This window comes from Grus americana, chromosome 2 (assembly GCF_028858705.1).
Source record: "Grus americana isolate bGruAme1 chromosome 2, bGruAme1.mat, whole genome shotgun sequence".
NCBI classification, from domain to species: domain Eukaryota; kingdom Metazoa; phylum Chordata; class Aves; order Gruiformes; family Gruidae; genus Grus; species Grus americana.
In genome coordinates this window covers 90,646,368-90,717,582 of record NC_072853.1, presented here as the reverse complement: position 1 = coordinate 90,717,582, position 71,215 = coordinate 90,646,368, and the positions used below count along the sequence as shown (strand labels likewise).

The 71,215-nt window shown below is 45.9% G+C and overlaps 1 protein-coding gene across 12 annotated transcripts; it reads left to right on the top strand.

Annotated features, from left to right (window-relative positions):
* Positions 1-13,853: 13,853 nt before the first annotated feature.
* On the top strand, positions 13,854-64,955 carry RNF152 (ring finger protein 152). Of its 12 annotated transcripts, none has more exons than XM_054817649.1 (3): positions 13,861-13,943; positions 30,129-30,209; positions 60,160-64,955. In XM_054817649.1, the coding sequence occupies exon 3, from the start codon at positions 60,322-60,324 to the stop codon at positions 60,931-60,933; it is 612 nt and encodes a 203-aa protein (XP_054673624.1). In that variant the 5' UTR covers positions 13,861-13,943; positions 30,129-30,209; positions 60,160-60,321; the 3' UTR covers positions 60,934-64,955. The 12 variants fall into 12 exon arrangements, with proteins under 12 accessions (XP_054673626.1, XP_054673624.1, XP_054673630.1 ...); XM_054817652.1 differs by lacking the exon at positions 13,861-13,943 and adding an exon at positions 14,039-14,318; XM_054817658.1 differs by lacking the exons at positions 13,861-13,943; positions 30,129-30,209 and adding exons at positions 14,039-14,318; positions 14,750-14,781.
* Positions 64,956-71,215: the final 6,260 nt, after the last annotated feature.

The following is a 71,215-nucleotide window of genomic DNA, read 5'->3' as shown; positions in this document are numbered from 1 at the left end:
TTTTACCACATCTATATTTGGCCAAGCGTAGGGGGACGGTGATAAGGACAGACATTCTTTCATGAAGCAGAGAGGAAGACAAAACTGCTAGAAATGTGTTAATTTGGATTTGGGGCTTGGAGGCCACTTCACCTTCTCATGGTCCCAGAACCAGCCATGGGAGATGAGGGAAACCTCACAGTGCTTCACACCCCAGCGGTACCTTCTACACAAGGGTTGAAGAAAGCTTAGAAGACTCTAAACAAGTTTTCGAATGCACCAGGAGGCAGCTTTTATTCTCTCTGGTTTGCATATCGTGAAACTGAAAAACTGAAAAGTTGATTTTCACAGTTTCCTACTGCCCGACACCTGCATGAAAGGTCAGGGTTTCAGAAGTGCTTCAGGCACTCAGGAGGAACCAAGGGCAACTGCTCTTCCTTGTAACTTTGAGCAGCAGCCACTTCTTTGCTAAGTCTGCTAGCATGCAAATGCTGGTGAAAGTCAGCACTGAAGTTGACTACAGCAGAGTTTTGAATCTGTTGTCTCGGTGCTAGATAATGCCTCTCATTATCACCGTGGTTTTACCCTCCTTAATGACTACTGCACTAGGAATAATAAATCACTGACATGCAAACTGGCATGTTTTTTGGCAAGCACAATCGCCCATGAAATTTGTATCGTTTTTCTCCTTCTGCCCAGCCTGCCCACTTAGCAGCGTTCCTCTTTCCCTAGGAAACTGATCCTTTATTGGGAGAGTCATTTACAGTACTGGCAAATGACTCAAAAGAAGCATTATGGGCAGAGATATCTCAAAAGGCCAGTTTCATCCCCTGGTCTATGGATAGGAGACCTGGTTGCTCAGATCGGTGTTTTGTCTCATGATGGCTCTGGGCAGGGAAGAAGCAGTGTTTCTTGGACCCATGATCATGCGTTAATCATCCCAGGTATAAGTGAAGAGCTGGAGCCGCTGTCACTGCAAAGGAGCCAGTGACAGGGAATTTCACCTGATGTTTCTGGTAACATTTTAGAACCGGTGGCCCAGACTCAAGCACACAAACTGCTATGTACTTATTGCATAAATGTATATAGAGCTCTCTAAATTTTGAACAGCTGCAATACGGTGTGTACTGCTGCTGTAGTTTTGACAGTGTTAGCTTGGTGAAATTACTAATTGCACTTGAAGTGCTGAAAATAATACAGCCATATGTGTAACTGCTGTGTGTACTTCATAAATGAGATGGTGCCACCATAAACTGTGAAAATAATGCAGCTGCATAAAATTAGAGTGATGAATGCACGTTGGCCTGCAGTTCTACTAGTGCAAGCCAATGCTGGTAACAAACTGTTCCCTACAACCCGTGAGTATTTAAACCTGCCTTGTAAGGAGGCAATTGCTTAGCATGCCCTTTGTTTATGGCAGAATACGACACTGTTTGGTTGGTTGTTTGTTTTTCTTCCATCCAAATTCTTGGATTTTGGTAGAAATGGGAGTGTTAACTACTGACGTTTCTGTTACGATGGTCGCCCTCCAAGGTAGGTGTGGGCTTGACTTTAGTTTTGGAGAAAATCACAACCAGCTGCTGTGGTCGGGAAGCTCCTCAGTGGAGGGAAGGTGAGAAATGTGGTAAAGCAGAGTATGGAAATGGGGAGTGTTTGTCTTTGCTGTATTGCTCCCCACTTGTGTCTAAGGCCCGAGAAAATCCTCAGCTTAGGGGGTTGTCACCATCACAGCGGGTCTACATGCAGCTCCTCAGGGACACCGACTGGGCAGACAAAGGGCAAGTCAGAACAAGGGGCCAAAGAAAGACCTAAGCCATTAAGAGTTGGGAGGAGAAAGACAAGGCACAGGATTACAGTCAAATGACACCCGAGTAAGGAGACAAAAGACCGGGAGTGAATCCTAATGACTCACAGTGGTGGGAGAGGATAGGGAGACAAAGACCATGATTGCTATCAGCTCCCAGAGGGAACATCCCAGGCTATCACACGGGTACCCTGAGGGAGGAGGCTAGGAGAGATGCTGAGGACTGCTTAGTGAGTGAAATTTGTCCTCCTCGGAGTCACAGAGAAACCTGGCCGGACTGCTGGGACATTTACCTAGAGAAGACAATGGTGATGAGACCAAATGAAATCGAGTTTGTTTTAAAATAAAATCATCTGTGTGTGTTACATTAAAGATGAAGGTTTAGAAGCAATTAAATTGCTGGCCAGTGCGACTACGCTGCTGGATGTTTCCCAAAAGAGGCACACTCGGGATAAGGGTAGTTAAGCCATCAGCAGATAAACAGAGATTTGTCAGCTTCCACATCCTGGGCAATCTCTGCAGGCCTGGGTGCATCACTGGGGAGTGACTGCCACTGTTTATCGATCTTGATAAGCATACAGAAACCTCTGTGGGTAAATAACAGCCAGGGCTGTCATTGCCAGGGCCCTAAACTGAGACTCTCCCTCTGATGTCACTCAACAGCCACCTCCTCTACTTCCCAGAAGTGGTTAGCAGTGTGTGAGACACCTGTAGAAAATACAGGTGGGTCCGTACGGAGAGCCGTATGCCAAAGCACGCTTTTCTTACCTAATAAGCTACAGGTGGCTGAATGAGATGGTGCACACTATGTGTCCTCAGCAGAAAAAGACCACACCTCACTGACAGCCAGCATCACCCCACTCTTCAACTATTCGCTGTTTTTACTTTCATTTTTCACACTGTGGCAACACCATCACACCCCCCACACCCCCCATGCCTTAAAACATAGCGTCAACAAGAGCCAGCCTGCTGGTGAGGCTGCGATGGTGCTTCAGCTGCAGACATGACTACATAGCATCAGCTCCAGAGAGAGGTTTGTCATGCTGCCATCAGCACTTTCTTGTTATATGGGATGTCTGGACAGGTAGGAGAAATATTAGGCTCTGGCAAGCAGCAACTTGCAACTGCAGCTGTTTTCACAGCTCAAAAATAATCCAATGCGAGGCAAAGACTGGCTGCACTGAGAGCAGCAGGAGCAAGGGACCAGAGGTGGACTCCCTCCTCACCTCAGATTTACAGCTTGGTCCTCCTCATTCATTTGAGCGTTTCCCCCGAAGCTGCTTGGCAGTCTCCTGGAGCCACCGTCACACATCAGAGAAATTTTCCTCATAAAACAAAGGGTAGAGCAAGCCAGCTGGGACTAGATCTGGCTGGAGCAGGGTGCTGTATTTATAATGCGTCAAAGAAAGATGAGGAAGGTGGTTACAAGAGTTCAGGCCCAATAATATAGTTCATAGCAGCAGGGAAGGACTTATGGGGTGTGAAGTGAAAAGCAAAAAATAAAATCCTAGCATCGAGAATGATGCTGCTTGATCTGACTTCGATAAAGCCACAGTGAACAAGATCAAATCTACCTGGGCCAATGAGTCTCCCCTGAGAGCAGCCCAATTTGCTTAAGACAGCTATGATGGGTAGGAAAGGGGAAATCCCAACCAGGGGAAGGGTTCGATGAAGTTGGTCTCTCTCTTGTGATTATGTTTGGGCATTTGCCAGTGCTGCTCCTGAGTTCAGAGCCTGCAGACCACTGGATTGTTCCATTCCTGCTATACTCTATCACGTGGAGTAGAAAATCTGTCATCTGTCAGTAGCAACACAAAAATCAGTGTAAGAACACATTCAGAGAAAGTAAAAACCCTTCCAACTTTAAGATGCAATTGAGCTCTGCCACACATAGGTGAATCCTGCTTTGGAAAACTCTGCTTATAAATATTTTCTTCATGATCATTTGTCACATTTTTCTTTAGGCACCAGCGTCACGTAATTTGAAAGAGCCAGAGTCTGCAGCTTTCAGCCGAACTCGTAGTCCTTTAGCAATGAATTTCCTAGCATGTGTTGACTGCTATAGTTGTAACTTACCCTGTAAGATCCTTATTCACTGTAAGGTTTGGGCACTTGTGATCTAAGCATGGAGGTATGTTGCTGTCACTTCTCCCATAGAGGACCTTTCCCTGCGTGGATCCATGTCTCCTTAGCTGGGTTCCTGCCCTTGGGTCGGTGGCAAGCAGCTGGGGAGGGACTTCCAGAAAATGGTAGTTGCACCTCTGCCATTTGAGCATAAGCAATGGTTTGGAGTTAAAGGTTTTTCTTTGTTTAAACCTGGGAAGATGATGAGACAAAACATTTGCGGAGAAAAGAAAACAAGCTCCGAGGTCTCCAAAGTATTGTGGAGCTATGTCAGAGTGGTTTTAAAAGAAGACTGAACAAGAGAAATGAGTAGCAAATTAAGCAATGGAGGGGAAAGACATGCAGATAAGGTGAAAATAGCAGCACAGGATTTAAAGGGAAAGAGACAGGGAGAGACAACTCATGGGAAAAACTAAGAAATGGACAAGGTGACACAGATTGTGGAGAAAACATGTGAAGACACCATGGGAAAGAGAGAATGAGAGGCCAGAGGATGCTGCTCTGCAATGAAAAAATGAGGAAAGAAATATGAGGAAGAAAAAATACAACAAATAAAAGAAACATGGAAAACAACGGACAGAGGCTGGCAGAAAAACTGAAAATGGTTGGAAGGGAATTAAAACATTAGAGGGAGAGCAGGAAGAAAGCAGTGTAATATTAGGACTAGCAAAATGTATTTTATTTATTCATGTTCCTTCTGGATTATTTTTCCCTGGCAGCTGCTGAGGGTCCAATTGCTGCACACTCCCCTCCCTCCATGGAGGGCCGCCAAGCACTTCTCTTTGAGGATGATGAATGCGCAAAACAGTCTTGAGCACTTCAACTTGAAACAAAGCGTCTCCAAAGCCCCATTCTGCCTTGGGCAGTTTCCCCCCAGCCTTCCTGACGGAAACCTGGCAGCTTTGTTACAACTCGTATATAGGCTCCCATGAGCTTCTTTTGCAGGTTGGTCCATTTTTAATGTTGAAATTGGGATGAAAGAAGTGAGAATCAGGCTAACCTTCCTTGCAAAGAGGAGAGATGTAACCTACTCCCTCCCCAACGCCTGCCCTTGCCATTGCCTTGCCGCAAGGTGGGTGCAGGCTCCTTGCAGGCAGATGGGCTGGGATGTCAGGTCTAAGAGATATTCAGCAACTTCTTTATGGGACCATCCAAATCCTGCTGTAGTCAATGGAAACTCCTTCACTCGTTTTAATGGGAATTGGTGTGGCCCTGCAAAGCTCACACCCCTGAGACTCACACCCAGACCTACCCTTTGGCCTCTTCAGAGAGTTTGATTTGCTGAGCAATTTAATCAGTGGGAAAGCTGGGAAGTTGAGAAAGGTAAGATAAGGCCTTTAATCCTTTTCTTTCTTCCCCTGAGCAAGGGGAGGTCTTTTCCAAACCTAAAAAGGTGTTTAAAAGAAAAGCTTTTCTCACAGGTAACTTTCATCAGTCCAGACAGTGACGCAGTAAATTCTTTGAAAGCTTCCTAGTGATTTGAGGGTGTAAGTCCCATCTGACTTCAGAAATTAGGTTGGGTTAATTTTTTGCCCTTCAACCACATCTTCCTGCTCTCCAGGCTGATCTCTAAGGCGGTCTGCACTCCTTTAAGGGAGATGGGAATAAGGGGTTTTAAACAACTCTTTTTAAATCAGAGGCATGTGTAAGAGCTGACATGTCACAGGACTGACATTAGACACATGGAACAGGCAAATCTCAGTGCCCAGAGGTCTGAACTAGGAACCTCCGCACATATTTTCCAGCAGCAATCTTAAATGTGATATAAGTGGCATTGTGCTAGAAAACATGAACACACTTGACGGGAGCTCTAGGAGAGTGAGTATTAATGAGATGGATCTATCAGCTTAATAAGAAGCTTATTCCCTCTTGGACTATAAGCAGGTTGTTTGGAAAAACACGTACTAACTGAGCGAGGCTGGGAAAAGACAGCTCTCCCACTGCCACAGTAGAGTGGGTACAGCTCTGCCGCATTAGTGGGGGTCCCAGCAGTAGGACCCCTTACCAGCAAGGGGGTCTGCGCTGCTGCAGCCACAACGGATTTCTAGCCAGCGAGGTCCGAAATGCCCTCAGCATCGTCTTGTTTGCAGCAGGGCAGGAGGGGGAAAGCCTGTAAGGACACACAGCAGCAACTGCAGTCCACTGGACTCGGTACACGCTGCCAGAGGTTTGAATGCCCTTGCCTTGGCAGGTCTGGTCCTGAAGATGTTTGTTTGCATGAATAGTCTTCAAATTAGGCACTGCTGAAATCCCCCAAGTTTCTTGCAGAGGTGCGAGGACTGCAGGATGAGGCCCTGACTGGCAGACTGCAGCAGCAGGATTGCCTCAGCCAGGGCAGTCCCATCAGGCGTCTCTCGCAGGGTCAGACTTGTTTTTAATGTACTTCCCAGCCACCAGCGATGCCGTGCCCTCTGCTGAGGCAGACACAGGGTGCTCTCATTTTCAGATGCCCCAGTAAAAAAATATATTTACTTTGTATTCATGTGCCTAAGTAGCCACACTGTCTATCCCAGAAAATCTATGGGATTTCCTAAAGAGCTTTGTTACCTAATTCATTTTAAATGGTGGTGAATCTGCAGCTGCAGTGTTAATTATAAATGATGTCATTTTCAGGAAGTGTCAGGATGAAGCGCATTCGCTGTCATGCTAGTGCTGAGCACAGAAACATCCCAGCATGCTTGTTTTTCTACGCACGCTTCAGATTTGACACTGAAATTCCAGTCCTCGGTCCTAATCCTGTTAACGCTTAACTATGTGAGTGAAGTTACTTGGCTGAGGATGCTTCAGCGTAGCTTCTCGTGCAGGTAACGGCTGGAGAGATCTGCCAGTGGTTTGCAAACGTGTAGTATAAACAAGTCAAGCAAAAAAGTTTGCATAAACATCGAGACTTCCACGCCTCGCCTTATTTTCTCTGCTAAAGTACATGGCGGGACCTGTCCTGGTGATCGCTGGACTTTCGTTGTTGGACAGGGGCCGGGGTGTTCTGCCTGTGGTAACCACAGGTTTTATAACGCCAATCAAGAGGCGTAAAACACTCTGAACCGCCTGGGTTGTTCAGTCCTAATGAACTACTTTTAGAGTGTTTACACAGCGTGATTTCATCTTCTCAAGGCCTGTAATGTGAACTGTGGACTCATACTGCCCTAAGGGTAATATATGTGGTACTTGTGCTAGGCTAGAGAAAATAACCTTTCTCCTACTCAGTTTGCTTTAATTAATGTCTGAGTTGAGTTGCACCACTTTTTTTACATATTCTATAACTTGTTGAAACCTTAACCTTTTGGGCTAACATTTTCTGTGCCAGATGACTACTCAGTCTGATTCTGGAGGGATGTTTCTGGCTGTTCAGCTCTTTCTAGGAATTTTTTTCCCAGAACAGCTTCTTGTGGAAGATGTAGCGCCATTGCACTTTGGAAAGGGAAACCACAATCAGGCAGTGATAACGTTATGTGGAAAATCTGGTTTCATGCATACATCTTTTGTGGCTCCTGTGAAAAATACCCAGATTTAGCCAAGTTATAAGCCCTTGGAAAATCGCAGTTTGCAGACACCTGGTAGAGGCTTGTAAGTTCGGCTGCTGAACTCTTTGATGTTTCTGTCTGCGGAGACTGTGCTGTGGTCTATGGCTGCAGGGACCGAGTGGGAGGTTTCTGGTAATGCTCTTCTTGGTGGCTCCTGGCACAGCCACGGAGACTTGTGCTCCATGTCATTCACCTCCTGGACCCCAAACGGTGAGGAGGAAGGGTCCTGGGTTTATTTGTGGAGGTGGCATAAATAGGTGGACTAAAGCACCCTAGAGAGAAAGACTGAGGCTGGGGACTTGGAGTGTAGAAGATACTTGGGCCTTGCTGTAAGAAACCTGGTCTGGCAGCTGGGGTGGGAAATGAGGGCTGGAAACTACTGGGGTGAAACATGGGCAGCTGCCTGGCAAGGAAAACTGGGGAGCTTGTGCTGAAGAGTGGAAAGTGTCCCACCAAGGCTGAAGACCAGGGGTGAAGGCACAGGGAGCCTGGGACACAGAGCTGGGGTGGTGGCACAGGGGGAGGTGACAGGGGAGGTCGGCGGTGGGGAGCGGGATGACAGGCTTGTGCCGCTGAGATCCCACGCAGCTGAAGGGAAGCACAAGTTGCTCTGAAAACCAGCATGCATTCATGTAATTGAAGCGTACATCAGGAGGGACTTGCACAATCAGCCTTAGTTTGGGCGTTTGCTAATTTTGAATGCTTGCATTTGCAACCTCAACTTTCTTTTTAATGGAGCTTTTTGTCAGCGATAGAACTATCTGTAGTTATTCTGTAGTGAGCTGGTGCCAAAGGGCCATCGTCATGCTCTAGTATGCAAGTCCTGAGCAGTGAATGAAGTAGTTGTTGCACTTTGTAAATTATGATGAAATATCTGCATGTCATTTATTTGTGTTGTGTTTGTATATGAGGACTGTAATTCTGTTAAACCTCAGCTGCTTCAGAGGAGGAGAGTGAATTAACATGGATGAATGAGGGGCTGTCTAACTAATGGACTTTCAGTATAGTTAATGCCCAGCAACAAATTCAACATTGCTTTGGATTACAGAAGAGTTGTTTCTTTTTTCAAATAATCAAGTTTTGGTAATTGAAATTCACTGATGTGCGAATATTTTTCACATTGATGTTTAGTCTTTTGTTTAATATACAGTGAACTATTAATTATTGAGAAGATACAGGTATGACTCTGTCCTGATGTACAGTAAAAAACAAAGGATCAAGATTTGATTCATATCAGTGTATTTTTCTAAACATCGCCTTGTGATGGGGTAAGGGGAGATAAGCATGCAGCTCTGCAGATAATTGCCAGAGCTCATAAACACTTTTTTCCCGTTCTTTCATTTCTTGACAACTGCAGCATCAGAGACAATATCCAGGACCGTAGAGAGTGTAACCTCTGCGGCAGCACCCCTGGAGTGTTTATCCAGCACGCTGCACTGGCAGTAAATGTTCAAAACCCAGGAGGAGACGGCCCTGAGGGCTCTGCTGTTGCTGACCCTGCTTTGAGCAGGGGGTTGGACAGGAGGATCTCCAGAGGTCCCTTCCCACGTCAGCCATGCTGTGCCAAGGTGGGCCGGTGGCCGGGGTGCAGCTTGCCCCGTGTGCCAGGTCTGCAGAGGCTGCCCAGAGGCAGACCCCGGCTGGTGGGACACAGGGTTTGTGACTCCTTCGAGGTGGCTCCCTGAGACCGGTTTAGGCTGGGCCACCCACTTTAAGGGAGGCAAAGGGATTTATCATCACGCCCAAGTGCTCTCCTGGTTTGAGAGCCTCAGGGGGGCTATTTGTGCTGCCTGTCTTTGGGCGCTAAACTTCAAGGCAGGAAGCTCTTTCCCCTATCTTGTCTGTGGAGGGAGATTAGCCCAGGCAGAAGGTGGCTCAGAGTATCTGAGCTGGATTCCTGCTCTGAACGACCTCCTGGGACATCTCCCCTTTGGTTGTAAAGGCAGCTGGCCAGCACTGACGGAGCAACTTCCCTACGTTTTGCACCTAAAGATGTCAATGCACCTTTGTTTTCAAGGTTATAGTTAATAGATGAGCATTTACAAACTATCACAGCAGAAAATTATTGGTCAAATTTCTGTACCCAACCCAAGGACAAAAAGTGGGCTGAGTGGCATACAGGTGAATACAGAATTTGTTGCTCTTCTACAGTAAGCATGTCGACCAACTTCTGCTTGAAGCCTTTAAAGTTAGCACAGGGGTGAAGGCTCTCCTCCTAACTAGAGAATTTTTTTTGAGAGAGAGAGATACGGGTTTGAAGCAGTTTATTAAACTGAGTTACCACAAATATGTGGCCTTTTTACATGCCCATTCTCAGCTTAGCATCTGTAAAAATACTCACTCTGCTGAGTATTTTAAAGCATGCAATAAACCAGTGTTTTATGGAAGAGAACAAGGGAATGTGTACAAGCCTGTCAGATATCCATGAGCCAAAATGTTCATCATCATTTTATCACAGGGTATCAGTACGAGGAGTGACAATTACTGGTGATCAGTGGGGCTTGAACCTGTTTCCACCGATAGATGCCTTGTTAATCTCTATGGGCTGTACTTCTGCCTCACAGCTTTAGGCAACAGCCTTCTGCGAAGTTTCTGTGCAAGGCATGAGGTTTGACAGGTCCAGATTCAGTAGCGATTTGAATGGTTAATGTAATTTTTTCCCATTATTCCCAGAGGTCTGAGACCGTAGAAGTCTTCATTTTTTCCCAGTGGTAGATGTTACGTGAGCCGGGGATAATACGAAGTTTGGTTAGGTACTGCTGTCTCACGCACGCGTGCTCGCTGGCTGCTGGACTGAACGGAGGAGCGCTGAGCTCTCCCTGCCTCTTGCTTGGAGGGGTTCAAAGAGGTTTCTTTCCTCTGTCCCATTAGTGATTTACAAAATATAAATAAAAGAAGTAGGGACGTTACTGTCCCTGATTTCTCCTCCTCTGACAGCTTGGCCAACAGTTTCAAAAGCAGCTGAAGGAAAACAGGAAGACAGGAAGATACACAGACAGCATGATGACATAAACTTTGTTTCTCTAGGAAACTAGGCTAAAAAAAGTTCCTAGGCCTCTTAGTAACAGAATAAACCTTGGGAATATGATTTAAGTCTCCACTGTGGGCTCAGAAACGAAAAGGAATGGATCCCCCATGTGCTGATTATTTTTAAAATGCTTGCAAGCTCCATTTCAGTTTTATGATTATTTGGTGACTCGCTCCCGGAGCTGAAAGTTTGACACTGAGGTCTTATAAATATGTTGCCTATTAGAGGTCCCTTAGGTGATCATAACGCAGAAACCAGGAGTTAGTTACCTTTGTTATGGTGTGCCAGTGCTTTCCCAGCACTTGTAGGGATTGCTGCTATTTATCCCTGTGAATGATGGGGGACCCCACTTCCCCAGTACGAGCTGTGCTCGAGTGAATGTGTCCGAGAGCAATTTGCTCTAAATGACTGATTTATAAGCATGATGTGTTTATAAAAATTGTTAGAAAAAATCCAGATTAAACAAAAAAAAAGGTCCCTTGATCCAACCAAACTGGTGAGAGCATAGCAAAGGGCAGCAGGGCACAGCCGCCTTTGCAGGGCAGAGTGCAGGCTGTCCTTCTGTCCTTCCATCTGTCCTTCCACGCCCCTGGCATTGGATGAGCCTTTTTATGTCATTTTTATCACGTAGGCACAGAAAAGGGCAGTGCCAAAGAACTTGCTACCTTTTACAAATCCGCATCCTGGTGAAAAGAGTTTTATTGAAATAAACTGTGTGAAGCAATCTGAAGCTGAAATCTATTTCCCTTCCTTTATTTCAAGCCTACTGCTGGGAACTTTTCAAGATTTCTTCCCTAGAGACTTAAAGACTCTTCTTCTCATAACAGGTGCAGCCCGGGGGACGGTGGCGGCAATGCACGAATCCTCCTGGGAGTAATTACGCTTCTTTTCCCCTTCCCCTTCTCTGTAGCATCTCTCTGGCAGCGCTTCTGCCGGGAGCTGTGCGCATATGTTAACTTTAATCCATTCAGTAGAGGGAGTCATGCTAAAATCCAAGCGTGTGCGCTAGCCCCTCCAGGATCAGGACCTTGTATTTGCACGCAGGAGCAGAAATACTTAATTCTTTGCTACCCACTTAACCCGGATGGGGGTGTATGGGGGTGTCTTACCCTCAGCTGGGCTGTCTAAACTCTGCTGCAGTGATAAAACCACAGCAGCAACAACAGCAATATAATTAACAAAGTCATCGTGCCAATGCTGTTCAACGCTGCCTTGCGGGATCTGTCTCAGCGAGCTGGTTAGCTTTCTCTACAGCCGTGTAGTCCCCGGCCGCTTTGGTGGACATAATTTGCAACAGTGCTGGCCGGTGCTTAGTTGGAGGGACGTTTGTTTCCGTTTTGTAATGAATTTTCTTGTCATGTGTCCATGGAGATCTGGTACCGTAGCACTGCTTGTGGGCATTAGCTGCCTCTCGTTTTCCTCAGAAGGAAAGGGTGCGCTGATCTAGGGAACGGTAGGGACTTGGCACGCAGAGGCACATAAGGAGCTGTGCCTCCCAAACTTGGCATGTCTCTTCAAAACCAGGATGTTACACAAATACCCAATGTGAATTTGGCTTAAGGATCTCCTTAAATTAAAAAAACCCCCACAACCATGCACCCCCCTTCCTCAGCATCTCAAACACTTTTTCTGAACAAAGCTTGGAGAACCTTGAGTGGTGGGGGTGGGAAGGTGTGGGTCACAGAGGGTGCCATGGGTGACAGCCCGTCCCTGAGAGCAGAGGGGGGTATGGCAGGCAGCCCCCGGCCCCCTGCCCAGCTAAGGGAAGCCTGGGGAGAAGCAACTTGGGCATTTGCTCTTCAGGTGAGTCAGCTGGGTGGTGGGGGATGAAGGAGGGAGCTGCAAAATCTTTCGCACGGTCCTTCTAACTTCTCAGCGGAGAAGTGCAAGTCAGCTGCATGTGCTAAAATTATGTTTGTGGTGTAAAATATGTCTTGAGAGGTCAGGGATGGTAGTGACTGATACTTTGGAGGCAGACACAAGGGGGGAACCAGACTCAAACTGGTGGCTGAATGTGGCCTATTATTTGACTTCTCCTGTCTTATCTCAATTATTTGACTAGGAAGGTTTGAAACAAGAAACACTGTGGGATGCAAAAATCTGCTTTGAACATTCATTCTGAGAGTGATAATTGAGTTTTAAATATTTATGGCAGAACCTGGAGTTGTACCAGTGAATGCACTATAGACTCTCCCCAGTGGTACGCCCAGCTTGCTGGAGACCCTGCTCTGCAATTAGCCCCATTGTAGAGAAGAGGGGGGAGAAGGAAGGGGAGGAAACCAAGTAGACTTCTGTGAAAATGACTTATTGTGCCGATTGTAGAGGTCTTACTCCTCCACAGACAGTGCTTTCAGTGTGGAGCTCCAGGAGCTGAGGAGGAGGGTTGTTTTGACAAAAACTGGCACCTGGATAACCTGCAGGTTGGCTTTCACACCACTTGCAACTGTTTGCCCCAAAACAATGCTGGCTCTGCAGAAAGACGAGGCAACAAGGAGTGGCAAGACGCGTGTCCGCCCTTGCTGCCATTTGTAGCTCTCGCTGCTTGCCATTACTGATCCCATGTGAGACACTAGGAGGTACATGTGCATTTTTTCTTACACTGCTGATGTAAATAGGATTGTTTTCTCTGCAGGCAGCGTAGAAATGACTCCGTGGTCCTATGCTCCATAGCAGGCGTAGGCCTTGGTGCAATGAATAAAAGAGAGGCCTTATTCCCTAGCCCAGCCCTGGGTCTGCTATGATAAGGCAACATGCTACACGTACCTAATACTTTAATGTGCACCAGTAATACAGCTCTAAGCCTCCTGCTGGGAATGAAGGTCTTCAAGGCTTACGGCACCAGTTACTTGAGCCTGAGAACGTGCCTTGCGTGGGGTCTTAACAGCCCCGCGTACCTCGTGGAGGCGGCTTTGGTGGGGGCGCGGGACACGCACAGCTCTGCCAGCCGCGCCGAGGAGGACACGCTGGGGTGCAATTATCCCTCACCCTGTGCCGAGAGGCAGAACAAGCTGCATTTTACAACCGCAGAGCCCTTCCCAAGGGCTCCCTGAGGGGCCCCCCCAGCGCCGCATCTTCCCTCTCCCCGCTGGAGGGGCCGGGCAGGGGTGCCCGCGGCTGCCGCTGCCCGGGCTGTTGCGGGGACGAGCGGGGGTGCCCCGGATTGCTGCCTCTCCCCGCCCGGGGCGGCGGGGGGTCCCGGCCCCGCCGCTCTCCGCCGGGCAGCCGCGCTCCCACCCGCCCGCCGCTGTCACGACGGGGCCGCGGCCGGCCCGGGGAGGGAGTGGGGGCGCACTGAGGTCCGGGGCGGCTCCGGCGCTCCCCGCCGCCTCGGCCCCGCCTCGGCCTCGCACCCCGGCGGGGCGGGGGGGGCGGGAAGGGGACGGGGGGCGGGGGCGGCGCCGGCTGCCGGGGCGAGGGCGCCGGTTGCGGCGGCGGGCGCGGGGCTGCCACCCCGCGGGCAGGCACGGCGGCGGCGGATGGCGGCAAGGTCAGTGGGCGCCCCCTCCCCGCCGGCGGGGCTCCCCTCCCGGCCGGACCCCTCGCGGGGGGGCGCCGGGCGATGCTCGTGTGTGGTAGATCCAGCGGCGGGGCTGGCGCTTTCCCTCCTCCCCTTCCCTGCGCGGCGGCGGGGAGCGGGGCCGGCGCGGATGCCCCCCGCCACGCCTTTCTCCCGCCCGGGCGAGGGGGAGACGCGGGTTTCGTAACCGACTGCCCTGCCTGGCCCCGCCGCGCACGGCTCGCTGCGGGCAGAGCAGGGCTCCGCTGCCGCCGCCGCCGCTTCCCGGCTCCGCCGCCGCCGCCCGGAGCTCCCCCCGCGGCGCCCGTCCCCCTGCGGGGAGGGCGAAACCAGGCGCGATGCAAGGTCCAGGTGATCCGCCGAAACGTGCGCGGGGCTGCCCGCTGCCCGCCGCGTCCCGGGAGGGTGGCGGGGCGCGAAGGTTACTTTGAAACCGGGCAGGGTTGCGCCTGCATCGCATCAGCGTTGTTTCAAGCGGAGGAGGGTTACCCTTGTGCTTCGTGAGCAAGTAAATGGAGATAACTTGCAGACGGGGTTTTGGTGGGGGTCCTTTGTTTCTGTTGGCGGTTTGGTGGTGGTTTGGGTTGGGTGGTTTGGTGTTTTTTTTTTTTTTCTTTTTTTTCCCCCCTTGATTTCCCCTCCCTTCCTTGTGCTGGCAGTTAGCGGAGAAGATATGCGGTAACTCGGGTGCTGTCATTAAGTGCTAGACATCTCGCTGGGTTTTTAGAAAACGGCTTCAATTTTTTTTTTATTTTTATTTTTTTTTTTTAAACCAGGCAAGAGGAGAGGCGTGAAGCCCCTTGCCCAGGTAGGAGCCCCGCTCTGCGGAGTGGCTGCATTCAGAGTTTGTTACGGCGTTAGATGCTGCCTCCCGGCTGAGGTCGAGCTGCAAAAACGTGATTTACGAACCCTGCCGACATCCATCACCCGAGCGCTTTGTTCCGACATGCCGTCCGGTGGAGGGACTTCTTCGGAAAGAGCTCTCTGCCTCTTCTGAAATGTGGATAGGCTTAAGATGTGTGGACTAGGCTATGAGCTAAGGAGGCATAAAGGGTGTGTGTTTGTGTAATAGGTGTCTGAAAAAAAAAAAGAGAGCAAACAGGCTTTTGATAAGGTCCCATTAATTGAACTATAAACATAGTAATTCCTCTGTTCTTGTTTCTTCGCTGAAACTCTTTTTCTCCTTCTTGCCGATGTGGTCCATGGTTTGCTTTTGGGGTTTTTTTGTTGGGGTTTTTTTTGTTTGTTTGTTTTGTTTATTGTACATTTCAGAGGTATTTTGATACAGATTTGCTTAGTTTTTGGGTCTGATTGAAGCCGTCGGAAAATACTTGTAACCTTCCAACTTCTGATGTATCTGAAGGTCCCGTTTTTAGCCTTTCTGTACCCAGGCTGGGGTCACAGGCCTTTCTGAAACGCCCACTGAGTCTGAACTAATGCAGAGCTCACGGCATGATAATAATAGCAATTTAGGGAAAAAACCTTCTGCTGGAAACACTATTCTTGGCTCTGTAACGGTGCGCGACTGGATTTCAGCTTCTTGTTCATTGTATGAGAAGCAGAACGTAAAAGTAGCCCTGGCCGGGGACTGCGGAGCTGGGACAGCCTTCTGCTGTTGCTGGCCGTGGCACTGGTGTGTCCGTGGCTGTCGGGATGGGGCTCTGTGGAAAATTCCCGCCACGCAGACGCTTTTGTTGACGGTATAGTTAAAAAGCGCAAACCTCTGGTTCAAACCTGTAAGGTCTGTCGGAGGGTTTGGACAGCTTGCCAGGTATGTGAAGACAAATGAAAAAGATGTTTGTTTTCTGCTGCTTGTCTGGGGGGGAGGAACGTTGGTTGGGCCACACCTGGTGGAAGTTTTATACGCATGTTATGAAGTCTCTTTGGGACCACTGGGCATTGTTGTGGAATATCCTGATTAGAAATGCCAGCAGGGCAATAAATATTATTTCAGCCTTAATATAGTGTGTTTAAATTATACATGCAAATGCAGTCACTCAGAATGAGTGGCTCCTCCAAAGATTTGCTATGGCTTAGAGCGCGCAGGGAATGGGCAGGTAGCCGCTTCTGGGCACTGGTCACCCTTCCCCAAGTGACTCACTTGGGCCTCCAGCTTTGCCAAAATCCCTGGGTATATTTTTGTCATACCTGTTCCTGGCTCTAGTTCAGGGTTCTCACCTTGACCCCTCAATGAACTGGAGCAGGAGCTCCATCAGCCACAGTCTGACGGAGGCTTCAGCACAGTTTTAACTTCAGTCATGTATATTGTCCCAGTGGAATTAAAGAGGATACTCACAAGCAAGCTTGCATGCAAATGTTTTAAACTCAGGGCTGCCTCTCGTAAGCTTTCCAGGGTGTGAACTGCACATCTTTTTTTACTTGTGTGGTGCTGAGAACAAATGCCATATCATGTCTGGGTTCAGTACGGAAGAGCTGAGCTTACTTAGGACTAGTACTGAAAGAGTAGGAGCAGTGGTGCTTCTCTGCTGGAGGTTTCTGGAGGATTAGTTTGCACTTGGGACCTGAAGCCTTGCTGGAAGCTAATGAAGTTTATACTCTTAAATGCTCAAGCCATCCTTTCAAGCAGAATTTAGTTTTCTAAGTCAGTGAAATATTTTTCAGACTGTGACCCCAATCGGTTGATGGTGCCTGGAGGATACAGGTCTAGAGGGATGCATGTGATCTAGATAATGCAGATGATGCCCTGATCAGTTGGCGTGACTCTGCCATGTGGTTTTCACCACGTGGGCGTTGACTTCGGGACCTGGCCTAAGGCACTGACCTTTTAAAGGGGTGGTCTTACATTGCCTTCTGTATACCTGTATTTATTTGTCAGCCAGTTCTGCAGCCCTTCTGTACATCAAGTAGCAGTTCAGGCAAGTAATTCCACTGTCTTGAGTGTGATTATTCAGCTGAGTAAATGGTGTACAATCTGAGTTCAAGGCAGTAGATTTTGGGTGTGACTGCTCTTTTTGTGGAGAATGTGGGAAACTAATTCCCAGAGCCTGGGATCCTGGCATGCCTTAAATTCTCTCCTGTTCTTAGCTTTGCCTCTATCCGGTGGGTGGGTGGGCTGGAAGAGAGATGGGAGGCTGGACTTTCCTGCCTTCACAGTCAGCAGCTCTTCCAGAGAAATTCCACAGCTGTTTCCGAGTCTCTCCAGAGTTGCCTGCTTGCTTTGCTGATGCTATTTTCTACACAAATAGGTTTTCTGCTGCTGTGCTGGCCTCTGCGAAGGGAGCAGAGGAGCCCGTGGAACCCCTGCAGCTCTGTAGCGGGGTCTGTCAAACCGAGGGGCATTAGAGGAAACCTTTCCAGCCCTCATCAGCACAAGCTAATTGTGCAGCATCTCCCCATGTCCTGGGCTAGCAAGGGCTCAGCAGTTGCTGGTCCGACCACAGCAGAGTCGACCCCTGCCTCAAAGGCACCCTCCTGGTCCAGGTGGGCAAGCGTGAGCTGAGGGACGCTGGGGATGGCGAGGAAAGAGATGCCGAAATCTCTGGGATGAGATCATCTCCAGGGTTGGGGCTTGTGAAACAGAGAGGAGTCCCAGCAGCTTCCACACTTAGAGCTGAGTAATAGTCCTTCAGCCCTGACAAGGCATTTCACCCCTTTCAGATGCAAATGACTTTGCTCTCCCTGTCTTCCCGCTGCAGAAATTACCCCTTCAGAGTAACCTTCAGATGTAAATGAGTTTGTAATTTGCCCCTTCCTGCTCCAGATGCATAAAAGCTGGGCAGTTACAGAGCTTAAGTGCAGTGTGTGCTGCGCAGCTCACACGCTTGATTGAGCAAGACGTCCGTTTCCTACGCCACTAATCTAACGCACCATGGTTTTAATCTGGTTTTATTTTATTTCATTTTAACTTAGTTTCCCCAGCAAATGAGTGCTGTCTTTCTCCTGCCCTTTGCATTTGGCCAGTTTCAACCAGATTGCACCAATGGTTGGCAGTCTTGAAGATCATTAATTTCCGACTTGTTTCTGTTAAGATTAGTGGCTGGCTGGGAAATCTTTGAAGCAGTGCTCTCTCTGAAGAAAAGGAGACTGTTATCAGTTATTCTCCATTCTGCCTGGTAGCAGCTGCCCGGCCAGGCATTGCATATGTGGTGGTCAAACTGCAGCACCTTCGTAGCCCTGGCCACCTGGCCAGGTGTGCATGGTCTCCCGGGCAGGGGTGAGTGTGGGGTAGTTGGAAGGAGCTGCAGATGGAGGGTCAGGAGAGCAAAGGACGTAGATCTCCAGCAGATGGGGCCTATTATGCCTCCTCGCAGCGTGGCTACCCTTTTGTTTGCCAAGCTAAAGCCACTTGAGATTTAGGAAGGCTGGCAGGCTGATGGCCATAGCTTGGAGCCTGCTTTCCTTGACCTCCAGGACACCTTGGGCTGAATGGAGGTGAGCATCGGAGCAGACGGGAACGTGCAGCCTGGACAGGACTTATGCAGAGGGGTGTGTGTGTGCAAACTGCAAGTGTGCAATGGCAGCGTGATTATCTGGGTGTTCGCTGGTGTGATGCTGTTGAATTCAATGATAATTTGACAGTGATGAAAAGATGACATTCAGTGCTGTACGTTTCTCCCAAAATAGCTTCTGTGAGCAAATACAGTCCCTCATTCCCATGCAGCCCCCTCCCCACGGTTACTTTAGACAGGCATGTACTTGGGCTGATGCAGTGCTGAGAGACGTACTTCTGTCTAGCTAAGCCCCTCAGTGCAGGTGCAGCTGGTCTGGCAGGGGTGTCTTAGGTGGTCTGCCTCAGAAATGTAGGCAAAACTATACTAGGAAAAGCAGTCTTACCCTCACCCAGGCTGTGCCTGTGCTAGACAGCTTTTCAGTATAGCTGTGCTGGGTGCGGTGGGCACATTTCTTCCAGATCTGGAATGAAGGAAGACGGGATCTGTTCAGGCAGCGGCATAAGAAGTGGGACCGTCAGGGTGTCAGGGAGCATCTGTGGGATGCACACACAATTCCTCAGCCAGTGCATGTTTTGCTACTCTCTCTGTTGCTGCTGGTCTTCAGACAATATATGCCTGTTGTCCTGGGGCCTACGACGTGGCTCTTCAGAGATTGCCAGTGTCACTCTCTAATGTCAGAATATTGTGTCACCCTTAGAGGGCCGAGCTGAATCTCAAAAACCCGTATGCCACTCCTTTTCAGACAGCTTGTGATGCAGCTAAGATCAGATGCATCTGTCAAGGTGAGATGAAGGGAGGAACTGTGTAGCTGGCTTACAGAGTTACATAGCTGGTTACGGAGGATGTGGCGCACCAAGCCATGCCAACAGGGCAAAGGGGGACGCTGTTCCCTCTCCCCCCACACAAACTCTGCCTGCTGGAGATGGAGCTGGGCACCTCTAGTATCCCAGCCTAATTCTCTACACTATTAGAGATGTGGCACTTAGTGAAGGAGAGCGTCCCTTCCTTTCCCCTCCACAGGCACCAACTCGTACCACTGGCAGCGTGGCACGGTAGGCGATGGTGGTAGCTAAGAACGGGCTCTTGGGCTTGGACCAGCCATCCCGTGCAGGTCCCTTCTCTGACGGTGCCGGGCACCTGAGCTTCGGTGTGAGAAATCCCGAAACAGGCAGTCGTGGGGTAAAATGCTGCTGTAACATTTCTGCCTGCTCTTGTTAAGTGTATCGTGCTAACTATATACATTTAGTGATGGTGCAGTGCTTTCTCTGTTAGGTTTTAAACCAAACTGAGCAGGTTGCATGCCGAGAGGGAAGGATTGCAATGCTTCCACCATCACGACGGACTTTTCCACAGTGGAGCTTTTCCAAAAGATGTGCACTGGAGAGAGCTGGTGTGGCCTGAGTGCCTGGGACGCTGCAGACTCTGACTGGCTGCATCTCAGGGACTTGATAGCTCCGGGTTTTGCAGGCTCTGCTGTCTGAGGATGGGGAAAGATGGAAGTGAAGCTTGCTTTGTTAGGAACAAAAGAGAGTGTAAAGCTTGGGGTAGTAGCTGCCAGCACCTGTTAGACAAGGTAAAAATACTACTTAAAAGACAGGGTGTGTGCATGTTTGCAAATGGGGGCATACAAAGACAAATAAGACTTTTTAAAAAGCATGAAGCCTACATAGTGAGCATGCTGTCAGACACACTGCCTCTTGCCAGCTAATATCATCCTCAAATAAAACAAGTTAGGTTGTTGCTATTGCAGCTGCTTTCCCTCATGAAGCAGGGTGAGCCAGACTCGTCTGACTCTGAGAAACATGTTGGCAATTTGCCTGAAGTCCAAGGCACACAGACTAATTTACTTAAAAACCCCAATATAACAATTATCATCCAGGATGAACACAACCAACCATAACGTTTCCTTGCAGTTGTATTTTCTATGACATGCTCTCAGAAGTTGCTCGTTGGCTGCATTCACCAGCAAACACAGCCTGGAGGTGTGATCGGCTTCTTCCTGAACAGCAGTGAACAGCAACAATTATATTTAAACAAGTTTTAATGTGGGAGGTAGGAGGGATTCAGCGGCTTGAGCAAAAGGCCGCCAGTGGTATCATTTGGGATCCAGGCCTTGGGAGCTTTCCTTCTGACCTTGGGCAGAGCACATCAGCTGCTCACTGCCTCCACTCTTTAAATCTGATCCGTTAACGATTCATTTCAGAGCAATTGATTGATACTGGTCTTGGTTTCCTCCTCTGAAACAACCCCAAAATCCCCAAATGTTTGTGCATGGAATTGGAAGTTTAAATAGAAAGTCTCCCTCTCTCCTCCCTGCTCTTTACCTCAGATAAAGGTGGAAGAAAAGGAATAGTTCACAGCCATCTGCTGGAGGCATCAATCACGCTGGGAGCAGAGTCTGCCAGTTGTTCCACACGTTATTAATGATGAAAAGATATAAACACATGAGCTCATGATTATGTTGCGTTTAAATTACTTACAAAATAATGACATTGGGAGAACAATGGGGTTACAAAATCAGGCGGACAAAAGCAAGGAAGTGCCAGGACTAACGTTGCATAGCTCCCCTTTGCATCTGCATTATGATACAATCTTTAATTCTATGATTGCATCATTTTTTCCCTTTCACAGAATCTTTCTTTCAGTGGATCGGTAATTACTGCATAATTAATTTTCTCTTCCCCACATTTACTTTCTGCATGTGTCTCCACATCTATTTATTTTACACCCCACCCAAACCTTGAACTGAGCAGTGCTGCTGATTCCTTCCCAGGGGCTTCGTAGACAGGGAAGTTCTTATTCTTGCAACATCTCAGGTACAGGTACTGTCCTCGTTTTCATAGCTGAGGAATGATGGAGGTAGAGAGCAAATAAAACTCAAATGATTGAAATGCCTTCAATTTTGGCTGCCTCAGAGAGATACTTAGGGATGATTTTATTTTTCACTCAGCACAGAATACCTGGCATGATGTAGCAGTTCATCTGCTGGAAGCACAAGGATGGTTGACCTCAGCTGTAAGTCTCAGCACTCTCGCAGGTTAGCCCTAGATGTCTCGGCTTTGCAGAGAGTGGGGACTGCCCTGTTAGGGGTCACCCAAAGGAAAACTGGTTTCAGGGACTTGCTGAGCATCTTACAAAGACTGTGGAGCTGAGAAAAAGGTAATTCCTGCCTGCAGGCAGTACGTCCAACTTCCTCAAGCAAGGTGGTTGTCTCTTTTTTTCTTCCTGTGTTGCCTTGTTCACTGATCTTTCTGACCTCCATTGAGTGAGGCAGGGTCTGAGAGACAGCCGTCACTTTTATCACACAACCCTATCTTTGTCCCAGAGCAGTTGATTTCCAGTACACAAATGATTTGTCATCATTATTAGAGACTGAATCAGTGCAGATGTATACAGGAGCTGGATGGAGGTAGTACGAGCAGTCTTCATTGTGGTACCTCTTTGGACTGCTCAAGTTTGCAGTCTTTGTATTAAAAATTTATCATGGCTGGGTTTTAATGTAATTTTCTAACTGTTCAAGGGGAAAAGGGAGAGAAAAACAAAAATCAGTCTTGTCACATGAAACTGCACAGTGACCTGGGTCATCCAGAGGGCATAGACCTTTGGACTGTAGCATTAATTTCTAACCCATGAGATAACGGCCTGCTTAGGAGCACTGTTTGCTGTTGATGGTGGTAGTTGCCAGAGCAGGGTGGCATGCTCAGCAGGTCATCTGCTGCTGTGTTGGGGGGTTTCACAGCCCAGAGCCAGCATACCCTCAGATCCCATTTAAGGATGGGGTGGGCTGGGCTCTGGTGCTTCCTGACTCCTCTCTGACTTGCTGGTGTCCATCCTGCCCTTCCCTCTGTGGCAGCCTAGTTTCTTATCCCCTTAAACTCACCCTTCCCAGCTCCCTCTTCTTCCCGTGCATCCCTAACAAATGTCACCTGCTTCTCCCCTTGCTTTCTGGTACAACCCCTCTAGCCTGTTCCCATCTTTTGTTACTAGTGGTGCCACCTATCATTTTCCAGAGGTCGCAGATCTAGGTACCCTGGTGGGGTTGAGTTCAGTCTTGATTCCAGTTTAGAGCTGTAATTTTTGCATGTTCAGACTGTAGATAAAGGCCATCTTGATACCTTTGAATGAAGCATTTTAGGGGATTCATTTTCCTTACTTTTAGTCTAGAGCCATTACTGTGGGCATCCTCTTGAGATCAGGCAATGGGTAAGCAGCTGCTTTAGGCCAACTCTATAAAAGTAGTTTGCACCTAAAGAATATGCTGTATTCTGGCCTGTTTCTCAGCGTTTCATTGTATGCAGTCTTGCTTGACCCCACCTGCCTTCTACAATTAAGCCTAGGTGGACGTGCCATTTTGTGGGGTTGAATATGAGATTGAAATTACATCAGTTCGTGGAAGAGTGAGGAAGACCGGCTGCTCATGTTTTTTTGTTTTCTGGGAATGAATAGAAACATGATAGTGCAAGCAAGAGTGTGCAGGTTCTAGAGGCTGGGCTTCCAGCAGAAATGCAAGTTGGTGCAACTCAGCCGCTTCCTGGACAAGTGATGTCTGTAGTCCCAGCAAGTCATTAGATGCTTTTGGCCTGCATGTCAGTCTTCTGACCAATTTACAGTCAGTTTCTTCCTACAGCTTTGTTCAGAGGAGGGGAGGGAGGTTAGTAAAAACCTTGTGCTACAGTAAGAGAGGAGGAAGCAGAAATTTCTGATTATGCTCAAATGAGCGTAACAGTTGGCTTTCTTTATGTACTTCAGGCTTTTTTTGTTTCATTAAACTAGATGAGGAAAAGTGGATGATACCAGCAATTGCCAACAAAATCCGGTCTTGGAACAGACCGGGCTGACCTGCAATGAAGCAGTCGGGATGAGAATTATTTTAAAGTCAGACTCGTGTTCTTAGGCATTTGTGATGTAAATCATGGCCATGATAGATATAAACCATGTCGAACTGGGTTCATAAAATAATGACAGAACAGAGTGTCTTAAAAAGTTTTGGATGACTCAACAGCTTGTACACCTTTACAAAATAATTAATAAGCCAGATGCTAAAAACTTGTACCAACCAATTCTCCCTGCATTACCACTATGTGTGAGTAAGTCCAAGAGCTAGCATTTGAGTACTGAACTTCACATATTTGAAAAGGAGAGAACTACTAAAAGGAATGTGGGACTGTTTTTCAGCTCTGGCCTTACAGATACTGGGGGGGCAAGGATGTGAGTCTGCGAAAGATAACTGGGAGAAATGGCTTGTATTGATGGAGAGGTCTACACATCTTTCAGAGAGGAAAAAAAAGTTTTGCGAATCAAAAAAAGATTGCGAATCTAAGAAATATTGCACATCACTGGCCTAGCCATCTCCTGCCTGGAAGGTGGCAGTGAGCTTGCATGCCTAGGATTTGATCTGAGTTTGGGTAGACTTCAGTTAATCCCTGACACGACCTTGTTCTTTGTAATTTGTGTGTGTTTATTTTGAGGTAAGCATATTTGGGCAGATCTTCAGGCACCATAAGTTGCTGTAGCTCCCCTGGGAAAGAAGCGGCTCCTCTGTGGGGTGGCCCCCGTGCTGGGTGTGCCCCGCTGGCCTCTCTCCACCCCACTCTGCCTCACCCTCTCCTCATCCTCGCAGCATCTGTGGTCGGATGCTGAGAGGCAGGGACAGGGCTTCGAAAAAGCTGGCTCAGCAGAAGAGGTGGAGAGCCAGCTGATGCCAGTATTAATATTCTTTCAAAACTGATGGATGAGACGATTATAAAATTGCAGAGGAAAGTGAAACTTAGCGGAATCCATGTTTTAATTGCATTCTGGATTTTTTTCAGCAGCCAGCTTCTGAGGTATAGGACAGAGCGAGCATTTTGTGTGAGAATGTTGATGTGGACTACACAATGTATTGTTTTTAAAGAAGGAAAAAAGCTTGGGCCAGTCTGTTTTCCACACACTGGCGCTCTCAGTCTTCTTTGGTTGCACTGTGTAGTAGCATGCTGTGTCCAGACAGTAAATCAGATCTGAAATACTGGCCCAATGCAGCTAGAGAAAAAAAGTCTATTGGAAACAGCTCTAGAGTTACCTGTATTGCTGAGATGCCCAAGGTTGTGAGTGGTACCTAGGTGCTGGACTTGTTATTTCCTCTCTGTGCCCTTCATCCATGTGGAGAGGAGTGAGGATGCTGGAGCTATTTGACTTGCAGTGACTGGCAGTGTGGGTCCGTGCTTCCTCCATGCCCCGTGCCACCCATCTGGCACTGACACCCACTTGCCTCTAACCTGGGGAAGATCCTTTCTCAGCTGACAAAGCCACCCGCTCAGTCTGCGAATAGCACTCCTAAGTGGATGGCCTGCCATGCAGTGGGAGCTCTCTTGCACTTCAATTTATACCCTTCCTTCTCGTTTTCCTTGCTATTACTCTTGTCACTGCTAGGGGGAATGCCTTCCTGGCCCTGGGGAGTGTCTGAACTGAATGTCAGGTGCAGACACTCATTCATGAGCAGGGGTGGAGGCTGCCTATGTGCCTGCACCCACTGGGGCTGCTTCTGACCCGGTCGGGTCCATAGCTGGGCTGTTGTCACTGGTACAGCTCCCTTAGCCTCATGAGTCTGGGTTTTGAACCTTGCAGTAAAGCAGACAGGACACATGATATGGAGGACTCCCTATCCTCTCTCCACCCGGCTGAACGCATCGACTTAAGGGATAGGGGGCAATGGTGACAAGTTCCTGCCCGGCACAGCAGGCATGTCTCCTCTGTTACTACCCCATCTTCCCAGGTAGCCTTGCATAATAGGTACAAGGCTCTGCAAGTGGAACTGAACAACGACAAGGATGAAATTCATCTAGGTTGGAGGTGTCGCTGATTTTAAGTCAACCTACACTTTGCATCAAAACTGTTTCCATAAAGAAAAAAAGACAGGTCATTCTCATAGGACACTCTTTCCTGAGGGGAACAGAAGGCCCAGTGTGCAGACTGGACCCACCTCTTGGGGAAATCTGCTGCCTCCCTGGGGCCCAGGTTAAAGATGTGAAGAGAAGGCTTCCTACCCTGGTGTGGCCTTCAAATTATTATCCATTATTGATTTTTCAGGTAGGCGGCAATGAAGTTGCAACAAGAAGTCTGAGGGCAATCAAGAGAGACTTCAGGGCCTTGGGACGACTGGTTAAGGGATCAGGAGCACAAGTAGAGTTCTTCTCTGTCCTTCCAGTTGCAGGGAATGATGAGGGGAGAAACAGGAAGACCCAGCAGATCAATACTTGGCTCCAAGCCTGGTGTCACAAGCAGAATTTTGGGTTTTTTGATCATGGGTCAGTCTACATGATACCAGGCCTGCTGGTGACAGATGGGGTACACCTGTCCCAAAGAGGGAAAAGGATCTTTGCACAGGAGTTAGCAGGGCTCATTGAAAAAGTTTTAAACTAGATTTGAAGGGGAAAAGGGAGAACACCAGGCTCACTAGAGATAAGCCTGGGGGCGGCATGCCAATGTTTTGCAGGTGGTGTGCTAGCGAGATCCTTTGGTCTGCCATTTTAGTGGAGGTAGGGAATGGAGATCCATGCAGCAAAGACTCAACAGTTATCGATGTGTTAAAAACCACGGAAGTGCCTTAGAATGGCTGTTGATCCTGCCAGCTTTTCTGGGGGAGAAGCCTTAATTCCTGTGTGACCAAACGGAAGTGCATCTACACCAATGCACGCAGCCTGGGCAACAAACAGCAGGACCTGGAAGACATTGTGCAGTGTGAAAACTATGATACAGTTGCAATCACAGAAACATGGTGGGATGACTCACATAACTGGAGTGCTGCAATAGATGCTATGAACTCTTCAGAAGGGATAGGCAAGGAAGGAGACGCAGTGGGGTAGCCCTGTATGTTAGGGAGTGTTTTGACTGTCTAGAGCTTAATGATGGTGACAATAGGGATGAGTGTTTATGGGTAAGAATCAGGGGAAAGGCCAACAAGGCAGATACCATGGTGGGATGTTGTTATAGATCACCCAGCCAGGATGAAGAGGCAGACAAAATATTCTACAAGCAGCTGGGAGAAGTCTCATGATCACTAGCCCTTGTTCTTGTGGGGGACTTCAGCTTACCATATGTCTGCAGGAAATACAATACAGTGGAGAGGAAGCAATCTAGGAGGTTCCTGGAGTGTGTGGAAGATAACTTCCTGACACAGTTGGTGACTGAGCCAACTAGGGAAGGTGCCCTGCTGGACCTGTTTGCGAACGAAGAACTTGTGGGTGATGTGATGGTTGGAGGCTGTTTTGGGCATAGCAATCATGAAATGATAGAGTTTTCGATTCTCGGAGAAGTAAGGAAGGGGGGTCAGCAGAACTGCTATCTTGGACTTCCGGAGGGCAGAGTTTGGCCTGTTTAGGAGACTGGTTGGCAGAGTCCCTTGGGAGGCAGTCCTGAAGGGCAAAGGAGACCAGGGATGCTGGACATTCTTCAAGAAGGAAATCTTAAAGGCGCGGGAACAGGCTGTCCCCATGTGCCAGAAGAAGGGCCAACAGGGAAGAACACTGTCCTGGCTGAACAGAGAGCTTTGGCTGCAAGTTGGGGATGGGGGGGAAAAAGGAGAGTTTATGGCCTTTGGAAGAAGGGGCAGGCAACTGGGGGACTACAAAGATGTTGTTAGGTTATGCAGGGAGAAAATTAGAAGTACAAAGCCCCACTAGAACTTAATCTGGCTACTGCCATAAAAGACAATAAAAATATTTCTATAAATACAATCATAACAAAAAGAGGGCTAAGGAGAATCTCTGTCCTTTATTGAATGCAGGAGGCAATGTAGTGACAAAGGATGAGGAAAAGGTTGAGGTTGGTACTTAATGCCTTCTTTGCCTCAGTCTTTAACAGTAAGAGACCAGTTATTCTCTGGTTACCTAGCCCCCTGAGCTGGAAGACAGGGATGGAGAGCAGAATGAAGCCCTTATAATCCAAGGGGAAATGGTTAGCGACCTGCTACACCACCTAGACACACTCAAGTCTATGGGACCAGATGAGATCCACCCAAGACTATTGAGGGAGCTGGCAGAAGTGCTCACCAAGCCACTTTCCATCATTTCTCAGCAATCCTAGCTAACCAGGGAGGTCCCAGATGACTAGAAGTTAGTAAATGTGACATCCATCTACAAGAAGGTCCAGAAGGAGGATCCAGGGAACTACAGGCCTGTCAGTCTGACCTTGGTGCTGGGCAAGGTTATGGAGCAGATCATCCTGAGTGCCATAACATGGCATGTACAGGACAACTAGGTGACCAGGCCCAGTCAGCATGGGTTTATGAAAGGCAGGTCCTGCCTGACTAACCTGATCTCCTTCTGTGACAAGGTGACCCATTTAGTGGATGAGGGAAAGGCTGTGGATGTTGTCTACCTAGACTTTAGTAAAGCCTTTGACACCGTTTCCCACAGCATTCTCCTAGAGAAACTGGCTGCTCATGGCTTGGATGGGCATACTCTTTGCTGGGTAAAAAACTGGCTGGATGGCTGGGCCCAAAGAGTTGTGGTGAATGGAGTTAAATCCAGTGGGTAGCCAGTCACAAGTGGTGTTCCCCAGGGCTCAGTATTGGGGCCAGTTCTCTTTAACATCTTTATCAATGATCTGGACAAGGGGATCGAGTGCACCCTCAGTAAGTTTGCATATGACACCAAGTTTTGCAGGAGTGTTGGTGTGCTTGAGGGTAGGAAGGCTCTACAGAGGGATCTGGATCGATGGGCCCAGGCCAAGTGTATGAGGTTCAACAAGGCTGAGTGCTGGGTCCTGCACTTGGGTCACAACAACCCCATGCAACACTACAGGCTTGGGGAAGAGTGGCTGGAAAGCTGCCTGGCAGAAAAGGACCTGGGGGTGTTGGTCAACAGCCAGCTGAATATGAGCCAGCAGTATGCCCAGGTGGCCAAGGCGGCCAACAGCATCCTGGCTTGTATCAGAAATGGTGTGGCCATCAGGACTAGGGAAGTGATTGTCCCCCTGTACTCACCACTGGGGAGGCTGCATCTCAAGTCCTGTGTTCAGTTTTGGGCCCCTCACTGCAAGAAGGACATTGAGGTGCTGGAGTGTGTCCAAAGAAGAGCAACGAAGCTGGTGAAGGGTCTAGAGCACAAGTCTTACGAGGAGTGGCGGAGGGAACTGGGGTGGTTTAGCCTGGAGAAAGGGAGGCTGAGGGGAGACCTTATCACTCTGTACAACTCCCTGAAAGGAGATTGTAGCCAGGTGGGTGCTGGTCTCTTCTCCCAAGTGACAAGTGATGGGACAGGAGGAAATGGCTTCAAGTTGTGCTGGAGGAGTTTTAGATTGGGTATTAGGAAAAATTTCTTCACCAAAAGGGTTGTCAAGTGCTGGAACAGGCTGCCCAGGGAAGTGGTTCAGTAACCCTCCCTGGAGGTAAAGACGTGTAGATGTGGTGCTTAGGGACATGGTTTAGTGGTGGACTTGGCAGTGCTAGGTTAGCGGTTGCGCTCAATGATCTTAAAGGTCCTTTTCAACCTAAATGATCCTATGATTCTCTCCACAGTCTCCTTAACCCAAACATGACTCGCCCTAATTGGGCCTGTTTTGAAAAACTGCACGTGTAGGTGGTTAAGAGGAGAAAGTGTCAGCCTTTTGCTTCCTCCTGCTTTCTCCGTAGTCAAAAGCTGAGAAGACACCTTTCAAGATGTTGCTATTCAAGAGCGTGCTTTTAATTAAAAGTCCGAGTCTTACGACGTCCTGGCATCTTCAGCATATGAACCTTCTGCTCCCATCAGCTGCAGGTGAAGTTGTGTAAGAGGAGGTATGCTCAGGGGTTTGGAGGGCTGCCCTGTTTCTAAAAGTGAGTAATTTGGGGTGGAGATGGTCTTCTGCCTGAGTGCTTTAGCATGCCTATTTTCAAGCTTGGTGCCCTCCACCTCTCTCATACCTCCGTAAGTATTTCTGGCATCCGATCAGGCCAAGATGAGCACCCCTCTTTTCCCTGTCCTGTGTCCCTGGGTTAGCAGCTACAATCCTCATGGTGAGGTTTAGAAATCAGTTCCTCTTGCTGTGTTGCCTGCTCTGGTGTGGGCTGGTACTTTAATGGCTTCAAGCTAACATTAGGGAAGGTAGCACACCAAAGAGCTCCAGGACTGCTGCTGCGAAAGGAAAAGTTTCTTACGTTCTCAAAGGCGGTGTCCTCACAGGTGGTAAAACAGGCTTGTGAGATGTGGTTGCGATCCCTGTGAGTTCCAGAGGCGTCTTAGCTGAGCAAGCGGCAAGTGCTGCAGGTGAACAGCGGATTAGGATGGCCTTTTGATATCCTAAAGGACCTGGAATCTTTGCCGCGCTTACTCTGAAAACATACTCTGCTTTTCCAGAAGTGCACTGTTTACACACGCACAAATGTTGAGATTTTGCAGCGTATGTGCTTGCGGTTGCTGTGCTTTGGGCACAGCTGGTAATGCTGATAGGGGGATTTCTATTATACAAACACTTGCTGCTTAGAAGGTAAAAATTTGCTGAGAGTGGCATTGGAAGCCCAGCAATTCTCCCTCCAGCGAGGAAGGGAACTGCCGGTGGCTGAGCTGTGCTCAGCAATGTGCACGTGCCCAGTCACAGCAGGACCCCGGGTTCCGAAGTGCTGGTGGTGTTATTTGGAATATTTAAATTCCTCAAGCATTTTTTCCCCTAGCAATACTTGCCAAATATTTAAAAGTAAATGTGCCTTTAAATTACATGTGAAATTTACATTTAAAATTTAATTTACATTTAAAATTTAAAAGTAAACCTGAATTATGCTATTTTGCAGATGCTTGGGAGCTTGTTTTCTTCATTCTGCCACGGTAGATCTGTTAGCACCAGTGACTACAGCTACAAGTTGCTTGTCCAGGTATAGCTTGTCTTTGCTTTTGTGGGATCCAGACCTGTTTGGTATTTTTTGACTTGATTGTTGCAGGATTTCCTTTTGTTTGCTGCACTGTTCTGTATGCCAGTTTCCCTGTACGTGTTACGAGCACTGGCAGTATGGGCCTGATGCCAAGGGTAAGGGGCCAGTACAGATACATTTCTTTTGATTTTGGAAGCTCTTGCTGTCCAGACTTCCCTGGCAGGGTGGTAATGATGTTTCACAGAAGAATGCCTTTCTCATCATTGGATTTCAGAGTGCTCTAATGGGGTCCATCGACAGCCCTAGTCAGGGCAAGCGACGCACCAGGGCCAGCGTCCATCCAGCAGCAGGAGGTGGGGACAGAGGCGGGGCTGGGGACATGGCTGCGAGCGTCAGCCTGGGGTCCATCCAGGGACAGGGCTGGAGAACAGCACTGCTGCGGCATTCCTGGCGCAGGGAGTGATGGCCTTGGGGGGGACTAAAATGAGATCCTGTTTCTATTTTTTAAGTGTCAATCCAGTGCTGTAGCCATTCTGCTGTGTTGCTTATTCAGCATTTCGTTTTAGGAGGCCTGAAGGTATGTTGCTGTAGCCAAACATCACCTCCTCCATGAGACCCCTGCATTGACAGTGTCTGGCTGTTTGCTGTGTGCTGGGCTAGGGACAGAAGTGCTTGGGAGCCGGTACAGTAGCCGAGGGTTCGCTTAGGCTCCCGATACCTGGCTGCGCTCGGCAGGCTGCTGTCCACTGCCACGAAGCGTGATGTATGTAGCGTTGTCACGCCGAGGTTATTTCAGAGGGACCTGGCAGCTTTTGCACCCAGGGCTGTGCAATCTAAAGGCACGTTGTTTAAGTCAGAGAAACACTTGATGAGGGGCCAAGATGGTTATTTGCATTACTGATGACATGATTAGGAGACGGTGTTGTGGTTCTCATTAGAGACCTGCGGAAGATTGGGATCAAACAGGCAGGATTTGTGTGCATGTGTAATTTTGAAGCCTGCTGCTCAACCCCCCATTTGTTGCCTTCCACGCTGTCAGTGGGGAAGGGAAGGTGGAAAATGCTAATTGTGTCGTGCGCTCTCAAATGGAAACAAAGGCGGCTGTTGCACACTTTCCACAGAGGCTCGGACGCTCCTCGGTGCTGGTGTTGTCACTGTGGATCAGCGGCATACGTACTGCAGGGCCACTGTAGGAAGAGTGCACGGGGATCTGATTTTCATATCCTCTGAATGTCAGTTTAGAACTGATGATTGGCTTCCTTTGTATAGAAATATTCTTATTTTTATAGGTGAAATCAAAGGGCCAGGCTCTTTGGTCCAAAACTTATTTATTCTTGGTATTTGTCACATGCTTAGCTGACTAAATTAGTTCAAATGGAAAATGCTTTTTCCCAAACCAGAAAACTTCCACCAAAAAAATGTATTCCACCCATTTTTTAATTTAAAAACAAAAGACAAAAAGATGCCTCTTCTCTGCTTCCTTCTCTCACCCTTTTCTATGTTTCTCTTAGTGACAAAATGAGAAGAGGAAAAGGTTGAATAAAAAGTTTTGTATGGACACTCACACATGTATGTGTGGAGGAAAAAACAAAATATATGGATATTTTTTACTTACCAGAAAAAGGCTAGTGAAAATCTGTGATTTATGTAAATTTACTTTTATGAAAAAGATGCATTTAGCAACTTACAGTAACTTTGCAAGTTATTCCACTTTCTATTCTGGTGGTACATAAACATAGACTTGATTCTCCACTTTCTTGCCCTCACTTATGCTTTTCTAACTACGGCACCGTTACATTGATTTAAAACTAGCCTAGAGTATTGCATAGCCATGTCCAATTATTTTTCTTTGGCTCACTAGCTTTTTTTTTTTTTTTTTTTAATATTAGTACCACATGTGGTGGCAACTCCTAGCTCTGAAGTGTACTGTGCACTTCCTTGAGTGGCCTGACCTGCCTTCTGCTTAGCTGTCCCTGCAACACAGTTTGAGAGCCTCTCTTCTCCATGTCGTTCGTGACACATGGGTCTGAGCAAAAGCCAGCGACTGCTTTCAGAAGTCTGAGGTCACCAGTGTGATATGCTGCATACTCTTGAGATGTATCAGCTTCCCCCTTTTGCAAATCAAATCAAAGAGGGTAACGCGCAGATCCTGTTTTATTTCAGCATGGCTTGCTTATTCAGTGGAGATGACGTGAGAAACACGTGCAGTCATCCCGGTAGATGAAACCATCTTTGTGTGTTTCAGTAATGTCACACATGACAAAAATTCTGAGCTTTTGTGTGAAATAAATGTATCTCTCCCAAGAGAGGAAATTCCTTGACAGTACTTTTAAAAGCTACTAGGAAATTGTGGGTTAAATAACTGCCTCTGTGACCACATTAACATTTTATTTTCTTTTCTTGCCACTTTGGCGATTGCAGGCAAGATATGCAGGCAAGAAGCAAAAAAAGAAAAAAAAAAACAAACCTAAGATAAGGGAGTAGTTTGTTTGTTTGGGGTTTTGTTTGTTTTACTTCTTTAGTGGATTTGTCTTGTCTGCATCTGATTTCCTGGCAGTGTTTTGTGACCTCCAGTGGATCCATTAGTGTTCTCCATTTGGAGCCCCCTGAGCAGGCAGAAACCTACAAGCCAGAGCACCAAAAGCACTGAATTGCCCCGAAGGAACAGCATCTTGCATCAGCTCTTCCTCTTTTCTCCCATGTTGGTAAATGTCGGGGGGAATTGTTTAAACCAGCTGAGCTTTACTGCAAAAGAAAAAAAAAACAAAGTAACACCAAACCTTCAGCGTTTGGAGATGATTACAAAGAGGATTGAGCACTACTATTCCTCCTCAGAACACTCTTGCATTCATTGCTGGCCTTATTTTAATATATTTTTAACATTTTTTGAACATCAGCTTCATCTGACAAGAACTGTGATTTGGTTGTAGAGCACCTAGGAAGTGGGGGTTATTCTTGTGTGCCAGGATACATGCACTTAGACTCTGGAGCAGGAATATTCTTGGAATATTCTTGAACTGAAAACTGGGAGTCACCTAGGCATTAGCTGAAGAAGAAAAAGTCTTCAGCCATTGCAAAAATCATAAACAGAAGAAATACAAGTTGCAGTTCTTTAGTGCTACATAAAGTGAAACTGCTAAACAAGTTTCTTTGTAAGCAAACTACTTTGTGAACTGCATTGTATTAGGTTTTTTTTTTGTAAATGTCTCTATTTCATCAGCTCATGTTCTAAGATAGATTGCTGGCACCTTACCTTCTGCAACCAAAAAGCTAGAAGAAAGGTTTGTAGGAGTAGCAATTTCAGGAGATTGCTTGGAATCTCAAACTGCTTATTAGGTTTCTTTGAATTATCGGGTGATGTATTTGGTACCTGGTATTTTATTTCAGAAGTACATAATGTAAATAAATTTGATTAGAATAGTGCTCATACACTTTCTGTCAGTCTTGGCTGGATTTTCTAGCTTGGTAAAGCACAAAACTCCAGGTATTGGCAGAATCTCTTCCTGTGAATGCCTTTCCTGTGAAAAGGTAGTGCAAAATAGTTCTCTTCTAGCAAAGGGAAAGACTGCTAGGTGTGCTGCACCTCCCAAATCCGTAGAGGTCTCTGTGCCGCTGTGAGGATGCATGTACATGATTTAGCCATTCCTTCATCACAGCTTGAGTCCCTCTTTGTGCCTCAGTTGCAACTGCATGGCCCGCTTACAGATCTCACACCACTAGAGGAAGGCAAACGTAGCATCCACCTGCCCTTACCTGTTGAGAAAGTGCTTGGCATCTGTGAGCACAAACACCATCTTGCAACCCTTGCTCTCCCCAGGAAAGCTGATGCAAATCAAAAAGAGCGGGAGAAGCAGGGTCCTGCAGTCCACGCATTGTCGGCTTCCTAGGGCTTAAGAGTGCGGTGGATGTTTGGAAGCAATGAAAACAGATGGTCATGTGCCCAGTGCAAGAAATTATTAACTCCACCGTATTTATTTTCATAGTGAAATTGCATTTTCACATCTCCATGAGAGATACTTTAGTGGGATACAAACCCAGCAAAGCTTTTTTTTTTTTTTTGTTTTGTGGACATAGTGACTGGTGGGTTGACCCTGGCTGGAGGCCAGGTGCCCCCCAAAGCCGTTCTGTCACTCCCCTCCTCAACTGGACAGGGGAGAGAAAATATAATGAAAGGCTCCTGGGTCGAGATAAGGACAGGGAGAGATCACTCACCAGTTACTGTCACGGGCAAAACAGACTCAGCTAGGGAAAATGAATTCAATTTATTACCAATCAAATCAGAGTGGGATAATGAGAAATAAAACCAAGTCTTAAACCACCTTCCCCCCACCCCTCTCTTCTTCCTGAGCTCAACTTTACTCCCAATTTCTCTACCTCTTCCCCCCCAGTGGCACAGGGGGACGGGGAATGGGGGTTGTGGTCAGTTCATCACACGTTGTCTCTGCTGCTCCTTCCCCTCAGGGGGAGGACTCCTCACACACTTCCCCTGCTCCAGCCTGGGGTCCCTCTCACAGCAGACAGTCCTCCACTAAATTCTCCAACACGAGTCCTTCTCACGGGCTGCAGTTCTTCACAAACTGCTCCAGTGTGGGTCCCTTCCATGGGGTGCAGACCTTCAGGAGCAAACTGCTCCAGCGTGGGTGCCCCATGGGGTCACAAGTCCTGCCAGCAAACCTGCTCTGGCGTGGGCTCCTCTCTCCACGGGGCCACAGGTCCTGCCAGGAGCCTGCTCCAGCGTGGGCTTCCCACAGGGCCACAGCCTCCTTCGGGTGCCTCCACCTGCTCCAGCGTGGGGTCCTCCCCGGGCTGCAGCTGGGTGTCTGCTCCACCACCAACCCCCATGGGCTGCAGGGGGACAGCCTGCCTCACCATGGTCTTCTCCAGGGCCTGCAGGGGAATCTCTGCTCCGGCGCCTGGAGCACCTCCTCCCCCTCCTTCTGCACTGACCTTGGTGTCTTCAGAGTTTCTTACATCTTCTCACTCCTCTCTCTGGCTGCAGTTGCTCCTGATGGCATTTTTTTCCCCCCTTCTTAACTCTGTTATCCCAGAGGTGCTGCCACCATTGCTGATGGGCTTGGCCTTGGCCAGCGGCTCCTTTAGGAGCCGGCTGGCATTGGCTCCATTGGACATGGGGGGAGCTCCTGGCAGCTTCTCACAGAAGCCACCCCTGTAGCCCCCCTGCTACCAAAACCTTGCCATGCAAACCCTATACAGTGACTTTGGCACAGATGTGATGAAACTAGCTGCTCTCTTGATGAAAACACGCTGAGCTGGTAATGCTGCAGTTTTGCATCTTCTCTTAAGGAAACTTGGTGATGCGACTATGGTGGATGGAGGTCATATTTCTTACACTCCAGATTGGCATTGCTGTGCAGGAAAAGATATGTTGGACAGGCGTAGCTTTAGCAAAGTTTCATGACCATGATTTCAGAGTGAACCACAGGATTAATAGCTACCCAGAAAATAGAGTATTATTTGATGGAAATTTGATTTCACTTTTTAGTGACTCAGGAATGTGAACACTTAAGATTTGAGTCATGTTTTTTAATGGTGTTTTAACAGGACTTTCAAAGTTATGGGTACATTTCATTCCGTTCAAATTAATATGCATGTAAAAGCTTGAGAGGACTGAGTCTGTTTGTGCTTGTGAATTGGGCAGTTAGAGGCTTGGCCGCCTGCATCTTGTGTTTGCATGCAAAACAATTTGCATTAGCAGTAGAGCGTTCCTGGTGCATATAGTGGGTGTTACAACTAATCTGCATGCAAACAAAGTAGGTCTGGGAAATGTAGTTAAGACCAGAGGCTGCTAGATTGTGTCTTGTCTTAGAAACAGAAGGGGAAAAAAAAGACGGAGCGGAGATGGTTGGGGTTTGCCTGGTTATTGTAGTTAGGGTCCTGTCTGCTTCAATCAACGCAGCGTGCTGTTGATGTTAGAGAATTATGCAGGGCTGTGTTTCAACTGGTCTCCAAAATGACTCAGTGTAAGAACTGACAGTGAGGTCATGTGGATTTTTTTTAAAGGACCTGTTGGACTAATTAGGCTATGTTCTGTGGCTTAATATTAGTTAAACATGCCCAGAGTTACTGGTAAGAGTTCAACCTTTCATTTTCTGCTGGAAGCAACTTCCCTTAAAGATTCAGAGATGTACAGCAGTTGTCATTAGAGATTGTAACGTATTAAACCCCAAAGCACTGTAGAAATTATGGGGGAAGGAAAGAAGCTGCAGAAAGTCAGAGGGGAATTAATTATATGACGAGGACCACGTTGAACAAGCAGATGGCTTAACACTCAGTGTCGCAGGGAAAAGATCGGCTGTATCAGTGTTCAGTAACTACTTTCACTGAGTCTGTTCGTGTGCATATAAAAAATATATATATGTATAAATTAGTGGCTGCTGTGATTATGTGCAATGGCTTATTATGTAGTTGTTTGAACAAGGCAACAGAGAAAGTGAGACTTCCAGACTCTTATTTCTTTTGCTCATTATAAACATTCAGTTCCTCCTTCTCCACCTCCGGGCACTCCAAACATTGCTCACCCGTTATCTGTATTTGCCCTTGCTTCCTGCTCGCTCTCTGTCCCTATCCACTGTTTCCTCTTTTTCCTGCCCTGGCCTCCAGCTCCTGTGGGGAGTCCGGTGGCTTTTCTCCTGCTGCTTTCTGCATCCTCTCCGTACTCTCTCTAATCTTCAGTAACACAGATGTAAATCAGGCAGATTTTTAGTTTTCCCTTAATTTCTGTAGTATATGTAAGTTAGAAGGATTTTTTTTTTAATTAAGAAAAGGCCTTTGTCCAGTGTTCATTTCCAGATACTGTAAATGATGGCTGGAGACCTTATAAAGAGAGTATTTCTACAAGGAAACTCTCTCAGTATAAATCTTACCAAACTTTACATATCTGAAAAAGTCTTCATCTCTTGACCCATAATTCCAGAGAGGAAATTTTATTGAGGTTCAGGCTCTCAGGTTTCTCAGTGTCCACTAAGGAGAACCCTTCATCTCTTTATGTACTGTTGGTGAGGCCGTGCACCTGTGGAAAGGCTCTGTCTATCAAAACTGGGCCTTTGTACCGCCAGACCGTGGGGCAATATGATCAGATTAGCCAGGACATGCACTGGGGTGTTTTTAGTGATTTTTGCCGATTGCAGGAAGTCGGAGGACTACCTGACTGGACACAAAGTCTGATGGGCAAATGTATTTAAAGCAGTGAAAAGAGTTTGAAGCGATGCTGTGTTGTATCCCTGTGGTATCTATGAATAAGCATTGGGGTGCCTCAAGACCAGCTTTGCTTTTGTGTGAACGATGGCCGTGTGCTGGCAAAGGTTAAAGGGTGGCATTGCAAAGCCTGTCCCAGCATAACATTCAGCTTGGTGTTCTTCCTCCAGTACAAGACTGGCTATTTTTTCTGGTTTTAATCCAGAAAAAGTAGCCCCCGTCCTCTGTGAGCCACGGGATGGTTACAACGTGCATGTCATACATGACACGTCCCAAGAGCATGGCGTGCCCTGCTTAGCAGTGGTGGCCAGCGTGGAGTCCAGAGCAGTTCTTTCCCTTTGAGCTGTGTCTGGTGTTGGCACAGCCTAAGCTAAACTTAAGCTGCTTGAATACTGGCTTAGCTAACTTGTTCTCTGGGACTATTCAGCCTTCCCAGTCCAGGCAAACATCACTTCATTCCCCCTCTGCAAAAGCTGTTCTTACTTCCTGCTTTTTTTTCCCTTTTCTTTTTTTAATTTTCTTTTTTTTCTTTTTCTTCCTTTTTTTCCCCTTTTTTTTCTTTTTTTTTTCCCCCAGGGCTAACAACTCTCAGTGGCACCTCCAGTAATCTCCGGTAACGTTTCATTGCCATGCAAAAGGAGGAAAGCACTTTCACAGCAGCCAACTTCAAGCAGAGAAATTTATATCTGTGAGAAGCATATGTACAGAACAGCAATTACTCAGATCATCAATATTTATACAGCAGATAATAGTCATCATGGACAAGATGAATATTGTCACAACAGCAATAGCTGTTGGGGGGGAATGCAAAATATAATCCCTACGTTTCTTTAAACGGGATAATTACTTAACTTTCAAGTGGTTGGTGAAAATAGTTTAGAGTCTGAATTAAATATTCAGTGCGAGTTCACCTGCTTCTAGAAACTAAAGGAAATGCCCCGCCTGCCTACTCTCCTGTCACACAATGAAAGCTGTCTGGGATGTCGTTCTTTACATGTGCCTTTTGCTGAAGGCAATGCTGGTCTCAGTCACTGAATGAGGAATCATAAAAAATAACAAAAAAAAAAATCAAATTTACTTGTTTTGAAAGTGAATTTTTATTACGTCTGCTGTGGATGGACATGTGTTTGTGGTTGAGATGGAGGCACAGTCGCACATGCTTTGTTTTTAAAAGCCGTACCCCAGTGTCCAGTGGAAGGTGGCCGTCCTTAGGTCAGGTTTTTTACCAGAGCGTTCCAGCATGCCGCCCACTGGCTGACGCAACGCCGGTTGCCTTGGCGGTGCGTGGCTGGATGGGCAGCCCAGCAAGTCCCCGTCCCAGCTCTTGCTCGGCAGCTGGCCGAGGGACAGCCCGGGTGGTGGCTTCCTGTTTGCACAGGAGATGCAGCTCCTGATTTCTGCAGAGAAAACAGCTCCTTCCACCCACCCTTTTTAACCTTTGTATGGCGGCATGAGTATTTGGAGGACTTACCTTCGCTGGCAAGAAATCTGCTAGGTTGCCCTGTTTTTGAAAAGTATTAAGTCAAAAACTACCTGCATGCGAGCTGTTTGCTACACATAATTTACTTGCTGACTTTTTTCTTCTGGTTGTTAAATGCCTCTGAATAGCTCCATTTTTTCTTTATATACTGACTGATTCTTCAGATACGACTATCCAAGTATGTGAACCCCTGCACCCCCTCGACTTCTTTCACTTGAGGGGGAACAGTGGACAGGAGCATGTGCATGCAGCACTTGATGTTCAGCCTTGAGCTCAGCTGGGTTGGCTGTTATTTGCAACGTCAATCACACAGCTTGAAGTTTTCGAAACACCAAAGCAACTCAAGAACATTTTCAACAGAGTAGATCCACAAAAGACCTTAAGTACTGCAGTATCAAACTTCCCGGCACCATATTCTATGGGATGCTGATAACAAGGTCTCTTGTGCAATGCTGGGAAAAAAGTTGGCCCAAGAGTTGGATTTGCAAAAGCAGCATCCCAAATAAGGAGACAGAGGAGCTGGCTACAAGAAGGAAGAATCAAGAGGAGGTCTTTTAAGTCGACAGCCTTCTTTCTGTTCCAGGAAAACATGCTGAACTGCTCCTTTTTATTTCTTTCTGGAGTTAGGTACCTTCTGCTGACATGTAAGCAGTGGAGGAGCTAGCGGTTGCCCTGTCTCAGGTTTGGTACTCGGCCTGAAGGAAGCTAGGACTGAGCTGCCACCTTTCTCTGGCACATTCGATGTGGTTCTTTTTCTCTTCATAGGTAAACCCATTAGACTGCCTGGATTCTAGCTCTTCTCCAAATGAATTTTTTATATAAAATAATTAAACATTCATTGGAGCAGGGACAGGAACCCAGGCCTCTGCCTTCCCCTCATATTCACTTTTCCTTTCTGACCTGAATATTGAATTGTGCACTTCAAAGTGGAATGGGGTCAGCAGGAGGCATTGGTGGAGCTCTGCTGAGCTACTGAAATTGCTGGTACTTAAAACTTTCATCTGGGAGAAGGAAAAATAATATTATCATTTTGTCAGATTCACTCTTAGTAAATGAAAATTTCCTTCTTCCATGAGCATACCCAGGTTCTTGGGTGGGTTCACTGAGTCTGCCACTGGCATGTACTGGCACGTAGCTTGGGGAAGTCCTGACCCTGTCATATGCAGATCAGTTTGGATGGAATGCATGTTTGAAGCTAAATTTAGGCGAGCTTAGATCTTCCTGATGCAGGTGAAACTGAGATGTCTAGTAATGGCAGTATTAATACTTCAGATGCTTCTTCCCAGTGCATAACTCTTTGTAGAGATGCTTTCTAAGTTGCAGATCATAGACTCAGTATTGCAACTTCAAACTTTTTCTTAAGTAGTAGCCCCTAATTTTTTTACTGATGGTCGTTTAATCTTTACTGAGGACTTAAGCTTGGAGTCAACAGACTTACTGTCTTAGTTACCTTCCCCAGAGCCCTTTGAGGCAGCCACTGCATGAAGAGGTCCTTGGTGTTGAGGTTCCTTTGGGGGATTATCTGCAAAGGAGTTAATCCAAACTTTTTTTTCTGCCCAAGGTTCTGCCTTGAGGACAGTAAGTACTGACCGCCTCTTGGAGAGATTGCTGCAGTTTATAAGCAGCCCCTTAGGTGGGTGAGCCAGCCCTGCGGTAGGTAGACCCATGCTCAAGACATTGCCACTTCAGTTATATAGCAACTCAGAACAGCTTTTTTTCAGAGTAAGGAGAAGAACAAAGGGCCATTGAAGAGAGCAGGTAATCAGCACTATTGATATTCCAGATTATTGAATTGCATTGAAATAATGAGGTTTTTCATCAGGCTAGATTGTTTGTACCTAATTCTCTGAATCTTTATTTTTTTGTTGTTGCAGTAACTTACACTGGGATCTGGAGATTATGAAAGGGATTGCTTGGCCACACATTTAGTGGGGTACTGTGTTTTAGCTTTTTACTCCCTTTGCTAAGTCCAGACCCGGTTATATTCTAATTTGAGGATGAGATGTTAGCAGCGTGAGGAAATGGGGTGCTTGAAGCATCCAGAAGGCATGAGCCCCTCTTAATTCCGTTTCACTTCAGTGTCAAGCACTGGGGCACCACTGTGAAGAAGACTGGAGATCAAGGTCTTTCTGTCATGCTGGTGGAACCTAGCTAAAGCCCTGAGGGGTTTTGATGAATAAGGATTTAAAGATCCAGTCCTGTGTAGCAGTTTTCTTTTAAACTTAAAATGGGAAGACTTGTGTGGTGGAGGATAGAATCAGGGATATATTGGCATGAAGCCTCAAGGATGTTCCTGGGGCAGAAAAATCCCTTCTCCTTAGCTTCTGAGCAGTAAAACGGTGAAGCTGTTTGCCTCTTCAGTTGGTTTTACAGCTGGTTTGATGATTTGTCCTGCATTGCCTTCTGGAAGTTTTGTCTGCGTCCTCATTTTGTGAAAGTTCATTGGTTTATTTTACGGAGGGGAAAAAAACCCAAATCCCTTCATCAAAAAATGAGGCTGAAGGGTTAGGTTTAGGAATGCTAGCACAATCTCCCATGGGAACTGTAATTAGCATACTTTGTTTTCCCCGTTGTTCCCTTAGGGCTTGGCTTTTTGGCTGGCTTCCATCTCCTCTTTTCATGTTGAGCTGCTGTTGTGGTTATGGGAGATGTAATCTAAGTGGGAAACCCAGTCCACACTGGAGAATGGGAACATGGGTCATCCCCTGTGCAAGTACCTGGAGCTGGTACGAACAGCATTTCACAGTTCTGAAAGTGGGTTGCCAAATTTCCAGTATTTAGTAGAAAGGCAACACTTCCCTTAGTACAGGTGACATAGCTGGTCAGTTCACTTCGTGCATAAGGTGTTCATTTGAAACTCCAAATTTCCTTTAAAACTCACTCTAATTTTATTTTAAATCAGCATCTCGGCTTAATTTGCAAGTGCAAAATACCATTTTTTTTTGTCCTGCAGTAATAAGTGTGATACTAGGATGCTGGAATTTGTTGTAAGTTCAAAGTACAGCGTGTAGGAGATGGTGATTTGATTTGCCTGAGGAGACTTCTCTTGCTGGCATAAATACTTCTGGAGTGTGGAATGGAGCTGGACTGGGAACAGGAATAGGCATAAAGTACACTTCAGAGTTCAGATTTTACGTTCTGAAGTAGATTCCCTATTCAAATAGAAATCAACAGAAATACTGGGGTTGCATTGACTGAACAGACTGATTATATAGTCAGTCTGCGGAGTAGGAAATGTGTCAGTGTTGGAAGTTTAAGCATGTCTAGAAGAGAGGCTGGTCAGTAAATAGCAAATTGGTGAGAATTCAGTGAAGTTGTGTTGCTCCCAAATTTGCTTTTAATAAGCAGTGAGCTATTTTTATAAGGACATTGTTGCTACTGTTACAGTTGGCTAATAGCAACCCCCCTTCAGAAGAAAAAAAGACCCTCCTGAAGGTCTTCAAATGTACAGAAACTCATTCTTTTTATTCTCTCAATTTCACGCTGTCTTCTGCCTTTCAGCTTACAACCTCTTGCAAGCTGCCACTCTCCCTGTTTGTGTGACTTCCACAGAAAACACAAGTAATAGCAGTTGAAAGGGAATTTTAAAATAGATCAGGAAATCTAGGGCATGTCAGGATGATTTTGTGGTGGTCTTAAAAATCCAGCAGTTGCTGTTTTTGAAAGCTTTTGCTGAGTGTTTGGAGAGTTAGCCTCCCTCTCTTCTTTATCTAAATGCTGTGAAAAGTGAGGCTTTCCTCTCAAACGGAGCATATCACATACACTGGCACTTGGTGGAAGCAGGACTGCTTGTGGGATGACCTGTTCTCCACTGGAAGGATTTCTGGTCAAGTCTGGCCCAAATCTGCTCTTGAGAATGGTTGTTGTGAAAGAGACTTTGCCCAGCTCAGTGGAACTGCTTCATATGGAGGAGTCACTGGCAGAAAGAAATGCTGACAGGACTGAACCCAGGCTACTTTTTGCAGCTTTAAAGTAATGAGTCTTTAAAGAAATTGTTTATCCACCTGCAAAGTTCTTGTGATATAATTATTTTCATGCACAAAATAAATGAATTCATGCTGTCATACTGGTGCTCCTGAACATCCTAGCAAAAGGGCAAGGTGAGCTGGTGAAAAGGATTTTGGTAAAGAAATGTGCATTTTAAGAGGATATTATCCCCGTGATCAAAAATAGTTAAGGGAAAAACCTCACGCTGACTTCCCTCTTGGACTCCTGATTTACCGTCCAGGTCTTCTCTCTTCTGATGCAGCCACATCCCTGACACTAGAAGGTGTGAGCTAGAGGGCTGCTTATGGTCTCCCCTCCCTATGAGGCATTATTTAAAGAAAGGTTACAACTTTGTGAGGTTTGCTTTCTTCCTTGTAGCCACTTGTTGGGAGTTGGCATGACCCAAAAATGAGCGGTGGTGTTTGGTGAAGGGCGATGGAAACATGACCTCATGACTAAAGGAACTTTGCTGATGTAGCCCTTGGAGGACCTACAGCAAATCCTTTAATATATTGAGGAACCTGACTAATTTTTTCCAATGTTACAGGGTTACATTCCTATGCTACTCCTTCCTCTGCTGGCTGAAACTACTCTATGTGATCCATTGGAGAAACTCTTATCTTTTTATGTTAATGAGTGGTTATGAAACAAGAACAAAAAAAATCAAAGATCATGCACTGGCAATTTAATGAAGTGATAACAATCTACAACTTTGTCCTTTAATAAGATTATAAAACTGTTGCTTTTTCAAATGGAGAGAGACACAGAGGTGGCTGTAACCTGTACCTGTGTAATTTTTAAATCAGGGTGTCATGCTGAGTTGGAACTTTTCAGTTCACTCCTTTAAAGGTCTCATTTTCTAGCACTTGTGCTCATTTCTTTTGTGTAATTTTAAACAATATACAACAGCATTTTTCCATCAGCAAAGGCTGTGCATTTCAGTGACCTTTGCTGCTTTCTTTAGAGGGGTTATGCAATCAGACATAAGGCAATGAAAATATTTAATGATTTTTTTTTCTTAAAAAAGGTCTTATGCTGCCTGTATTCTTAGGGTTGTACTACTCACGTTTAAGCACCTGTGTTTTGCACCTGCACTCTTATTTTGAGGAGCCTGAAAGTCTACTTGCAAAGTCTGAGCTCATTTGCAAAAATCAAGCTAAGAAAAGAATATAGGTGTATAGAACGATCGTTCTTTAAAGCAAGAAGCTTTCATTCTAATGTTCCGTTCCTCTTTGGTCCCCCACCTCCATGAAATATATCATATTCTAAATTTAGATTGAGAACTTACAAAGGGATTGACCCTTTTCATATCTATTGACTAGTTAGTGCTGGAGAATTTTGCGTGCCTTTCTGAACCCGCCTACATTGCTCCTCTATCAAGAGAGGTTGCTCATCAGAGAAGGCAGTTTGTTGTACTGAATAGTGAGGAGAATACCGAAGCCTGGGCATCCCTTAGTTCTGCTTCCCAGTCAGGTGAGTGGAATATCGAGGAGAGCATCCATGCAGCTGTTCAGGGAGTTCCGTGGAAACAGGAGATCCAAGTAAGTTCTTAGAGCAACAACAGCGCAACTTGCTAACTTGGAAATATTTCTGATGTCTCATGATAATCACCAGACAGTTACACGCTTCGTTGCTGCTCAGTGTTAAGATTGGTATGGGTTACAATTATGCTTCATGACTTGCTTTTCCACATGTAAATATTGTATGAACCAAATGCACACTGGGATAGCAGCTAGGAAGGCAGAGTAAGCAAGAACAGTTGCCCCATTCCTTTTTCTTGGGCCATCAGCCCATCTTTGTGTATTAAAAGATACTTGCTCTAAAAACATGTATTGAGCAAACTTTTGTGCAGTGTGTGTAGTAGATATACCTTGAGCTGAATTGTGCCTCTTTCACTGACTAATGTTAGTGAACTGTCAAGAAAAAAGGTATGTGTTTATTGCTTGTGAGGAAATGAGTTTGGAATTCTAGATATAAATTAATTTCCTAAAACACAATGAATATCATGTGGCATTGATTGTGGACTCCCTTCTGCAAGAAGGGCACATTACTTTGCCTGGTTTTATTTGGTTTGTGTGTTTTTCATATCCACGGAGTTGACCTTATACTTTTCCAGTTTTGTGTCTATTTATATTTAGGGTCAATTGAGGGGGGGAAATGCCAGTGATCCACTGACATATACAGGAGAGGAAGGGAAATTACTTTCTGACAGATCTTTTCTGCTATTTCCACATGAGCAGATGGATCCCATGGTACAGGTTTGCCTTTAAGGAGAATTTAAACAGTAAATACTTCTGCTTTTTGCAAGAGGGCTAGTTATTTTCCATATTTGTATAGCTTTTAAGTAATTCATAAAGACTTCTGATAAAAATGCAGGCTTTTTTTCCACCCAGCTGTATGACCTTCAGTGTTTTAAACTCTAAACTTTTCCAGGGGAGAATGATGTAGGAATTGCATCTTTGTCAACTGAGCCAATTAATTACCTCTCTACATGTTGACTGCTATGCTTGATGCCTAGAGTTGGACAAAACAACTGGCTTCCATAGTTTTTCTTTAAAATGTAATTTTCTAAGAGAATAGCACAATCTTACTAGGTTTAAGGGTACCTCCTCCTATCTCCCCCAAGTTGCACAGTGTTTTAAAGGGCCTTATTTTGAAGACTGAAGGATCGGGAGGGCTTCCAACAGTAGCAAATCAAGCGATTGCTCTTACAGTTGGATGAGAGTTGTGAAGACCTGGTGAGCCACAGCTCTTTGAAGTGGATTTATTTCTCCTGGCTGAGGAGACTACTAGACAGAGGTTTTCCCGACACTGTTTGATTGGAAGAAGTACCAGTTGTGGTGGGTTGACCCTGGCTGGGGGCCAGGTGCCCACCAGAGCCGCTCTATCACTCCCTTCATTCACTAAACAGGGGAGAAAAGGTATAACGAAAAGCTTGTGGGTCGAGATAAGGACAGGGAGAGATCACTCACTAATTACCATCACGAGCAAAACAGACTGAACTTAGAGAGAAAATTAATCTAATTTATTACCAAGCAAAACAGAGTAGAGCAATGAGAAATAAAATCAACTCTTAAAACACCTCCCCCCACCTCTCCCATCTTCCCGGGCTCAACCTCACTCCCAGCTTCAACCTCCTTCCCCCCGCAGTGGCACAGGGGGACGGGGAATGGGGGTTGTGGTCAGTTCATCTCACGGTGTTTCTGCCACTTCTTCCTCCTCAGGGGGAGGACTCCTCTCATCGTTCCCCTGCTCCAACATGGAGTCCCTCTCATGGGAGACAGTCCTTCATGAACTTCTCCAACGTGAGTCCCTTCCACAGGGTGCAGACCTTCAGGAGCACACTGCTCCAGTGTGGGTCCCCCACGGGGTCACAAGTCCTGCCAGCAAACCTGCTCTGGCATGGGCTCCTCTCTCCACGGGGCCACAGGTCCTGCCAGGAACTTGCTCCAGCATGGACTTCCCACAGGGCCACAGCCTCCTTCGGGTGCCTCCACCTGCTCCAGCGTGGGGTCCTCCACGGGCTGCAGGTGGAATCTCTACACCCCCTCATCCTTCCTCCATGGGCTGCAGGGGGACAGCCTGCTTCACCATGGTCTTCACCACGGGCTGCAGGGGGATCTCTGCTCAGGCGCCTGGAGCACCTCCTCCCCCTCCTTCTGCACTGACCTTGGTGTCTGCAGAGTTTCTTACATCTTCTCACTCCTCTCTCCGGCTGCAAAAGCTCTCTTTCTAACTGTTTTTTTCCCTTCTTAAATTATCACAGAGGCGCTGATTGGCTTGGCCTTGGCCAGCGGCAGGTCTGTCTTGGAGCCGGCTGGCATTGGCTCTATCAGACACAGGAGAAGCTTCTAGCAGCTTCTCACAGAAGCCACCCCTGTAGCCCCCCCGCTACCAAAACCTTGCCACGCAAACCCAACACACCGGTTTAGCTGACTTTGCTGCGGGAGGAGTGTGAGTGCTGGGGTGAGGCAGAAGTCTCAGAGGAGGGTGGGAGTTTTCACTACGTCTCAAGGAACCATTTGTAGTGACACTTCCTAACCATGCAGGTGAACCCTGTAGCTGTTATGTACGTATGGGGCATAGCTAAAAATAAACAGAAGGGAAACTGGTTTCATAATCATTGGGGTGTGTTTTTTGGTGGTGGTGCTGTCTTAAAGCAATAAAACCCAGCGCTATTTCAGCTATATCCCAGCTTGCTGCTTCTTTAGAGGCATGTTAGGAGAGTGGCGGAAGGCAGTAAGACGCCGCACAAGGTGGGAAAGCATCTCTGCCCACCCTGCGGGAGCTCTCCCCTCAGTCAGGGAGCAAGTAATGAGCTCAGCGCTTTGGGGGTGCTCGTGCCCTACTCTCTTTTAGAAATGACTGCGCAAGGTGCATCTTGCCTTGCTGATGCATCCCATCCTGCACCAGGATAATCTTATGGTGCTAAAAGATGGGACTGACTGCATTTGTCCCTGCTGTTTGGGCATGGGAAAGTGGCGACGGTCATCCTAAACCAAAGCAAACCTCCTGAAGGGTGCTAAAGCAAGCCAGTGGGACAGCCAAGCAGAGCTGGTCCTGGAAGCGCTGGTGCTTAATCCTTTATATTCTGGAGTGCCACCTGCTGGCACTGGCTCTCTTCACTCTCTCTTTTCTAGAGGCAGCTGCTCTAGAAGATTAGAGCTTGGACCAAAAAGTGTGGATGTTGGTAATAATAATAGTGCTAATTATTTGTATTGATCATGACATTTTTTCAGTTGTCATAGCGCTTAAGGACCCTGTTTATTGGCAAAGACCTCTCTCTGGCAGGTGTTCTGCAAACTCAGTGGGAAAGAAACTGGCAGAGGCTTCATTGCTTAAAAAATACAGAGCACAGTATGAAGGAGCGGTTCAAAGTATAGAAAAGGATTTTTCCAATCCATGCTGTTATTTGGCAAAAAATGAAGTATTTTTTGTCTTTATGTCTTGATTTAGTAAAATATTTTGATCATTTCTGTGGTTGGAAAAAAATCAAAAGCAGTAATCATTAAAGTGAAAGACACCTGACAGTGAAGTCACTTAAGCAAAAGTTAGGAAAACACTGACCCAACTCTAAAAAGTAACAATGATGTCAGTAAACTAAATAATTCTGAAAACCTTTTGGCTGGAAAGCAAGGGATGTTGTAGTTGTGGCACAGTGCAAATCTGGGTCCAGAGCTGAAATTTTTTCATCCTAGTCGAGAACTTCTTCTGGCAGTAGAAAAGAGGTGTTTTTTGAATCTGTTTTGTAACATCGATTTTCTCTCTGTGGGCCAAGTCCTCAATGGCTGTAAGTCAGCGTGGTTCCTTTGGTATCGGTTTGGTTGTGTGCATTGACGTTTCCATTGTTCAGTGCACCGCTGCAAGGTACAAAGATGTAATATTGTAAGAAAAATGGAATAAAGACCTCAACCGGGTGGAATCTGGTTGAATTCTGCATACATGCGTAAAGCTGTGTGCATGCATACCGCGTCTTCTTTGATCATCTCTTCCAATGCAACATTTTCTGGACTGGCAACACAGACTTTTGGCCTTTCCTACTTTCTTTTAGCAGTCCCTAAGGCACTTCTTTGGTTCGTAACTGTTGTGATGCTACGTGTAATACATGCTGGAATTAAGTGGTGAAGCTTATCTGATGTAAGTCTTCATAAGCAATTAATGACTTTGTGATTTACTCTTGAGACTATTTTAGAAAGCCCTGAACCATCTGCACTTTCAAAGTAAGATCTTTTAGATCCTCAGCAAGAAACACCTGTAAAAACCAGTAATCCCATCAACCATGTAGTCCTCTTCAGGCTTTGATCACATCATGAAATGTGACTTGTCTGTTGAAAATGCCCTGGTTGTGATTTTTTTTTTTAACTAACAACCAAAAAAGCTGAATAATAGTCTTTGTAAACATGCTGCTATGAAACTGCTGGTGATAGTTGGAGTGTATTTATCTCATTTGCTTTTGCTAGGCAGTTGAAGAAAAAGAAAACGTGGTGTATTGCGAGACTTAAGCGTTCCACATTCAGCAGCCGAGCGCTCTGAGTAAGAGATACTTCAGTCTCACTCAGTGGTTGACCACATCAGAAGGAAAATTGTTCCAGAGTCAGTACAAAAAGCTTTGTTTGCCCTTTGCGTTACCTTTTTATAAATTACTTCTTCTGAAAGCAAATAGTCAAATTGAAATGAAAGTTGAAATGAGCTGACATTTTCATAGAAATGACCATTTTTGCCTAAGGACAAAGTATTTTCTTAATTTGATCTGAAACTGCCAATGAATTTGTTCACCTCCAAACTACATTTCTTTGGTTAGCTCTAACTCACATGCAGAAATCATGAGACTGGCTTGCAAGAATGAGACTGAACTTTAGGGGTGTTCTACCTAACTTGGATTTGGGGCTTCTGAAGTTCATGTTTGCAAGCTTTTCTTCAGAAAAACGGGGCTAGAAGCTTTCTTTTTACTGAATACTGAGTTGATTGTTCATAATCCTGTGAGCCTAGGGCTCACCGTGGCCATATACTATCAGGATTGTGATGAAGTCTTGAGCGTTAGCAATATTATGCTAATTACCTTTTCTAAGTTTGTTCTGCTGTTACATTGCAAGGACTGCAGAACTAGGCCCAAAATCAAGAGGTAAAGCAGTTTGCTTCATTTTGGTTGTTTTGCTCTAATCTAGCGTAACACAGTCCTTTCCCAGCATTTGCACTCCTTCATACAGCAAAAATGCTGTATACTGTTAGTTAAGTGCTGCCAAATGGAGGGCATTTTCACACCAGGATGTTTCAAAAGCAGCCAGATTTTGACTGGCAGAAGTATGATGGGTGATGTCTGGCCCGAACTTTGAAACTCATTGTAAAGAATGAAATACAACCTGACAAAGCTTGGCAGGTCTGATAAACTTCTTGCAGCTACAGAAGGTGAGCAGCTCTTTGGAATCAAATACCGTCTCTGTGAAGGAAAGGAACAGTAGATTTCACATAATATGGGCAAGAATAGTTTATCTTCCTGTGCCTGAGCATTTGAGCAGCCAGCTGCCGGTCCCCATCACAGTGTGGCTGCTGGAGCAGAGAGGCCAGCAGCTCTGCAGCTTAGAGCTGAGTGTCGCAGAGCTGTAATTTATCTCAGCCCACCAGAGAGGGTTGTGGTGGTGCTAACCTGAGTTGCTAACCTGAGTTATGGTCGTCGCCCTCGAGAACACCGCATTGCTTGGCTGTGAGATGACTTATCTGCAAACGGTGTTGGTTCATGTGAGAGAGAGACTGGATGCAAATCCCCTGACCCTGTTCTAAGCTTTATTGTAGAAGTCCATCCGTGGGCATGTTGCTCTCATGGGTGTGTCCACGTTCATGGGTGTGAAGGAGAGAGCTGAGAGTCTTTCCTGGTGTCTCCACTGCTAGTCTTAAATTTTCGCTGGTGGTACTGGGTCTCTGAGTCATGATGTGCAACTGGTCGGGTTAGTTGACGTGCAACCAGTCAGGTTGGTTGCAGCTGTTTTGGGAAGGTTGTGTTGCGTTTCCGCACGTTTTCAGGGTGGCACGGGGGGAGCAAAGGCATCTGCACTTAGAGATTACCTTGATCTGCCTGCAGCTGCTGACAGTGGTTTCTGTATTGGTTGTATTAAGTATGTAAATGTGCAACTGAGCTCAAAAGCATGTGTCATTCTATTAACTTCCGTGGCTAATGTCAGGCCATGCGCTTCGTAACTTGTCTGAACCGGAGCTTGCAGAGTGTTTATAGTCACGGGTAGAAACATGTGGTTTGGAAAAGTATTGGAAGAAATTATCCAGTATATCCTGCTAAATCTCTTTTGGAGGATTTTACTTATGTAAAGACAGAGAGATAAATCACGAAATAGGAAATCGTCAATATGTATGCAGTTCAGGCTTGGGCTAACTCTGCTTGTGATCCATATTTGCAGTGAGAGTTGGACTGTTCCCAAAACTCAGGAAGTGAGGGTGGTATTAATATCACTAGCTGCCAGAAGTGTTACAGGGTGAATGATTAGTTTCCAATAAGAAAGGAGCTTTTGGACCGGTTCCAGTTTCTTCTGGTGTAGTCTGCAAGCCCAGATGACCCATGCTGTGACCTGGAGTAGCTGTAGCACTTACCAGAGACCAAAAATGTATGAAGATCACGATTTGTCTGCATTAGGAAATGACATAGCAGTTGACCTTGAGGAGGCATATTAGTTGGCTATCTTCCACTCTGTTGTGAAGATAAGCTCTTGGAAGTGGTTCTTCTGTGTTAGGACATCTGTTACACCTTTGCTCTTGATAAACAGGAGACTTTACTCGCTTGTGCTGCCCACTTAGCAGATTTCAGGAGAAAGGTAAAAAGATGAAAAAAGCTCCCCTCGCCCTGTCTAATTACCTTTAAACCTTATTCTACTTCTTTATGGTCTATGAAAGAAGAGAATTTCCTTACTCATTGTTGTGTGGCTTCTAATAAAATATTTTCCAATTTATTAATTCCATCTATTTCAATGTAAAAAAAGATGTGTTATTTTGATTCCCCTAGGTCTACTGTGCTTTTTCTTTTTGGCTTTCTCTGAAGCAAAAAAGAAAATAACCCCTTCCCACAAACAAACAAAACAACCCCCAAACCATCCTAGCCCTTGAGAGCAGCCGTGTGAAGGTAGCACTTCAGTGACGTGGGTCGCAGAATCATATCCTCAGGAAGCCGCACTGGGCGAGTGCAGAGTGCAGAGCATATTAAACAGGCAGGGTGTATGAGGCGAGAGCGCAGAGCAGAGTTGCAACAATTAAAACTCATTTGAAGGACTTCTGTTTCCTGAGGTAAGTGTGAAATTGAGCTTTCAGTTTTTGCATTGTATAGGCAGCGTATGAACGTGGTAGTATTGATTCCTTTCTCTCCTCCTCTGTTTGAGCACATAGGCAGGTAGATTTTGACCTAGTTTCATCAAAACCCACTCAATGACCTCGGAGAGCTGTAGCACTCTCTCCTGTAATTACAGACTGGTGTCTTAACACACTAATTCAAGCTCATTCCCACTCAATCACCCACTGACCTGTATCAGTGAGAAACGTCTGCATTTGAGCTTTACTTAAAATCACTTTTTTTTTTTTTTTGATGATGTATTTTGTAAGTCCTAATACCAGATCCTCAGGGGAGGGAGGGGAGAATCTTTTAATTAAGTTTCTCTTCAGGTATCAGGCAAATTCTATCAATGGCAGATGAAGCATAAAGCTCTAATGGGAGAGCAAAATTTGTCATTTAAGTGATCAGGTGCTTCATGCCTGCTTCTCTCAGCATTTTGAATGCTACAGAATTCTGTCATGTTGCCATAAATGAAAATCTCTTAGAAAGAAGATGTTGCATTGCATTTAAAAGCTGTTACTGATAGCAAGTTTAATGCCCATAGCTCCTCCTGTAAGGTTGTGGGATTTTTGCCTTAGCTACTTCATTTGTGACCTCACTTTAAGTTAGGGAAGGAATTTGTAAGTCCATCTTTGCCAACCACCTACTCTTTATGTACTGGTCATAAATAACTATTGGTGCTGCTTTTATTCAGGGGGTAGATTTCTTTTCACGCTATCCCTCCCGCCCCCATTCCTCTTGATGTCAGTTTGAACGGCAAATGGGTCTCTCACTTGGTAGTGGAAAAACCTGGCTTTTAATTCCTCTCACCCTGGAGTTTAGGAGTGAGTCAGGCATAATTAAGAGCAGCCAGCAAAACTGAAGAAGTGCTAATGGCCCTGCAAGTGCTGTGCTCAGAGTGGGCTGTAGGAATGAGCACCATCCCTTGGGATGCTTTGAATGCTGGAGATTTTGTTTATTTGAGAATCGGGATGGAACCTTTTAATATCCTGTGCTAGGAAATTTTCAGATTTGGGGTGTCTTAGGACCACAGTCAGGTCTCTCATCCTGTTTGTGCACCCCTCATGCAGGAAGAGAAACACTAGGACTTAGGGCCAGCAGAAGGGGTGAGGAGTAGCTTCAGACTCCTTCTAGCAGGGCAGAGCTGCACCTGGGGGTCCCCTGTGCTCTGCTGAGTTGGAGGGAGCCTGGGAGATTTAGGGAACCGTAGCTCTAGGGCAGCTCAACAAGTGACCTCGTCAAAAACCGGCGGACGTGTCAGAATTGGGCTTGTGAGGAGCAGGTCTGGCTCCCACAGCCTGGTCTCCAGGACCACCTGCATGGAGGGCTGCCGAGAGGCTGGGTGGGCAGGAAAGCTTTCAGCTTTCTGTCTCTGCCTGTCTGAAATGGGGGCATTTCTGTGGAATATTCTGATTTCAAATAGTGTTTCTCACTGGTAAAGCAGCTTGCATGATACTCTGATGAGCGTAGCTGTACTGTTTTGACTCAGCAGTAAGAAACTGTACCTGTCATTTGCTGACCTGGCACGTTGCAGGTGATTAGTAGTGTTTGCCGTTGGAACAAAGTGCAACTTATCCTGGTCATATTTGACCAGAATAAGGTCTTTGGAGCCAAGGAATGTGGATGTGTCAAAGTTTGCAGATAAAAGGAGGGAGCAGCACAGCTGGTGAGGTGAGATGGAACAAGGAGCAGCATGTGAGTCTCTCTCTGTTTTTTATAAACACCAGAGGTTCGTGTTTACACCTGATCTGTTTTTGCTCCAAACCCATAAAGTTTTACATCTGGTTACATTCCTGTGGGTGATCTTTCTGCCTCTGTCTCCTGTTGCTAGGGCTGGCTGGCGACAATTTCTAGGGTAAATGCTGTGGGATGATACCTCGGAACCAGGCTCCTTTTTTTGTGATCCGCCTCCGATCGCTCAGCTGCCAGAGAGGCAGGACAGCTGCTGTCCTCTTTGATCTGCGCCGTTGAGATCATCCAGAGTAGATTCTCCATCAGCATGGATCCCTTAGTGCTGGTTGATAGGATGTTGTAGGCTCATATATCACAGTTCCGCTCAGCTTTATTTTTTGCAGCTTTATGCATCCGGGAGTGTGTACACTTGATTCTCATCTTGCCAAGGGTTGGACTAAAGCTAAAGGAACAGTGCCAGCTTGGACTGGCTAAGGATTTCGCCAAATTAAAATGCTTTTGTTCTGCAATATTTCTGTGCAATTCTGAATAACTAAATGGAAAGGATGGTGGGTGTAGGCTGCCTGTCTTAGAGGAAGGTGCCTGGAAAATAGGTAATTCTGGAGAGAAGAATGAATTAACTTTTGTCATCTTACTGTTAGCTTTATGTCCCTCAAAATGCATGTAGTTTCTCAGTTGTAATCTACATGGTGGATCAGCTGTGTCTGTGGAGATACTTTTAACTTCTGGATCACAGGCTCTCATGATTTTCATGGTCCATAGAAAAGCTGATATGTTAAATGAAAGCCACAAAAAATCTCAGGCATACCATGGACATGCTGCCAGCTGGAAGAGATGGGGAGAAATGTGTGGTTTCCTGAGCTCTCTTGATTCTCTGTTGCAAAAAAGAATCTGTCACCTCTGCCCAGTGGCTCATGAGGTGAAAAGTAGAGCTGTGGTGAAGTTGTCCAGGAGCTTTGAGGCAATCTGGGTGCTGCTTGCGTGACCTTGGACCAACTGCTTCATCTCTCAGCACTTCTTTTCTTAGATGATGAAAGGATATAATGATGATAATACGTCTCTCTTAACAAGGGTGTTGTGATGAATAAATTAATTAATCGTTGTGCTGTTCTCAGTTACTATGGTAATTAGTGCTACAGAACAGCCTAAAAATAAATAGGATCATTTAGTGAAGGATATTCAGGGGAAATCAGGTAGTATGTCCTGGGCATTTGCAACAGTCCCAATGTGTTTTGTCCAAACACAAATGTGTTGCAAACATACACGGATGCTGAATTTTGTAGCCGAAATGCTTCCAAACATTAAATATGTTCCCTCCTCCTCACTATCAGTTTGAAGCTACTCTAGCACAGATTTCTATCCATATCTGTGGGTAGATGATTCTTGCAATTAGTTCCCCTATTGAGAACAGTACGCCCCCCTCACCCCCATCTCCTTTCCAGCCTAAGGGCACTTGAAATGAATGGATCTTTCTTCATCATAAATCATACATACTGAGTAATACTGTCAAAGAATTCTTAATGTGTTTGGGGAGTTTACGTAATGAACCTTCCTTGAGAAAGGTGAAGTATTGTCAGTGCACTGCCTTGCTGAAAGTCTGTTATTAACCTTGCCGTACAGCCAGTAGAGCATGCCTAAATATGTGGATAAGTCTGTGCAAAGCTTTTGAGGCTTTCTTTCAGTGATCAGCTAACTACATCAGCATGCCCTGAAGCCAGTCTTTAAAAATGTGATAGGATGTTTAATCTTCTGTGAATTGTATTAGATTCCACAGGCATCATTAAAATAAATTTTTTGGCTTTCAAGTAATATAATTTGGGGCCCTAATAAGTTAGGAGGTATGTGTGAAGATAGTTCTGAGTTCTCCAGTGGAGGCAGCACCCCTTCAAGGCTGTGGTTTCCATTGCTTAGTATCTTACATTGCTATGTCCTTACATAGAAAAAATACTATGTAAGTAGGCAAGGATTTGCCATTAATCTGTTCTCTGACTTGTTATCCAACTCCCATCATGGATGTTCAATGTCTGTCTTTGCACTGGGTTCCAAAAATAGCTGTCTTTTCTCACCTGGCCAGTTGGGGACCACTTTCTAGTTAGGATTTGTGCAGAACTTTCTCTGCAGCAAACCTGTGCTTTCTTTTTCCTCTTGCTCTCTGTAGCTGTGCTATACTAGCTGCAGCAACCTTCATCTGTTCACCTCCTGCAGCACCTTCCTACACTGTGCTGGGAAGCTATGAATTGCAAGAAAGCAACAAATACCCCTTCCCCCTTCTTCTTGGGGAGTAGGAAACTGATGCCTTGGCATTCCTGGCCTCCTGCTCACCCAAAAAAAGAGAGCTTGGGGCTTTGCTGTGGCCTCTGACAAGGTACTGGCAGAAAAGGTAGCATGACTGACAAACAGCCGAAATACCTATTTTATTCTCCAGACCTTTATTGCTCTTGAGTCACGCGATCGTTTCTCAAACGTTAAAAACTCTTGGCTTGTGCAGAGGGCAGCCTAAATCTGCAAGGAGGACCTTTGTGCTGTGCTCTCAGCTACCCGGCTGTACCTTGATCTTCTGCTGTGAGGATTATCAGCTTTGCAGGTTCCTCCCTGGGTCTCTGTAACCACTTGCGAATCTCTCATCTCGCCAGCCAGAGGCAGCCGTGTGGATGTTGGGCAGACCCACAGCAAGGGGCAGAGGGTGTGTGGGGCGCCCCCAGAGAGGTCTCCTGATGCTTCTTTGCAACGCCTGTCTCTTCTCGCTTCCTTTGCTCCTGCTGCACCTTTCTGACAGTTGAGTTTTGGAGCTTGTGGATTTTCATATCCAGTTAGTTTTTATTTGTGTTACTAGTTAGATCTCAGCCCTGAAGAACTTCCAGTTACTGTCAGGTGTGTGCCAGGCAGTCATGACTGCGGTTGCAGTTGCCTCTGTGTGTGTGTATAGTCACTGTCATATTCCCCAGCGCTCCCTTCCACATGTGTGCCCCTATCCACACATACGCTGTCTCTCTTTTGGAAACCTACAGATATCCTTGACGGTCTTTTCTGATCTCTCCCCCTAACCCCCCCATTTTCCTGTCAAGAGTCCCCTTGCCCCCCTTCGGCTGTCACTGGGTGACCAGAGCCAATATGACAAAACAGTGGGTTTTGGCTGATGCTGATGTCAGCCATGCCCTCACGTGCAGCCTGGCTGCCTCTTGGTCTTCGTGCTTGAAGCATGGAGAAGAGTCCAGTATGAGTAAGCTTTAAGAGGTGTTCACCTGTGTTAGCTCAGTACCCCCAACTGGTATGGGGGCGCGTTGAGCACAAAGTACAGAGTTCAGTCCCCTGTCCAAGAGGAGGTTTGCTGCAGCATTAACTCTTGGCATAGTTATTAAAATGAAGTGGTAGAAGAGTACTGAGTGACTTTTTCCTGTGACTTTCTCCTTCCTATCTACTGTGAAATGAATCAAACAGATATTAGGCAGTTTAATTCTGAGTGTAGATGATGGCTTGACTTTCTTTTATCCCCAAACCAAGCTGTGGTAGAGTGCAAGAGGGTTGTGGGGCTTTCAGTATGGTTGGGAATAAAGTTGCACTGCACCCATGAAGCTAGATATCCAACCTTTGAACAAGGCAGTGTCAGCAAAGGCCAAGGGGTTAGGTGGCTGTGGCTACTCTTTAACTTAAGTTTTTAGATATATTCTGAAGGAATCATACTAAAACTCTCTGCTTAGCACTGATCTGTCAAAATACACCTGATCATTATTTAAGACATTTGGGGAAAGTAAGAAATGTCATAATTTGGTATAGGTATATGCACAAAGCAACCGTGTTACTTGAAATAATGTTTATAGTTGTTCTTTTGAAAAAGAAAAAAAAAGGAAAGGAAAAAAAATGTAACTTCAAGACACACAGCTGGAAGTGACTGTTTCTTTGATTGAGCACCAGGTCAAAATGGGGTGTTACTATATTTACAGCTTCTGCAAATATATCTGCACATACCTGAACAATGTATGTCATGTAGGTGGTAAAGCTTATCTTAACCTTTTAATTTGGCTCCACTCTTTTCCTTTTTCTTCCTATAGACTGCACTAATGCTTTAAAATTTTGACCTCCTGGAATAATGCTTCACAGCATTACCTAGCATTCAAACCAGCGAAGATCATCTCGTTGGGATGAATTTTCTTTAGGGTGCTGTTTGCCTGGAGGTGCCTTTTGTTTTATTCTTCAGTTCCGAATACCTCATTTCATTCTATCCTAGCACTGATCATCTGCTATAAGGATGTCACTGAGACAGGGATGAGGAGCTTGATAGTGCATGAGTATATGACTCCTGGACAAGGATATGAGGTCAGAAAAATGATCTCGATCCCAGTCACATTCACATCAATAGACACTGGTTTACCTTTAGCACTGTAAGTGGAGAGAGATGGTTGTAGGTGACAGCTAAATGAAATCGGAGAACTTCACCAGTTCATTGACTTCCAAAATGTGGAGGGCAGAACTTCTATGCAAAGATGCTGATTTACATTTGCAGGAGTGCTTCCACTCTGTTTTTAAACATAAGCCTTACCTTCTTAATTTCCAGGCATTGGAGCTTTTTCTCATAATAATACTGCAATATTGTTACACCCTTCTTTTTTTTTTTTTTTTTCTAAAATAGATTCGCAGATACAGCAGATCAGAGTTGTGTCTTGTAACGTCTGAGCTGAAGTTTGGCTTGGGCAGTACATAACTGTGAAGATTTTGTATGGATACTTCTGTGCTAAATATAAAACTGCTGGGTTGTTTGTGGCTGCAAACTGGATCTGATGGTTTCAGTGATACCTTCCTGAGTTCCTATAACTAGTTTCTAATCTGGCATTTGTGTCTTAATGTTTTTCAGCCAGGCATTGCCTAGCATTGTGTATAGCACTCTTTCATTTTTCTCTCTCAGCTGCATGCCAGTCTTTTAATGACCCTTTCTGACAGTCTTCCTTTGTGCCGGCCTGTACCGTAGGGATGTGGAGATAGTAACAGGCAGGAGAGGATAGAGAAGATAAAACATCTACTCATTTTCTTCCACTTTCCCTTGGCACAACCTGCACGCTGAATGCATAACCCCCTTCTGTGGCAGTGTTGGGCTCCCTCTGCACAGGGAATATCTTTAATGCCATGTGTAGTACGGGGCTGGTGCAGAGCAGGCGCCACATGGACCCGTCCTGGCTTCACGCTGGCCGTGGCCTCGTGGCCTGCGTGCTGTGCTCAGGCAAAGCATCCCGAGAGCGCCGCTCGGGTGGCTGCCATGTGCTGTTTTCCTCCTGCAGCCATTGCCCGCGTTTCACAAGCTCCTGCCTTTGTAACTGCAGCCCCTGCGCCCTCCTGAGTCAGGATTGTCGCTTTGTGTTTGTTGAAGTGCCTTGTGAGCCAAAATCCGCTGCTGTTACAAATTCAGCAGCAGGGCCAGTTCTGCCAGTATCGGTGATATCAGTCGCTGGCATCTGAAGAGATGATGATTATTTTGTTTTCCATACTCAAATACTGCTAACTGCCAGAAGCAGGATATGGGACAATGTGGTCCAGAGGCCTGTCCTGCATTGCAAACCCCACATCTATGCCTGTCATCTCTTCTCCAACTATGTTATTTCTGTTTTACTGGTATCACACATCCATACGGTGCAACTGTATTGCTATGACTGGGAAGGAAGAGCGAGAAATAATTGTATGGAAAGGAAAAAGTCTTCTGACAGCTGTGGTCCTCAGGGGTTAACTCTGGGAATAACACTGCAATAAGAGAAGATAAAAAGTCATCATGCAAATATTTTGGGGTTTATTGTGCTTTCTGGATGCAAATTCAAACTGATATTTCTTCAAATATGGCAAGGAAGGCAATGCAAAAAGTTGTAAAAATGTCACACCTACATATTTATCATGCGTTGGAGTGACCAAAATAAAAAAAGGCGAAATAACTTGCTGTGGAAGTAAACACAGCTGCCTTTTTTTTTTTTTTTATAGCTATAAGAAATAAGTGGGGAAATGCAAAGAATCCCTTTATAATGAATAGTTTAGAACAAGGTTAGTAACAATTTGCCATTAATTCAGTGCATTGACAGATTGTTCTCTGTGGCATTTGGAGGTCCTGGGTCTGAACAGAGCCTTTGTTTCGGGTGAAGTTTTCATCATTGAGAAGGTTTATGTTTCAGAGGGCTGTGTTCACGAGCTGCTCGTGTAATTTCAGTTAATTTAACTGAAAACCATGCCATTCCTTTTTGTTCTACGCAAATGTAGGTGTTTCAGTATAGTTACCTGGCTGCTCATTCATGCACAGGCATAACTTCAGGAGCCTGTGGAAATACATCCGTTTAAACATATTTTCCCCCCCCCACCTTGCACACAGACTTAGCGTTTGAGCCAAATAGCTAAAAATCCTCAGGGGTTTAAAGGATTAAATGAGAACAATTGTTAAGGTGCAGCAAGGGCTGAAAAGTCCTGAAAATATGACAGGAGGTAGATGCTGAAGGACCTGCTTCATGAACTACAGCCTCCCCTGTTATGGCTGTAAATATAACTGAGTGGCGGACTGGTGGGTTGGTAGGGATTTTATAGCTAAAAAAAAAAAAAAAGGAAATCTGGTGATGGCTGAAGGTTTGCTGCTGAGTGGTTTGGTGAAGCCAGTGGGAAGGGTCACAAATTTGCTTTCGCTGTCAGATCACAAGGTCAGCGGTAGTTTTCATTCTCCCTTTGCTGGACTCTTGTTCCCACTGGTTCCTGTAAGTAACCCGTTCTTCACATTTTTCTCTTTGTCTCAGGTACTGAAAGGTTCAGGTCGGAGGTTTTCCTGTGCTCTCCATAGCCGCTGCCTGGTGCTGCCCTGAGGAGAAGCGGCGGGAAGGCGGGCGCTGCCCCTCAGCCGCGGAGCGCCAGGGTGAGGCTCCTCACGAGGCCTGCGGTGCCTCTCTGCACCGGCCGCCATGGAGACCCTGTCCCAGGACTCTCTGCTGGAGTGCCAGATTTGCTTTAACTACTACAGCCCCCGCCGGCGGCCCAAGCTGCTGGACTGCAAGCACACCTGCTGCTCCGTGTGCCTGCAGCAGATGAGGACCAGCCAGAAGGACCTGCGGTGTCCCTGGTGCCGTGGGATCACCAAGCTGCCGCCGGGGTACTCTGTATCGCAGCTTCCCGATGACCCCGAGGTGATCGCTGTCATTGCAATACCCCACACCTCGGAGCACACCCCCGTCTTCATCAAACTCCCCAGCAATGGGTGCTACATGCTGCCCTTGCCCCTCTCCAAGGAGAGGGCGCTACTGCCAGGAGACATCGGCTGCCGCCTCCTGCCCAGCAGCCAGCAGAAGTCCCTGACAGTGGTGACGATCCCAGCAGAGCAGCAGCCGCTGCAGGGCAGCCTCCCCACCGAGGCAGGAGTGGAGGAGCCGGACCGGAGAGGCGTTGTGAAAAGCTCCACCTGGTCGGGGGTTTGCACTGTGATCCTGGTGGCCTGCGTCCTGGTCTTTCTCCTGGGCATCGTCCTCCACAACATGTCGTGCATTTCCAAGCGCTTCACGGTGATCTCCTGCGGCTGAGGCGGGGAGGGGGGTGTGCTCCCCCGGGGGTTGGGTTGTTGGTGGTGGTGTGGTGGTGGGATTGAGGGAGACAATTCACCGCAGCTTTGCCCAATGACTGCAGAATGCTGTGCACCGGGGCAGTGGTGCGCCGGTGTGACATCAGGCCTCTCGGCAGCGTGTGGAGAAAATCACGTCCCGTGTCTGGCGGCAACGGCACTGAGGGAGGACTGCATGCATCACCATAATCATTTATCAAAGGGACCGCAACTTACAGTGATTTTTTTATTGTGTTACAAGATTAAAGACATCTATGTAGCTGGTTATACTGTAAAGTATACGGTATGAGCTCTTCTCTAAACACAGTAGATTAAAATCAAAACTGCTCCATGTAGAATTAAAAGGAGAATTGGCACATGACTCTGTACAAGATGTTCAATACCAGTCCACACATGAATTATTTTTTAATGAGGGGGGAGGGAGACTTGTAAAACCAAGAAATCATTTAGCTGGTAAGGCATTTTATATATTTTAAACTGCACATTAATTAAACCAAGTTAGGCAGTTGTACAATAGTTTTTAAAAGGAAATGTTTTACAAGCAATCATTTTGTTCTGTGGTGTGTGTGTTTTTGCCTCTGTTTTTCCCCATTTTTTTCAGCTACAGGGAAGTGGCACTTCCAGCATCTTTTATTTAAAGGAGCTTCCAAGCAGGGAAGCAAAGTGGGCTAGGAGGAATACCTAAAAATGCAGCCAAAACACTTTTGCCTAACCAGCTTCACACAAAGGATGGCTTTGAATGGTAAACATTGAACAAACTGTTTTACCTCCAGTCTTGCAGCAGGGCTTCCTGACAACCTGGCCTGCATAGGCATTAGTGAAGAAATGAGTCATGAGAAGTCCTAGCACTCCTCCTGCAAGGATGTGTTAGCAAATTGTTCTCCTTTTTCTTTTTCTAGAAGTTGGCTTTTCTCAATTGTTTTTAAAGAGTTTAGACCTATTTTGCTTCCCTCCTTGAATGGTGTGACAGAGGAGTTGCTCTAAGGAAGCCTCACCATCCCAACTGAGACCAAGGGCCCTTACATGCCATCATCTAATAAGAGGCAGTGACATAGCTGGGAGGAGAACTTAGGCCAGCCTGACCCTGGGCTGCTACTCCTAAACCGCTGTGGCTGTCCTGGTGTCAAAATGTTGGTGAGCATAATGGAGCCTTTTCCCATATTACAGTCTTATGGATGTTGGTGTTCGTAAGGACAGATTTGAAAAAAACACAGAAAGTGTCTCCCTCCACCTGTGAGTGTCATGAAACCCCAGTCATTTGCGGTTCACTTCTTGGAAAGAGCCAAATTCCTGAACCTTCACTGCAGTAGCACCTTGCTCTAAGCAGTCCCACTAGCTTTAGTAGTACTGCTTGTAAATAAAATAGAGCTCAGTGTGAATTTGGGTATTTGGCAAGTCTGAAAACTGTGTGAGATGTACGGATTGGATCAAGGGGCACATGACAGACCTTTAATAAGACAGAAAAATCTATTGATTTGCACTGCTGCTTTTTGCAAGTACAAGGCGTAACCTCCCTGAAGCGTGATCTCCTGTCATCTACCTACTGCTCTTTCTAATAATTAATTAGATTGCTCAATGCCATATTATAACACTGGAGAACATAACTTTGACTATGCAGTGTTGGCCCTGTAGATGTTGGTGGTTTTCTGGTTATGTCACAAAATCCAGTTGCTGGTTCACAATAAACGTTCTCAGCTAGGACTTCCGTCAGGAACATACCTCTATCTTTGTGCTGGATTTCTTCCCCTCCCTGTTCCCAAACCACCATTTTCTTCCTTCATTCCTGTTAACTGAAGAATAGCATATACGGTGCTTAATTGTTATGGTGTGTGTTGGGTCATGTATGGAGAGGAACCATTGTGCTGATTTTTATCTACTGTCATATGTATACATAGCACAGGAAAAAAATATCCTCAGATAACACATTCAATGCCTTTTTCGTGCAAGGCCCATGTGCAGTACGCCTTGAATCTGGCTTACAAGTATTGTAATTACATGGACACTTCTCCACAGCATGTTCAATTTGGTTGCAGTAGGGAACAGCAGGTATTCCTAACTGTCTCTTGTGAATGTGCTAGTCTCTTGTTGCCAGTAGGTAGCCAGATTTCTACTGACATCCATGCTACGCTGCTTATTGTGTAAAGGAAAGCTAGTTCACAAAAAAATCTTGCCTTTATAAGACTCTTGAGAACGTGACCAGATACAGGACTCTACCCTCTACTGCCTTATCCCCTGTAGCAATTTCTGGGTGTAACAGGAGCGTATAGCATAGCTGGAAGATGCTCTGAGAACAGCGCTGATGTATTTTGCACCAGCTTCTGCATTGGTTTATCTGAGTTGTCAATGACTGCGCAAGAACGCGAGGCAGTCAAAGAGCAGGTCCTGGAGATGCAGTGCCGATAATGTTAACCTCCTTCCGGCCGTACCTGCCCGACTGAGGCTCTTGAGGCCGAGGTTTCTCTGGCCTTGCAAAGAATGGCTGTCTTGAAAACCACCCTCTTCGTCCCTACATGGAGGGTGCAGTATGAAAGAGAAATCAGAAATTAGGTTAAAATACCACACTGCATAATGCATTATGCAACAGGCAGACCTGGACTTTATCCGGTATTAATGACGTAAGTATTATATTAGCAGAATACCATCCTGTATAACGTAACACAGTACATTGTTTCGTTAATATGAATTTCCTGTACTTTTTGTGCCTGCTGAAATGCATGTTTGACCTAATTTCTGATCCAGACATTTGCCTGCTCACAGCCTTGTGTAAGAGCAATAAGTAAAACCTCAAGATTTTTGCCTGCGTGTGCGCGCACGGTGTGTATGTTCATTCCTTTTTATAAATAGGGAGTTCTGGAGATGTTTTTGTTCTGGCTTTAGACTGTGACTATCATTTTAAATTTGCAGCTGCCATATCATGTTGGATCACCTAGCTTTTTTGCTGACTTGTGTAGAAGTGAACTAAATAGTTTGTTGTAATGTACAGTGTTAAAATGTTTCTTGAGTATGTCGATAATCATACTACTTTAAAAATGCAGTGCAGTCTGTCCCATTCCTTGGTCCAATACCTGGCATTAAAAAGTGATACTGCTACATACACCTCTTAACTTTTTTTTTAATTTAATTTTTTTAAAAAAACAGCCATGTCTTTGTTATTTTTCTCTGTGGAAAACACATTTGGACTTGTCAAAATCATCAGGTTCTGGGCTAGTTTTTGTTCTCTGGTGTGCAGTAAGAAGTCACTGCCCCAGTTCCACAAAAAAAAAAAAACACTGCACTGTTTGAGCAACCAAAATTACGCTAAAACTTGTGGGTAATTACTCAAGCACCTGCATTTTTAGAGCAAATTACTCTGAATGAATGTGTATTTATTTGCTTGTTTAATGGAAGGATGTGTGTGTTGGGGTCCAGCTTCATTTTTGTCCTGGAGGGGCCCAACATCCATTTTTGGCTTGTGCTTTCCTGGCAAACAGACTTTAGGGTTCACTCTGTGAAATTTTGTTTAGTGAATTTTAAAAATTCAAAATATGCAATTTTGGTATGCAGGATTTTTTTAGGAATTTGTCTGTTCAGTGATTGTTCATGCTTAACCAAGATGTAAAGGAGCCTGGATGTTTTGTAAACATGGAGCAATCATGAGTCCAAAGTTTCATCTTTATTAATGAAGCTCAGTCTGAATAAAACATTAGCAGGAAAAGAATGATATCAAGTGAGTTATGGTACCTCTGTTACTTTGCCATCAAATGAAGAGCATGGAAGGGAATTTGGCAGAATTGCTCCGTATTTTACAAGGGGGTGGCTGAAATTTGAATCTCGGCGTTTTAAGGCAAAGTGTTAAGTGTGGGTTGTGGTAAATAGTAAAAGGTTGTTCGTGCTTTAACTACCTTGGAATACAGAATTATAGCTGATGACTACTGTGCTGCACATTTTTTTTCTTTTTTCCGTTTTAATCAGATGACTTAAAAGTTTTAAGTAAACGTTTCGCTTATGGAAGCGAGGGATTACTGGCCTTGACTTAAGCATGTGTTGTACAGATTGGCACGCTGGCCCCCTCTTCCCCTTGAGCCCCCGCTCCCGGTCACGTTATTATTGCTGGAGCCCTGGGCAGCCAACCTTCCTAATACTACAAATGCTTTTCTGGAGTAGAGATGGCTGATGTTGCACTGGTTTTGTTACATTCACAACAGGGCTAAACCAAATCCAAACAATTCATACATGATTTGAGCTCTTCTGTAGGTGTCTCGGTATGAAAAGCTCCAGACGCCAGCCTGCTGTGTAAACTGGTCCAAGCCTCTGTGTTCCCTGGATCTTTTCACAGCAGTGGCACATAGTGGAGGATGTTGCCTCCTCCCAGTCATAGAAAGGGGCCGTACCACCCACCATCCACAGCCAAACTGCCCCCAGGGAACACGGCCTGCTGGCACAAGACACTTGCCCGAATACTGCAGGAGACATGCGAGTGTCAAGTGAACACATCTCAAGAAAGTGTTGGGGTTGAAACGCTTCCTTATCCTAGTTGCGCAGAAAGCGTGGCCTGAGATTTTTTTTTTCCAGACTTTTTCTATGGTCGGATGGAGGGGGAGGGAGGGAAGAAAATGCATGGCAGCAAATGAGTCCCTGCATCATCTGGGAGGCTGTTGAAGGATCTGCTGGCCCTGAAGGCAGAGGTTTTTGTGCAAGAGCTTCAGTAGGACAAGATTGTCTGGAAATGCTGCGATGGATTTACAGCGTGTTAGTGACCTTTCTGGTGCTGTACGCTGTCCATAGGCCTGACAGCTGGGGCCGTTGTGTTCTTTCTCTTTGTCACTTTACCTCTTGCATGCTCGTGTCAACAAGCAAAGCTGCTTGCTTCATCCTCAAGTTGAACGATTTTAAGTTGCCCTGAGCATCTCTAGTGAAAAAAATTACCTTCCAAGTTCAGTGCAATTTAATGCTTAATAAATGCTCAGAAAGTGCATTTTTCAAGCATTTCCTTATGCTTCAATACCTTTTTATTTTAGTTCTAAATAATTCCTGTAATTTTTGTGCTAAGCATGTTCCCGAACATCAGAGGCAATTTGGAGGGACTAGGTAAGATCCACAGCCAGAAGAAAATATTTCCTATCCCCTTATCCATGCCACAGGCCCCTTTGGATGTACACACATCTGTTTTCACTCTCTTCATCTATATCACACTGAAGGACCCAAGCATGGGGATGAAATGGGGACTCGCGGTCATGCATGGAGCCCCCAGAGCACAAGGACGTGTTTCCATACTTGGGGGGGTGGTGGTGTACGCACACAGCACGTGCCCACATGTCCTAGAGAGAGGCCAAGAGGATTAGTCAGAGGGCTTCAGGTTCTTACATCTCAGGAAGGTGCCTTATGGTGCCGGGATGATGAGGTGCATGGTAGCATGAAGCCTAGGTGTTGCTACCTGGATTTCATGTGGGATGAGTTGCTGCCCCCTCTGAGCTGTATCCTGCAAACCGACTGCTACTGCTGTTGGATGGGACTCCTGCTCCATGGGTGACCTCTCGTCTGGGATTCAGGTGAGGAGCCACATCATTGCTCTGTGCCTCCAGGCTGGGATGTCCACCCTAAAGGGAACAGCCAGATGCCTGAGCTTTTAGTTTATCAGGAGTCTGTAAGATTAGGTGGAGGTCTTTCGAAACAGAGCTGCATAGAGCACTCCTGAGAGCTTGAAGGCAACATACAGAACTGGTTTGAAGGAGTGGAGAAAGGGTGCAGAAGGTGAAGAACACCGGGAAATGAGCAAATGATTAGGCAATATCATGGAAATTCAGATCTTTATGTGCAAAAACATCTACTGGGCATGTTTTGCAGTGTCCTGCATATGTCATTTCTGTCAAATTGTATCTCGAGAATGGCAGTGAAACTCCAGATCTTGCTTTTCCTTCAACACCTTTGAGCTGGGAAGCTGCCTATTTCAAAAGTGCAGTTTTCTACTAACTGAAAAACTTGGTGAGTGTGCAGAAATTTTTTTAGGGTGCTGAATCATCACTGAAGCTCAGGACTCAGATACAACCTGAACAGGAATTCAGCAGGAAGAAGTTGGGATAGAAAAGAAAGCAAAATCTTGAATTCTCAGTGTGTTGCAGATGTGTCACATTGTTTAAAATAAAAACTTGTTTTATTTGCATGTGTGTTGGCTGAACATAGAAAAGCAGGTGGCCATCTCCCAGGACAAATAATGAAGTTGATGAAAGTTGGTAATGCCAAACAACTAAAGACAGGATTTATTGAGCCTGTTAGATCTGAGAAGCTGAAAACAAAATAAGTGGCTGTTTGGTACTGCTACTGCACTCAACTTACAAGCAATAAAACAGTAGTGTTAGATTAGGGGTCTGCAGCTTTCTGGCTGGGTTTTCAAGATGGAGTAAATAAAATAAATGAGGAACCTGAGCAGTTTTGTGCTCAAGGTTATTTGCCTTGAGAATTAGAAAAAGATGTGTGTGTGCTGTCACCACACTGATCAGTTTTGGAAGCATTGGCCTATAGATAGGTCCCTGCATGCACTGACTAGATCGGAATCATGGAGGTTTGCATCTGCTTGAGAGAAATCTGGATCTCCCTCCAGATCTGAAAAAAAAATCTTCCCCTCAAGACAGTTTGAATTCAGGTTGACATTGTAAAGTATGTGATCTCACTTTGAAGTATTTAAGAACGGTGCTGGATCTTACAATACTTCGAAAGCGGCGTGTCATGTGGTAGATGCATGTGGCTGACTATGAGCATAAAAGGAAGCTCAGTTCCTAAGCATGGCCAATTTGCTGATTGAACTGCAAATGAATAATTTCTTGCCTAAATTATTTGGAATAATAGTCACAGATGTTTCTCAATTATTTGCTTAAGAAATGTATTGAAATATTTGGGACATGATTTAGGAAAATATGCTAACTGAGAAAGCACTGAAACATTAAATCTAAGGAAGATGAAGGGATTCGGCTATACATGATTAAATACTTTCTTGAATAGAGGTGGACTTTACACTTGGGTGTTTGTTTCTTGATACTTGGCTAGTCTGCACGATTCTTAAAGAACATTCGAAGTAATAAGCTTCGTTTTGTAAAAGGTTTTATTTTGAAATTTGAAAGCATATTGACTAGGAGACTCTGTACTCCCCCCAGGCAGCTGTTTTCAAGCATTTTAGTTTAGAAATCTGTACTTCTATAACTCCTGGTTTTAATTGCTCATTGTACATAGCTGGGAATTCTTAACTCATAGCAAAAAACAAAAGAAAAAAAAACCAACAAAAAAAACCCTTGCAGTTCAAACCCACACCAAAATCCACCCTAGGAATCCAGAGTGATGATGATTTAAAAAACTCAGGAGAAATAAATTGAATTCTAATCGCTTCTTTCCTGCTGTGCTGAAATGCTGAGGGATTTGCTAAACCTACAGGTTGATAAAACTGAATCCCTGCTTAATGATTCTATTTGCTAAACTGGCAAACTGCAATGGATACATAGAGTATTTGTTCTTTTCCTTTCTGACCTCCTCTGGTTTAGAGAAGACAAGATTTGGACAGTTGTAGCTGGATTGAACAGCGTGATAAGAGTTGTAGAATGTTACTAGCAAGGAGCGTGGTTTTGTGATAAACAAAGAATTGCAACACTGAGAGTCTTTCAGCAGCCATCCAGGCAGAACAAGCACGCAACTCCGGCAAACCCCCGGAATCAAGAGAAACGTTGTCAGGAGTAGCGGATAAATGAGGATCCTGTCTGTGTTTGTTATTGCTCATGCCTGGCATCTTTGGGTTTGGGTTCTTTCTTTCATCCTTTATAACAAGAAGCCTAAAAAGCACTTTGTACTGCTTCCTTATGAGCGTGCCATCTCCTGTTTCCTCTTTTTCAGCCCATTGTTTGGCAATCCTGTTTCCCTGTAGATTTGCAAGGAGAAACCTTTGCATATATGAGCGACTGCAAATTTCTACTGCATTTTCAGTGATGAAAATGGTCACAAGTCTCCACAGAAATAGGAACATCTCCAGGGCTCCATACAGAGTCTTATTTGCAATACCCTTTTGTCTGCTGTTGTTATCATAGGTCCTCTCTAAATAAGTACTTTGGATTATTGTTTCTTTACTATAGCCCTAATATTTTTGAAAAAAAGCAATAGCAAAACAAAGAGAAAACAACTCACAGACTAGCAATTATTTGCACAATCTGATTTTTCAAAGATCATTAACCGCTCTTTCGGGTTTTTGTTCAGTGTATTAGTGGCATTAATTTTGCAATTCCACTTTCTTTAGTGGGGGAGGGAGATAAGGAAGAAGAAAATCCATATTCATGGATTAGGTCTGCTGAGTTTCAAAATGTATGTATGTTCTTCTGTTTTGTAATACCTCATAAACCTCCTAACAGCTGAAAACTCCAATAGCACCAAAATCTTAATGAAATGTCACGTGCTGCCTATTAAGTTGAAAATGCCTGCTGAAACGTGCAGAGCCTGGACATTCTGGATGTCGAGCACATAGAGCACTGTGTGTGGAATCAGTGGTGTCTGTCAGTTCTCCGAGATCAAACTCGGGTCTTATGCCTCATTTAAAGCTGTTAGTGGACTCGGCCTCTGAGGATCTCTGTCGTGTGTCCTATACGCAGTGGCAGTCCTCATTTTATAGATCTACAGCAAGCGGCCTTTGATAAGGAGATACTTACTGATTTTGAGGGCAAATTATTCATGTCCTTTAGAGGTTGTTAAATCCATGATTGGGTCAGTGACCTGACTTTTGCCACAGACAGACGGGAATTTGGTTAAATCAGCCCGGTGCAGTCTGCCCCCCCGTGTTTGCTCTGTGGCCCAAGGAGAGGAGGTGTCCTGGGGTGGGTGTTGAACTGGGTGAAACATGGATGTGACCTACCACAAATCTCTTTTGGAACAATGGCCCCGCAAGGACACACCGTCTGTCTCCTAGTCCAAAATGACATCTCTGTAGCTATGACTTTTAAGGTTTAAAAGAAGAACGAGAACCTTTCTGTAAGATTCCTTCAGCTTTCTAAGTTGTCGCAAACATAGAGTTCTTCTGGCCGCCCAGTATCCCTCCCGTTAACTGGAGAACCTCTCCTATTCAGCTTCAGGTGAGAGAGGTAGTCCCAAAGCAGGCTGCCTCGTGGCCAGGCGCTGCGTCTGTCGCTGTGCTGAGGGTTAGCATGCTGCTCAGATGCTCTTTTGTGGTAGGCTCTAAAAAGTGTTTCTCATCCTCCCCCCTCCTCCCCCGGCCTCATTTCGCTTATAATTGTTTTGGAAAAAAACGAAAACAGGCACTAGAAAAAACAAAAAGAAGAGTAAAGCTGTTCTTCATTCAGGCCACGTTTATACCATCTGTTCCGTATCTATTTAAACTCTGTCAGGAGGAAGCAGAGGTGCCCCTGAATTTCAGCTATGCTCCAAATGAATCCCAATAGGCTTCCCATCTTGGAGACTATACCTTGCTAAGTAGAGGACCTGTGAGAAGATAAATATTTTGCGGTCCCAGGCGTCAGCAGACGCGGTCCATGGTGGTTGCTGGAACGCGAAGGGGGAGCAGCGGCAGTCCTCGCAGCCAGGCGATTCTCCCTGCTGCAGTCCCCGCCGTTCCGGACCAGCGGGCCAGGGTGGCACAGGGCTGCAGCGGAGGCAGGACCAACTCTGCACGCACGCACATATTCTCTAGGGGAGCTGCTTGTCAGCTTCCCAGCGTGTATTTTGAGCTACTTGCAGTTGATATCAGTTTAGATTACTTCAGCTACAGTATCCCTAATCGCTACAAAGGCATTGCAAGCGAGCTGTAATCTGAAGCAGACCTACAAAGCCCATCCCACAGGGCCTGTCTTTGCACTATTGCTAATAGCAAAGGTTTCTGTATTACTAGGAGAGATAGGAAGGAGGATGGTTGGATGGATTTTTTTTTTTTTTTTGGTGAAGGCAAATAAACTTTGACAGGTGTTAAAACAAAAAGGCAAAGAAAAAATACTGAATAATCTTTATGTCAGCTGAAGGGTCCTCAGCACAGCTTTCAAGTGCGAGCTAGTTCTCTACCTCAGTGCCAACCTTGAAGACATATGTACGTACTCATGCAGTTAGTACATTAATTAAAATGAGCCGAATGAAGGTTTGGCTCTTGTTTTAAGAATCAAAGGCAGAAATGCCTCCTCCTGCCTGGTAGGGGCAACTTCCTTTTCCCTCCCCCTCTGGACTTTCAAGCTCGTTAATAGTTGCACCAGAAGCCAGGAAGGTTGAGTCTAGCCTCGGGCAGGCAGGTATTA

Excerpts from the sequence above, each read along its gene's own strand:
- RNF152 (XM_054817651.1), top strand. The coding sequence starts at position 60,322 with ATGGAGACCCTGTCCCAGGACTCTCTGCTGGAGTGCCAGATTTGCTTT.